This window comes from Helianthus annuus, chromosome 9 (genome assembly GCF_002127325.2).
Source record: "Helianthus annuus cultivar XRQ/B chromosome 9, HanXRQr2.0-SUNRISE, whole genome shotgun sequence".
Taxonomy (NCBI): Eukaryota; Viridiplantae; Streptophyta; class Magnoliopsida; order Asterales; family Asteraceae; genus Helianthus; species Helianthus annuus.
The window spans coordinates 83,369,043-83,441,131 of NC_035441.2; the positions used below are offsets into that span (position 1 = coordinate 83,369,043).

The following is a 72,089-nucleotide window of genomic DNA, read 5'->3' on the forward strand; positions in this document are numbered from 1 at the left end:
GCCGGTATCTATTGTATCTGATAGAGATACTAGATATACATCTCACTTTTGGAAAAGTTTCCAACAATCATTAGGCACAAGATTAAATTTCAGTACGTCTTACCATCCACAGACTGATGGACAGAGTGAGCGTACTATTCAGACTTTGGAAGACATGCTTAGAGCATGCGTGATTGATTTAGGTGGTAGTTAGGATGACCATCTACCCCTAATTGAATTCTCCTACAATAATAGTTATCATACTAGCATCAAGGCCGCTCCGTTTGAAGCCTTGTATGGGAGAAAGTGTAGAACGCTCATTTGCTGGGCTGAAGTTGGGGAAGCCCAACTATTAGGATCTGAGATAGTCCTTGAAACCACGGAAAAGATTGTGCAAATCCGTAACAGGCTCAAAGCTTCCCATTATAGGCAGAAGAGCTATGCAAATAAGAGGCATAAACCTCTAAAGTTCCAAATAGGGGACAAGGTTCTATTAAAAGTATCACCCTGGAAAGGGGTGATGAGATTAGGAAAGAAGGGCAAGTTGAGCCCGAGATATATTGGACTATTCGAGATAATCGAATGTGTGGATTCCGTGTCTTATAAGCTTAAGCTACCTGAGGAGCTCAGTAGAATTCACGATGTGTTCCATATTTGTAATTTAAAGAAATGTCTAGCCAATGAGTCGCTAGCAATGTCGCACCAAGATGTGCAAATTGATGAAAACCTGAGGCTCGTTGAGAAACCAATTTCGCTCGAGGATCGACAGGTTAAAAAGCTCCGAAGGAAAATGATTCCTATTGTGAAAGTTAAATGGGATGCCCGTCGTGGCCCCGAGTATACATGGGAGGTTGAGCCCAATATGCAACAAAAGTACCCCTATCTTTTTGAATAAAATCTCGAGGTCGAGATTTCTTTTAAGGGGCCGAGGATGTAACACCTCGGAAATTAGTGTCGAATTATATAATGCCACATGTCCGATAAACTCTCATTTTATGAAACTTTGTTTGGCGAGAGGGACCAAATATGTAAATTATGGAAGAATATTTGTGGAGGGACCAATTATATCAACATGCCAATTTATTGGCATGTGAGTGACGCTTACGGACCGTAAGCCATTAGTGCTTATGGACCGTAAGGCATGAATTATATTGCATCTGGCAAGCGGTTACGGACCGCATGACATTAGTTCTTACGGTCTGTAAGGAGTACAAAACCAGGGGCGCTAAAGGGGCTTATGGACCGTAAGCCTAAGGACCTTACGGTATGCAAGACAGGCACCTGGCAATTTTTTTTGGAGGCCTAGGCAGCCTGCATGCCATGCCATGTTGCTCGCGAATCTGACACTCTTGCTCAGTTTGTGTGACAACTCGGACTTTAGACTTGCTTTGATGTAACGTTACGTGCTTGTGAGAACTGAATTATATGAATTAATGAATGTTTTGTTTATGTGTATTATGTGTGCATGTATGTATTGAACCGCACGGCACTTGGAAACCCGAATCGCACAACACCCTTGGACCGCACAAGCCTATTGGGCCTTACACTTGCTTGCGGACCATTAGAAGTAGCCGAGTGGGCTCGGCCCACTCCCCTTATGCGCAAACAAACAAAATACTCCTTGGGGACTTGTTTTCTCATTAGTTGCAAAACACACACACAAGTCACAAAACCCTAGAAGCTCTTGTCCTCTCTCTCGTTTCTCTAGAACCCGACGGCACAAGGCAACCGGAGATCACCCTCCTGTCGGATCACTTCCTTCTAGTTGGATTCTAATCGGTTAGTGTTTCATATTGATGTTATATGTGCCTACGATTGGTTGATTTTGTATGTGTTGAATCGGATAGTATGAAAATAATCATATGCCTATTAGATGTAATCGGCCACCATGTTCTATATTGAGATTGTTTTTGATTTGATGTTAACCGGCTATAGATTTTCATGAAACGGATGATAAAGTAGATATAAAAACCGATTAGATGTTAACCCGGATATTATATCCTGTGATTGAATCATTGTTTGATAATTGAACCTTAGATTATAATGATCAAATAATTCGGGTTATTGTTCATGTCTTGTTAGGGTTCATATGGATTTAGGAATGATTGCCTTGTTTGATCGAGATTTAGCATGTGTGTAACTGATTTGGTTGTTGAGTTGATAATCATATGGAAACTGTTAATTGTTTGTAACTGATAGCATGAATCACGGAATTTGTTTACTGATCACACAAGCAGCACACACGGGACCGAGGTTGCGAGTCCGGATTGCGACTCGAGACCATAGCAGCACAAATCGAAACCGAGGTTGCGAGTCCCGTTGCGACTCGTAACCGGACCATGACAAGCCGAGATCACCATTGCGACTCGTAATCTCTAATTGCGACTCGAGATCGCTGGTTGCGACTCGAGTCCCGTTAGTTCGTACACTGTTGGACCCTGCACTGTCACGGGCCCAATTGATTGGGCCAAATAATTGGACTTATGCAATTGACTGTTTAATGTATTGGACCATAAGTATATTCGGTTGGACTGCTATATCGTTGGGCCGAGTACTATTGGGCTTGTTAGAATCGTACAAGTAAATGTGTTGTGATTGTTTCATGTATTGCTTAACTGTCAAACGTTGCCATGATTTACATGTGATAGTAACGTGTTAACTTATGAGAATGCATACGTGTATTACCTAAGTCAAATCCTGACTTGAATAATAATAATGATAGGACGTGGTTGACCATTTACTTGCTACCTGTACTCTTTGTGTATCTGCCGAGCAAACCAAGGTGAGTTCACACAGCCAAGGCATGGGATTCCCGGGTTGGGAATTGGGTTGGAAATGTTGATATGGAAATGATTACTCGTACTTACGCATTCACTAGACTATAGACCATCGTCCTCAGGATAGTCAGGACACGTTACGTAAAGCCTACGTAACCCAGTAATTGCCATTTGTCTCCCGGGTCGGGAGGACACGTTACGTAAAGCCTAAGTAACCCAATACCATCTACTGTCTTCCGGGTCGGAAGGACACGCTGCGTAAAGCCTACGTAGCCCCCACGCGTACCACTGTCCTCGGGGAAGGGCACGTCACGTAAAGCCTACGTGACCCAGTACGTATTCCTGTTCTCGGTTTAAGAAGAACACATGGTTGCACTAGTCTAGTAAGTACCATAATGGGAAGCCCCCATTATAAAGGATAAACATGAGAATCCCTCACCTGTAGTATATACTTGTATGGGAAACCCCCATAAGATGAACATATGCATTATTATACGAACTTACTTTCTGTGAACTCGCTCAACTAGTTTGTTGATTATTTGCTGCATGCCTTGCAGGACCTTAGGTACTTTATGGAGCTTGCACAAGGAGGAGCGGGTCGTTGTGGACAAGGATTCTTGAATGCTTACTAAACACTTATGATATTTCATACGTTAACACTTATGATTGGGTTTTACTTAAATGTTTCCGCTACATATACAATGTTTGGTTTTGAACATCAATTATGTCTATGGTTATTATTAAATACTATGTTTGATATAATTGGTGGCTTGATCCTGGTCAGTCACGCTCTCAAGCGGTGATACTCCGCGTGTGGATTTTGGGGGTGTGACAGATTGGTATCAGAGCCATTGGTTATAGAGAACTTGGTTTTAATATGGGAAAACATTTTTATTAAAACCAGACTATAACCAGAACAGTGCTCTCAACGATCCACAACGACGCTTCGCTCCACGTGCAAGACTCGACATCCTAGGTAATAAGGTTTATGTTTATTGCCTGTTTGCTAGAACTGCTTAGAACTTTGCTCGCATTACGTTTAGATACACATGATACTATAGCATGAGAATCCCTACGTGCTTACACTTTTCTGTCATCGCCCTACTCGCGAACCATTCTCACCTACGCTACTTTTATTATGAAGATCATGTCTGGACGAATTAACATGACACAAGCCCAGCTAGAGGCTCTCGTTCAAGCTCAAGTTGCTGCGGCAGTTGCAGCAGCTCAAGCAGGTAGTATATCCTGCAGTATAGGCACACACTAGGATCTTTAGATCCTACATTAACTCTCGTATTTAACTTCGTCCTATTCGTACACAATAGGTCAACACGCGCAGCAGCCTGTCTGCACATTCAAGAACTTCATGGACTGTCGTCCAAATTCCTTCAGTGGCACCGAGGGGGCAGTGGGACTCCTCCACTGGTTCGAAAAGCTAGAGTCAGTATTCGAGATGTGCGAGTGCCCTGAGGCTCGCAAGGTCAAGTATGCAACTGGCACCTTGGAAGGAATCGCGCTAACCTGGTGGAACGCGCAGGTGCAAATTCTGGGGTTGGCAGCTGCTAACGCCACACCCTGGAACGATTTTAAGGAACTTATCAAGAGGGAGTATTGTACACGTGAAGATATTCACAAGTTGGAAGACGAGCTGTATAATTTGAAAATGGTTGGGTCAGAGATTGAAGCGTATACTAAACGGTCGAATGAACTGGCTGTGCTGTGTCCAACTATGGTGGACCCTCCATACAAGCGCATTGAGATGTATCTCAAGGGATTGGCGCCAGAAATCCAGAGCCATGTCACATCGGCTAATCTCGACAACATCCAGGATATTCAGCGTCTCGCTCATCGCATCACCGACCAGGCAGTGGATCAGAATAAACTGCCTAAGCGTGTCAACGCTACTGCTACAGTCACTCCTTCAGCTACTCCTGCTACTACTAGCGACAGCAAAAGAAAATGGGATGGAGATTCCAGTAAAGGTTCAGCAACTGTTTAGTCTCAAGCTCAGCAACAGAAGACTGATCACTACCAGAGTCCTGGTCAGCAATCCTCTGGTAGTCATAGACGGGGAAGATATCAGGGTTTTCACCCCAAGTGTCACAACTGCAACAGGCATCACAGCGGCCAGTGCAACAAGGGTCGTTGTCAAAGGTGCCTCAAGATGGGTCACGAGGCCAAAGACTGTAGGAGCCCACGGCCTGCAAACCAGAACCAGCAACCGCAACAACCAGCTCCACAGAACCCACAGCAGCAACAGCAGCCATAGCGTGGAAACCGGGGATGTTTCCAGTGTGGGGCTGAAGGTCATTTCAAATGCGACTGCCCTCAGTTGAACCAGAATCGCAACAACAATAACCAGGGCAACGGGAACAACAACGGTGGGAACAACAACAATAATGGCAACGAGGCTAGGGGACGCGCTTTTGTGCTAGGTCGAGGTGACGCAGTGAACGATCCCAATGTGGTTATGGGTAAGTTTCTCCTCAATAATATTTACGTTACTGTTTTGTTTGATTCGGGTGCGGATACAAGCTATATGTCTGTGAAAATGTGTCAACTGCTAAAACGTGCACCAACACTTTTACCCACCAAACATGTAGTAGAGTTAGCTAACGGTAAAAGTCTAGAAGCCACGCACGTAGTTCAGGGTTGTAATCTTATCCTAGCTGGTCAAGCTTTCTCTATCGATCTCATTCCCATAGTATTGGGTAGCTTCGACGTCGTGATTGGGATGGATTGGCTATCCCAACACCAGGCAGAAATCTTATGCAGTGAGAAGATAATTCGCATTCCACGCTCTGGTCAAGAACCTCTCGAAGTGCAAGGCGACAAGAGTGGTGCAGTGGTTGGCATCATCTCTTTCTTAAAGGCGCAGAAATGTTTACGAAAGGGGCACACTGCCATTCTGGCACTCGTTACAGACGCATCAGCAAAGGAAAAGAAATTGGAAGATATTCCAATTGTACGTGACTACCCTCAGGTGTTTCCTGAAGACTTACCTGGCTTACCGCCTCATCGTCAGGTCGAATTTCAAATCGAGCTCGCTCCAGGAGCAGCACCCATAGCTCGCGCACCATACCGTCTAGCTCCATCAGAATTGGAAGAATTGTCAAAACAGCTGCAAGAGCTCTTGGAAAAGGGCTTCATTCGTCCAAGCTCTTCGCCATGGGGAGCTCCAGTGCTTTTCGTGAGAAAGAAAGACGGTACGTTCAGGATGTGCATCGACTACCGTGAACTCAACAAGGTGACGGTGAAGAACCGTTATCCTCTACCGCGCATCGACGACTTATTCGACCAGTTGCAAGGGTCGTGCTACTATTCCAAGATAGACTTGAGGTCTGGTTATCATCAGCTGAGAGTCCGGGAGGAGGACGTCTCCAAAACCGCATTCAGAACTCGTTACGGTCACTACGAGTTTCTCGTCATGCCATTCGGGTTAACGAACGCGCCTGCCGTATTTATGGACCTTATGAACAGGGTGTGCAAACCCTATCTTGACAAGTTCGTCATTGTTTTCATCGACGACATTCTGATTTACTCCAAGAGTCAGGAGGAACACGAGCAGCATCTTCGCCTTATTTTGGAACTCCTTCGGAAGGAGCAGCTATACGCTAAGTTTTCGAAATGCGACTTCTGGCTTCGTGAAGTCCATTTCTTAGGCCACGTAGTAAACAAGGATGGGATCCATGTCGATCCATCCAAGGTAGATTCGATCAGGAACTGGCCTGCACCACGAACGCCAACGGAAATACGCCAATTCTTGGGTTTGGCAGGTTACTACAGACGGTTTATCAAGGATTTCTCGAAGATTGCGCAGCCGCTTACGTTACTGACACAGAAGGGTGTTACCTATCGCTGGGGAGAGCCCCAGGAGACTGCCTTTCAGCACTTAAAGGATAGACTTTGCAGCGCACCTATCCTCTCTTTGCCAGAGGGCACAGATGACTTCGTGGTTTATTGTGATGCATCCATTCGGGGACTTGGATGTGTGTTAATGCAGCGCGACAAGGTTATTGCTTACGCTTCTCGTCAACTCAAGGTTCATGAACGGAACTACACGACGCACGACTTAGAGCTGGGAGCTGTTGTTTTCGCGCTTAAGATATGGCGACACTACCTGTACGGTACCAGGTGCACGATTTACACCGATCACAGGAGTCTCGAACATATCCTTAAGCAGAAGGATTTGAACATGCGTCAACGGCGATGGGTCGAGTTACTGAACGATTACGAATGCGCTATCAAGTACCATCCAGGCAAAGCCAACGTTGTGGCTGACGCCCTCAGTCGGAAAGACACTTTACCACGGCGTGTGCGAGCGCTACAGCTTACAATTCAGTCTAGCCTTCCTGCACAGATACGAGATGCTCAGGTAGAAGCATTGAAGCCCGAAAATGTCAAGGCTGAAGCCTTACGCGGCTCACGACAGCAAATGGAACAGAAGGCAGACGGCGCCTACTATGTAACGGGGCGTATTTGGGTCCCACTTTATGGCGGTCTACGCGAACTTGTGATGGACGAAGCACACAAGTCTCGCTACTCGGTACATCCAGGGTCGGACAAAATGTACCACGACATCAGAACTACTTATTGGTGGCCTAGTATGAAGGCCCATATCGCGACCTACGTCGGCAAGTGTTTGACCTGTGCGAGAGTCAAGGTTGATACCAGAAACCAGCGGGTCTACTTCAACAGCCTAAGATACCTCAATGGAAATGGGAAGAAATTTCCATGGATTTTGTCACGGGCTTACCCAGATCCCAGCGTGGGAATGATACCATATGGGTGATCGTGGATCGACTCACCAAGTCTGCACACTTCCTACCTATAAAGGAAACGGATAAGTTCTCCACTCTCGCAGACGTCTATCTTAAGGAAGTTGTTTCGAGGCACGGAGTGCCCACATCCATCATTTCAGATCGTGATGCACGATTCACGTCAGAGCTATGGCAAGCGATGCATAAATCTTTTGGCTCACGATTAGACATGAGCACAGCATATCACCCTCAGACGGATGGGCAGTCTGAGCGAACGATTCAAACACTTGAAGACATGCTTCGGGCATGCGTCATCGACTTCGGCAACGGCTGGGAAAAGCATCTCCCTTTGGTGGAGTTCTCGTATAATAATAGTTATCACACCAGCATTCAAGCCGCTCCATTCGAGGCATTGTACGGGCGTAAATGCCGGTCACCTCTCTGTTGGGCAGAGGTGGGGGATAGTCAGATTACGGGTCCAGAAATTGTAGTGGACGCCACGGAAAAGATCGCACAGATACAACAACGCATGGCGGCAGCATGCGACCGTCAGAAAGCCTACGCCGACAAGCGTAGAAAGCCTTTGGAATTTCAGGTCGGGGACCGGGTTTTATTAAAAGTTTCACCCTGGAAGGGTGTAGTACGTTTTGGCAAACGGGGCAAACTAAATCCGCGATACGTCGGACCATTCGAAATCATAGAAAAGATTGGCAAAGTAGCATACAAGCTAAACCTACCAGCTGAACTCGGGGCAGTTCACAATGTCTTTCATGTATCGAACCTAAAGAAGTGCCTATCAGATGAAACCCTCATCATTCCTTTTAAGGAACTCACTATCGACGAGCGGTTGCAGTTCGTCGAGGAGCCTGTAGAAATCACGGACCGGGATGTGAAGGTCCTCAAACACAAGAGAATCCCTCTTGTTCGAGTTCGTTGGAACTCCCGACGTGGCCCAGAGTACACCTGGGAACGCGAAGACAGAATGACAGAAAAGTACCCTCAATTATTCGGAACCAATGCAACCACTACTGAGGCTGAAGCTACTACTTCGGAATTTCGGGACGAAATTCCAGATCAACGGGGGGAGGATGTGACACCCCAGGAAAACCAGTGAACGATTGAACTTACCTAGCTTCCTCAGTGAGTGCATACCAAATTTCGGGACGAAATTTCCAATTAGTTGGGGATAATGTGACAACTCGGACTTTAGACTTGCTTTGATGTAACGTTACGTGCTTGTGAGAACTGAATTATATGAATTAATGAATGTTTTGTTTATGTGTATTATGTGTGCATGTATGTATTGAACCGCACAGCACTTGGAAACCCGAATCGCACAACACCCTTGGACCGCACAAGCCTATTGGGCCTTACACTTGCTTGCGGACCATTAGAAGTAGCCGAGTGGGCTCGGCCCACTCCCCTTATGCGCAAACAAACAAAACACTCCTTGGGGACTTGTTTTCTCATTAGTTGCAAAACACACACACAAGTCACAAAACCCTAGAAGCTCTTGTCCTCTCTCTCGTTTCTCTAGAACCCGACTGCACAAGGCAACCGGAGATCACCCTCCTGTCGGATCACTTCCTTCTAGTTGGATTCTAATCGGTTAGTGTTTCATATTGATGTTATATGTGCCTACGATTGGTTGATTTTGTATGTGTTGAATCGGATAGTATGAAAATAATCATATGCCTATTAGATGTAATCGGCCACCATGTTCTATATTGAGATTGTTTTTGATTTGATGTTAACCGGCTATAGATTTTCATGAAACGGATGATAAAGTAGATATAAAAACCGATTAGATGTTAACCCAGATATTATATCCTGTGATTGAATCATTGTTTGATAATTGAACCTTAGATTATAATGATCAAATAATTCGGGTTATTGTTCATGTCTTGTTAGGGTTCATATGGATTTAGGAATGATTGCCTTGTTTGATCGAGATTTAGCATGTGTGTAACTGATTTGGTTGTTGAGTTGATAATCATATGGAAACTGTTAATTGTTTGTAACTGATAGCATGAATCACGGAATTTGTTTACTGATCGCACAAGCAGCACACACGGGACCGAGGTTGCGAGTCCGGATTGCGACTCGAGACCACAGCAGCACAAATCGAAACCGAGGTTGCGAGTCCCGTTGCGACTCGTAACCGGACCATGACAAGCCGAGATCACCATTGCGACTCGTAATCTCCCGTTGCGACTCGTAATCTCTAATTGCGACTCGAGATCGCTGGTTGCGACTCGAGTCCCGTTAGTTCGTACACTGTTGGACCCTGCACTGTCACGGGCCCAATTGATTGGGCCAAATAATTGGACTTATGCAATTGACTGTTTAATGTATTGGACCATAAGTATATTCGGTTGGACTGCTATATCGTTGGGCCGAGTACTATTGGGCTTGTTAGAATCGTACAAGTAAATGTGTTGTGATTGTTTCATGTATTGCTTAACTGTCAAACGTTGCCATGATTTACATGTGATAGTAACGTGTTAACTTATGAGAATGCATACGTGTATTACCTAAGTCAAATCCTGACTTGAATAATAATAATGATAGGACGTGGTTGACCATTTACTTGCTACCTGTACTCTTTGTGTATCTGCCGAGCAAACCAAGGTGAGTTCACACAGCCAAGGCATGGGATTCCCGGGTTGGGAATTGGGTTGGAAATGTTGATATGGAAATGATTACTCGTACTTACGCATTCACTAGACTATAGACCATCGTCCTCAGGATAGTCAGGACACGTTACGTAAAGCCTACGTAACCCAGTAATTGCCATTTGTATCACGGGTCGGGAGGACACGTTACGTAAAGCCTACGTAACCCAATACCATCTACTGTCTTCCGGGTCGGAAGGACACGCTGCGTAAAGCCTACGTAGCCCCCACGCGTACCACTGTCCTCGGGGAAGGGCACGTCACGTAAAGCCTACGTGACCCAGTACGTATTCCTGTTCTCGGTTTAAGAAGAACACATGGTTGCACTAGTCTAGTAAGTACCATAATGGGAAGCCCCCATTATAAAGGATAAACGTGAGAATCCCTCACCTGTAGTATATACTTGTATGGGAAACCCCCATAAGATGAACATATGCATTATTATACGAACTTACTTTCTGTGAACTCGCTCAACTAGTTTGTTGATTATTTGCTGCATGCCTTGCAGGACCTTAGGTACTTTATGGAGCTTGCACAAGGAGGAGCGGGTCGTTGTGGACAAGGATTCTTGAATGCTTACTAAACACTTATGATATTTCATACGTTAACACTTATGATTGGGTTTTACTTAAATGCTTCCGCTACATATACAATGTTTGGTTTTGAACATCAATTATGTCTATGGTTATTATTAAATACTATGTTTGATATAATTGGTGGCTTGATCCTGGTCAGTCACGCTCTCAAGCGGTGATACTCCGCGTGTGGATTTTGGGGGTGTGACAGTTTGAGACACCTCAATACCACCTGCTAACATCTTAGAAACCCCCTGGACACTTGTCTTGATCTTGTGCAATCCTTTCTAGTATAAATAACAACCTTTGTTGAACTTGGATCCTTGTTCATTTCAATATTTCTCCTCTATCTGCTTTTGGAGTTGTTCCTGATCAAAAAAGGACCTCCTCTGAGTTTAATCTTTCTCTTGGATCATAAGTAAGTGCTCATTCTGTAACAACTGGCAAATAACCGTAATTCCGTACAAACTAATTACTATTTCTATTTCTTAATCTCATGCATTTAGCGTAATTTAATTACGTAACTGTGTCGTTTATTAGATCACAGTGTTAGGACAAGAAAACAATGCTAAAACATATGTTGGTTTTCGTCGTATTGCGAAACCAATCAAACAAAGTCCTAAAAGTGTTGGTAGAAAGTGTTGCGCGCACTATTCACTGTTACACTATTCAATGCAGCAAAACCGTGAAAACAGAACAAAACAGTGAAAAACGACACACGGATTACATAAATGAGTCCATTTATATAAGGAAACACTAATATGAAAACATATCTTGCAATAATACAAGACTTTCTGGTTCAGCGCACTAATCGCTAAATCGTCCGTTTCGCTAAAAATTAAACAATTTTAACTCGTCCGAACTAACAATTTAGCATTTCTGAGACTCCGGAACTATGACAAATGATAACAAACATATGAAAACAACATGAGAATATTATTGGGGTGTCCAAAAAATAAGTTTTCGGCGCTACACCGCAACCCCCATAACTTGTCCGTTATGGAACTGACAAGCTAGTTAACCATATTTTGGTCGCCAAAACAACCAAACGGACAACATGGCGAACTAGTTAAGCTTAATTTGGAACTCGAAATCACTTCATACATCATTTGGTTGCGGGATAACAACTTGCGGCAAACCTTCATCGGTACGAAATAAAAGTGCCATTAACTAGCTGACGCCTAAACGGAAAGCATTTAAGGTATCAAAATACAACTTACACTAGTCTAGCGAACTAGTTAACCATATTTTGGCATCGTAAACACCTTACATAAACGCCATAGCAACAATAGTGAATTAAAACCATAGCTCCCGGTATTATGTAGTACCTTTCGTATACCATCCGGTATCGAACCGATGAGCGAACTAGTGGTATTTTTACCATCCAAAACTAATACCAACTAGTCTAGTGAACTAGTTAATATCACTTAACATTCTAAACTATTAATTACACCCTACCTTACCTAGTAAACATAATTACAAAAAAACTATACCTTATATTATATATATATATATATATATATATATATATATATATATATATAACAATTAAAAAAAATAAATAAAATCATCACCATCCTCTAATATCTCGGTCAACATAGGGGTCCCATAAGCCCCATACCCACTTGAAATTATGGTATGCAAGCATTCTCATCAAATTCATCATCTTTAACCTTATAATTTAACTAAAAATCATCACTTTTTAAAATTTATCTCACATTTTAAAAAACCTTCTACATCCAACTCCTCATACCTATCTCTGTACTCTTTTTTTATTATTATTTCTTTTTTTTACTTACAATTTTAACTACTATCTATTTTGTCTTATTATATTTTTCTTTTAATATTGATTCTAATAACTTTGTTTATAGAAATTATACTACTAATTATTATTTTTGGGTTTTTCAGGTCGGGTTACTTTAAATACTAATTATATCATCATAAACCAATAAAAAAATTGCTTGGAAAACAATAATCACCATAAATACTAATTATTTTTGGGTTTTTCGGGTCGGTTGTCTCTTTTTCACTCCCGTTTATGATGAAATTTCCACCTTGATCAAACGGGTCAAGTGAAGAGACAAACCACTTACTGCATATTATAATATACATTCACTTGGAAAACAATAATGATCAAATCAAATATCATACCATCCATTTTCACTACCATCAGACTACAAACAACTTTTTAAGATACCGAATCATGCCAAGACCAAAAACACATAAGTATGAGGTTAGACAAAGCTACAAAATATGTGTAGTAATACTTCCTTGTAACACCAAAATATAGATGGTAATATTTCCGTGTAGCACCCAAAAAACGCGCTAGTGTTCGGTTCAAAGCTGATTATCTCAGGCATGGCCCCGCCGCCTCATTACGATTTCCCTTTGAAGTTCTTCAAAATACAGTCGTTGGATTTATGTCATACCACTCACATCCATCATCATAATCCGCTGGTCCGATTCCTTCTTTGCAAGTTCTGTTTTCTCAGCTTCAATTCTTAACTTTTCTGACAGTAACCTCAACCTTTCATCTTCCGCTTTCTTATCATACTCCATCTTCTCGGTCTTAAGGAGAAAATACTCTTTCTCTTGAGCCTGCGCCTCCTCTAAAAGTGTAAACTTCATCTTTCTGAGTTGAATAATTTCCTTAGTTTGCTTACCTTCAGCCTTACGTTTTTTTAAAGCAGCTTTCTTACCTATTGGTCGATCCAATTCGACAACTTCATCTTCAATGACATTTCGCGTGGGGACGAGGTTGTGGTTGTGGTTGCGGTCGCGGTCGGGGTCGGGGGTGGGACCATCGTCTTCCTTTGCTTTGCGGCATCCCGCAAAATCCACTTAGGTTGGTCCTTTAATAGGTTCCAACAATGCTCGAACAGAAAGTTGCACTTTTCTTCTGATTGGTACATAATTTTCGCGTTATCAAACTTGCATTTAAACAAATAAAATACATGTTAGAAGAACAAAATAAAGTATTATAAAATACTATTAAAACAAGTTGAGTGTGGATTATTTTACCTTATCCTGCTCAGTCATGCTGCTTTGATTTAATTGTTCAACTTGAGCTAGGCATGAACAAAAGCTATTAGTGCCCTTTTGAATACAAGACCATCGATTTGATAAGGACTTGATCGTTCGCTCGGTTGTGGTTTCTTTATGTTGCTAAAAGTACTCAAAGATTTTTTTCCATAACTGAGAGTATTTCTGATCTGTTCCTTGAATGGCATCAAGGCTATGATTAAGCCAGCCGGAGACAACTAGCTTGTCTTCTTCCGGGATATAATTCACACCCCTTGTTGATTTCTTAACGCTGATTGGATTAGTGGGTAAGGGTGGAGAATCGTCAAGGCTTACAATAGAGTTTCCATGAAGAAGGTTGGTGTAGTACATACCTTGGTCTTGTGAATCCATACTCAAAGCTACAATAGGATACAAATATCATTTATTTAACCGTCCTTCGCTTTTTAACGTTATTGAAAAAAAAAAGAGCACATTTACTTGCAAATCAATACCACTCACTCTGCAAATATTAAAAAAAAAACTAATGAAACTTTAATATGATAAAGACTTATTGCTGCTTGTTGATTCAGCAACAATATCATCAACTACTTCATGATGTTCAGATCGTTTTTCACTATATAACATGGACATATTTAATATTTCTAAAACTATGTCAATGACTCTTTTACCTAAGAGATCATTTCTCACAATTGGTGAGATCTGTATTTAATGTGTCGTAGATAAAGTCACATCGTATCAAATGGTAATGTGCGTTCGTCATATACCACCGTTTATTTTATTATAAGGATGTTGGGCTATAGAATCCGTATGTCAAATTTCATGTCTCTGGACGTGCTAGTCCGAAGCACCCTCGTTGGGACCGGTTATCCGAATCTAGTGGTATAGACCTTCACCATCTACGCTAAGTGATCCGGACATGGTGGTACAAAGTGGTTATAGGTGGCCCGGTATAAATGTATTTTTTTCATATAAAAGAGAAAAAAAATGATGTAAAGATCCAGATAAAACATATATACAAACACTTCGTTTCAGACCAACTGATACACTAATACACATATTCTATATAAATTTTTAAAAAATTGGTGTCCCTAGGCGCTTGTCTAACTTTGAAAGCCTATATAAGATTCCGAAAATTTTCACGCTAGATCACTTCCGTTTCAGGCCAACTAAGACATGTGTAGTCAAATTGAAGTTGAATCAAATTAAACCATTAGCGTGTGATGTTAATAACTTGATCATAAACGTGTAGCATCTTTTTAGCAAACTCAAATTAAAACATATCATCCTTTAGCCTATGTACAGAGACTAAAATATTATTAATCAAGTTCACTCATATCTCTATTTTCTAATGTTCTTTCTACTTTCTCGAAACACCGATTTGGTTCATATCACAAACCTCACGCAAACGTTCTTCCTCCTTTATGCCTACCCTGAACATAAACCTACTTTTGCCCAAAGGGAAACAAAAACAGAACCATTTAATGCATGATATATCCCCTACACCACACCATCTAACAAAAAACTCAAGATTCTAATTTCAATAACACATTAAAAGCACACAACAATCAAAATCTGCATACGAAACACAACCAAAACAGTAGCATATCAGAAGAACTAAAACAAACACAAATCCCCATTTTAGACATGAATTTTGTGAAGATAAGGCTTGTTACTGACCGGAAATCAACGATCAGTGGTTGATTACCCAAAAAAACTGTTTATTTATGCTTCGTGGAAGTAAAATTCAATCGAAGACGTGGGGTTTGCTTTCTTCAGTTCCTTGTAATTCTTCTGAACAAAAGCCCTAATGATTTTGGGGTTAGAGTTCGAATTAGGGCATGTAATCTGAGATGAAATTGTAAACCATACCTGGTGGAAAGGAAAAGAACGAGGGCAGGAGAAGATGAGATGGACGGGAGAAGAGATGATATAGGCGGGAGCAGATGAGATGGTTGAAGATGGGGGACACAGTAGCTTTCCATACATGAAAAGTTTCTGTAGACTCTTTTTAGAATTTAGGGTTAGAAAAATGAAATAGGGGATAGGATGGAGTGAATATTTAGAAGATTTTTTTAAATTTTAGAGGTAGGGGTTATGATGGTGGATTGGATGTGAATGCTCTAAGAGATTTCATAAGGACTTGTGAAGATCTTGCATAATTCTCATACATCACTACCATTCCCTATCATTCATACACTTTTCAAACACCAAACATAACCCTTTCTCCTCCTCTATATTTCAGCAGCCCCAAACCCTTTTCATATTTTCTTTTTCATCCATTAAATACCTCCATTTAACCTAGTTTAAGCCATTTCAATAAGCATCTAAGGTGTAGCAACAATGGAGGAACATTAGGAGGTGCATGGAAGCTTAAATCTCTTCTTAATATTCTTATTTGGCTTGTGCAAATTTGTAAGCTCTCAAACCATCATATTTAAGCTTCTTATTACTAGTATTTACGAGAAGTACAAGTTGATGATCTTGAAATTAAAGATATACATAACCAAAAACCCTAATCTCAAACATAATAAACACTAGAAAAAGTATATCGTACATTACGGCTTAACGTACTTCACGTACGACAACGTGCGTGATTTGTTCTATAACATGCGTGATTAATGTTTTCAATATGCGTGATTATTGTGTTTCAACATGCGTCATTTTGGAGTTTTGAGTTATAACGTGCGTGATTTTAAAATGAACATGCGTAATTACCTGTCGTACGTGATGTACGTTAAGCCGTAATGCACGTTAACCTTCCTCATAAAAACTAAATATAACTATATTATGTGTTGATTTATTAGATTTGTGATAGCTAGTTAGTATAATCTTGTTGTTTATGTTGATCATGTTAGAACAAGTTGTGTAAAAATGGGATTCTGATGATCTTGATGCTTATATACTGTAGTAATCTATAAGCATGTTATTCTTGCCATGTTAAACTTGGAAATATGATTTAAACATGATTATGTTTAAATCATGCAAGATCATCATCCCTAAAATCATGAGCTTTACATGTGTATATAACCTTTATTATGGTTCTTGAAATATCAAACATGTAATGGACATGAAACTTGACTTTTAAAAACTAATAAACTAGGTATTTATATAAAAAAAAGTGGACGTATAAAGCTTGTTATAAAAAAAGGGGTGATATATAAAAGTCTTGGTTACTAACCTGGAAAATATATATATGTTAAAAGCTCATGAAAGAATGAAAGCATGTGTGATTATTACTTAAAAAAATGGTTTTTGGTAAAGCTTAACAACTTGATGATGATTTGGAAATTGATATGTGGTTTAAATACGTTTTTATAACGTGGAAAACGCCATAATTTTAGGGGAAACTATGGTGAATTTTTCTAAAAATCTAATCGTGATTAAAAATGGGGTTAAAAGGGTGATTAACAAAGTTAAACGCGATTAGTGGTCTTAAACGTCATTATGGAAGCTTTGATGAAAATGGTTAAGTCCTAAATATTCAAGAGTTCTTATGAACTTGAATATATATATTCACAAAAATAAATGGGTGAAAATAATAACCATATCTAATAATAACTTTTGACAAAAATTATATATTTTGGAAACTTATCAAGTATATGTATTTTGTGCTATGTGTATGTACTTAGATACATTTAGGGTGATCAAAATAATACACCCATGATACCAAGAAATATTTGTAAGAAGCAAGTACAAAAAGGCACAGAAGTACATTTTTCCTACATGTTTCCCAAAGAAATGCAACGAAAACGGACATAAATAAATCCTAAACATATTGTGTCCATAAGCTAATAAACGGACGAATTAATAAAACGGACAATGGATGAGCTCACAAGAAATATATATTAAACAATCACAACGACGTGTCTAATAATATATTTTGGACAACTGGGCGAATGTACGAATATATATCACCAATAACAATTCCGAAAAGTTGAAAGAAAAATACAAAATTTCTAAGTATTCTTTAATAAAAGAATGAAAATTATAGAAATTGTAGGATCGTATGATGACCCGAACAAGTCGTTCAGAGGAGTTTTGATCTGTTTCAGATGCGGAAAATAAGAAACAGACTTCGAAACAGCTTGTAATTCACTTTAAACACGTTTCTAATTGATTTAACAACGATTAGAACCACAGGATAAACCGGCAGCACCTCGGTATCCAAATCCACAAAAGTTGCTAATGATTCCGCTCGAGTGACTATTTATAGGGACCTGATTCCGCTTGAACATGCTCAAGCTGAATCTCTAGTTCAAGCGAAATCTCCACAATAAACTCAAGCGGAATTACATATCTTTGATTTCGCTTGAAAGTGCACATGCCACTTTCAATCGAAATTACTTCAAATATACCTAAAACCTCCTATTTTCTCGAACAACGTGCCCTGATCTAATCAAACTAGTACAAGACTCGATACAAGACGAAGTCGACAGATGCATGTACTAACAGACTCCCCCTCAGATGTTGACGAGTCTTAAAGTGTCGAGTCTTCACATCTTCAGTCTTTATCAGTCTTTGGGCTTTTAGAATCTCTTCTCTTCCAGTTTCTTGACCTGGCTCTTCCCTATTCATCTCTAGTAGATTCCTCTTCTTGAATACTAATAACTTCCAGGATCAGAGTCTGGCTCTTGAGCTTTCTAATTCTCTTGATCAGATCTCTTGATTCCTTAAGTTAATCAGCATCATCAGCTTCAGAATCGTCATCTGTTTCTCACAGGTTCAAGATCGTTGCCTGGCTCATATTGTGCTTAGAATCGAAACCTGGCTCTCTCCAATCATAAGCTTCTCAGGATCGATTAACCCAACTCTTTCTAAAACCTGCACAGACTCTTCCACACAATAAATTCCACAATTTTAACACTTTTAAAAAATAAGATGTATGCACCAACACACAGAAAATATGTGACCACTTGCAGAAGACTATTCAAACATTTTTAGGTTTAACAAACTCCCCCACAAAATAGTCATCATGTTTAGCACTTGGAATTTTGAAAAACAGCTCTTCAACACCAGTTGTCGAAAATCTTTTTGAATTTTTCAAAAATTATACTAAAACACACTTAAAATCTTTTTGGATTTTTATATAACAGATAATAAAATGCAGTAAAGAAATATTTACAGACAATCTTTTTGTGAGTTTGTGTAAGAGGATCATATCAGTTTTTGAGACAAATCACCAACACCGTTAAGCTTCATTTCATTTTAAGTTCTAAACGATTCACCTAGATTGTCAGTATATTGATCCACTTAAATTTTCACACAAAGTTCAACTGTTTCGAGATACGAGATTAATGTTTTTAGCACTTAAACTTATTCGTGTGTCCCACTTCTTGAATATACTCCCGTATCCAGATCCCAATATTCAATCTTACAGGTGAGTATACCTAGATGATATCTGTAAGGTGTTAGATGCGAAACGTGAGAGCTCAGGTCAGAACTTCCGTTTAGCAGAGAGATGACGGCTCGACTTTTGGTGTGTCCCCTTTAGAGGATCTTATCTTCAACAACACATGATTAGCATTTTTCAATGTTTCATCATTTTTTATGCTGAGGGCGGCGCTATATTTCAAGCATTTGCAGAAAGTATTATATGGGGACTAGGTCAGAATTTCCATTCAGCAGAAGTCCCGGGATAATACCCCAGATATCACTGAGTATAAAGACCTAGTATCTCAGAAAGAGGGACCTTTCAAACAAGATTTAGGGGGTTACCCATATATCCAAGAAATTTTTAACCACGATATAAGCAAGTTTGAATTTAGGTTTATATCTCGTCACAATCTACTAAACGAGCAAAACCTACTGGCATATCCACAGTGAGATTGTTTATCACATTTTTAACTTTCCAATTCTTTAGCATGTTGTGACAGTCCACTGATGTACTATCATTTCCTCTTTTTCACAACAAAACTCGTTTTTTTTGTCTTTTTCAAATTTTCTAATGTTTTTGGATTTTCTGAAATTTACTCCCCCTAAAATGCAAACACATTTAAAGAAATTTGAAAACAAACTATACAGAAAGTTTGACAACTGATATCAAATCGCCTCAAATGGCCATTCACTTGGCATAAACAATCAGAACTCCCCCTTTCAACAAACTATTTTCTCATTAAGATTTCAAAACACTTAAGTTTGTTTTAATCAAAATGATTTTTCCGGAAAATAAGTTTAGTTGATTTTACCACTTGTAGGGTCGGGTTCATCATCTTGTTCATATATATAGGTGTGGTGTAACATGGATTCATAAAATAGGATGAAACATTTCATCTAAAGAGAAGAACATACAAATTCCATCATGGGCAAAATTTGCAGCCTAGGCAATAACGCCAAATGCAAACTAGAATTATGTAAAACCGATAAACATTTGAGGGTCAGATTGTTCACCACTTCAAGTGTGTGATAGATGCAGAATAAACTAGTTATTTAGTCTTTGCGAGTGCTGGAGTCAAGGAACTTGGCATAACGTTCTGATTTTGCTCCGCTTTTGTGATCATAGTACTCGACCACTGCAGCTCCAGCTAATGCAGCTAGAGTCAGAGCCTGTGCATGCAACCTAGCGTGAATGATCCGGACACTGGTTTTTCATACCGGGCTGAGACCAATTGTAAGCGATTGATCCAGCAATTCCACTCAACCACAAGCATCCGACGGAACGAAGCTTATGCCCGACAATCCACTCTCTGGCGGCGTTTCAGCCATGTGAAGTACGGTCGGTGTGTGTGGAATTAGACCGAGAGGAGAGAGATTGGCGTGGCTAGTGTTTGTAGAGGAGATGAAAGTGGAGGATAGAGAGGGCCGGTGAAGAAGTCCGGTGAGTTTCGCCGGAGGAGTTGGTTGCTGTTTGTTTCTTCTGGTTTTTCTTTCAACCGCTTGAACACTGCCTTTGTTGTACATCTTCACATCTTGTTGACCACTTGGATTATTCATCCTTGCAATCTTCTGTTGTTCAAGATCTTGACCCTCAATCTTCTCGATGAACTGAGAAATCGTCAACCCGTCATATTCTCCGGTGTTTTTCAAAATCATCAAATATGTACCCCATTCTTTCTGAGGTAAAGCGTCAGCTAACTTGTCAACCCATTCCTCTCGATCTTTGGTTATGCTCAACATAGACATAGATCGCACTAAGTGGCAATATTGTTCGATCAATTTCTTTGTATCTTCTCCTGGAAAACTTGTAAAAAGATCAAATTCTTTCTTGAGCAATGCCTTTTTACTCTTGATCATCTTTTCACTACCTTCAAACTTGATTCTAAGAGCATCCCAGATTGATTTTGAAGTTTTGTCGTGTTGAAGCAACACTAAGATGTCTTCTTTAATGGCTTGCTGAAGTAGACTAATCATCATTTTTTCAGCTTTGTACATGTCTCGTTCTTGATCACTAAATTCTGAAATCGTTTTTTCAACTTGCAGATCAGTACGTGGTAGAACATACCTTTTCAGAATACATTCCCATGATCTCAGATGGTTAGCTTGAACCCAGTTTTCAAATCTATCTTTCCAACTGTAATACTCCTCAATGCTCATTAGCTTCGGGGGTTTTTTTGTAATGTTCCAGTTTCGTTTTCCAAATTCATGTTCTAAGCAATTGAAGTTGAAGTAGTCAGGGATGTGGCGAACACGTTGTAAAATTCTTCACTCATGATTCTGAAACACGTTTTTCAAAAACAGCACCTTTTTCAAGCGAAATAATCAACTCAAGCGGAATACCAACTGTTCAGTTTCAAGCGAAATAACCAGCAACCAATTTCAAGCGAAATACCCAACTAACAGTTTCAAGCGGAATATCCAACTTGGAGCGGAATCACAGATTTGAAGCGGAATCTCTAGTTTTGCTTGAACTTTCAAGCGAAATATCAACTTTCGAGCGGAATCACACAATGTTGAAGCGAAATCACAGGTTTCGCTTGACAATCTCAAGCGGAATAAGCAATCTCGAGCGGAACCACAGATGTACGTTCAAGCGGAATAAGAACTAAGGTCCATTTTAGTCATTTTTAAGTTGAATTTTATGCTGAAATTTTCAAGGGTTTGTTAAAATGCAGTTTTACACAATATGTGAGAAAATTAGCCGATTTTAACCGTGAAAAGTTGTTAATTTTGAAAAGAAGGGGTAGAAAAACTGAAATTATGAGCTGAATCGGTAAGAACTCCTCCTCCGGTGCTGTGATACCAGATGTAGGATCGTATGATGACCCGAACGAGTCGTTCAGAGGAGTTTTGATCTATTTCAGATGCGGAAAATAAGAAACAGACTTCGAAACAGCTTGTAATTCACTTTAAACACGTTTCTAATTGATTTAACAACGATTACAACCACAGGATAAACCGGGAGCACCTCGGTATCCAAATCCACAAAAGTTGCTAATGATTCCGCTCGAGTGACTATTTATAGGGACCTGATTCCGCTTGAACATGCTCAAGCTGAATCTCTAGTTCAAGCGAAATCTCCGCAATAAACTCAAGCAGAATTACATATCTTTGATTTCGCTTGAAAGTGCACATGCCACTTTCAAGCGGAATTACTTCAAATATACCTGAAACCTCCTATTTTCTCGAACAACGTGCCCTGATCTAATCAAACTAGTACAAGACTCGATACAAGACGAAGTCGACAGATGCATGTACTAATAGAAATTACATATTTAGTAATTTTTTTACAAAATGCAAGATTGTTAAATATATGGACTCCTAAAAATCAAGTTGGGCTAGGCCCAAATTACTAAAATACATGGGCTAGGGCCCAATGATAAAATATTTGGGATAGGCCCAAATTACTAAAATACATGGGCTAGGGCCTAATGATAAAATATTTGGGCTAGGCCCAAATTGCTAAGATACATGGGCTGGAGCCCAATGATAAAATATTTTGGCTAGGCCCAAATTGCTAAGATACATGGGTTGGGGCCCAATTAGAGGTATACAAATTGGTTTTTTTCAAAAACCGGTTTCGGTTATTAACAGAACCAGTTTTTTTCATCCAAAATGAAAACCGGTTTTGTTAATAACCGGTTTCGGTTACTAACCGGTTTTTCAAGTAAAAAAAAAATAACCGGTGTAACCGGTTGGGATCGGTTTTTAACCGGTTTTTGCCAAAAATAACTGGTTTTTAGCCGGTTTTTTTTAAAACCGGTTTCGGTTATTAGCCGGTTTTTCATACCAAGAATCCTAACCAGTCTATAACCGGCGGTTCGGTTATAAAACCGGTTAAAAAAAACCGGTTTCGGTTCTAAAACCGGTTTTTTTGTACACCTCTAGGCCGAATGATAAAATATTTGGGCTAGGCCCAAATTACTAAGATGCATGGACTGGGGCCCAATGATAAAATATTTGGGCTAGGCCCAAATTGCTAAGATGCATGGGCTGGGGCCCAATGATAAAATACATGGGCTAGTACCCAAATTACTATAGAAACGTTGGTTAAAGCCCAATGACATAGAAACGTGGGATAAACCCAAAGACAGGGTTTAGTCCTAATGACATAGGTTCAACCCAATGACACGCGTGCGAAGCACGATGACATGTGCAGGGCGAAGCCGTTCACATATAATTCAATACATATAAAATATATGCATGCACCTATGAAATCTATATACATAACAAGTGAACGAACAAACTACCAACACTCTAAAATACAAAGTTGTTCCAAAATGACAAGTGAAAACATAATAAGAATTCAAGATGAACAACTTGTACGAGGTCCAATAAGACCTAGGGTCTAATAAAGTTAGTACACGTGTAGGTTAACCACACGTACGGACGCTTACTACGATATCACAATATACGGAACGCAAAATTGTGAGTTCATGTCCCTCCTTTCAATGATTTCAATGTTTTGTTTTTAAAACAATCGAGGGGAAATACATGTTACAACTATGGGTATGTTAGCTATGGGTTTAGATGATAACACAATCAATGTACATAAGTAGAATGATGGCATAGTAACCATTAATCACTTAGTGACCAAGGTGCAAAAGGTGTAGATCTATTGAGCTTGAAACACGCTCCACTCCTGGTTGGTATACCCTGGAGTGCTTTTATGATCCCAGAAATGTCAAAGTTGTCTCGGGTTGGTTGCATACTTATGGTACATTATGTCAAGGGGCTCGCTACCCACTGATAGATCCTTAAACTCCATAAATGCTAATAACATACCAGGATTTCATTACAAGAATACAAAGATTTCATATGATAACAATAACTGCATGAACTCTCTCAACTTTTGTTGACTTTTTAAAACTACATGTATTTCAGGAAACAAGTCTTGAGCCGGTGATACACTACGGGAAACGGGAAAGTCTATGACAACGATAGCCGCTTTTGGAGGGTTTGTATTTTATATCTCAACTTTGTATGGGTATATAGGGGACAAACCATCACTATGTTTATGTTAAAAACAAACTTTCGTGTTGTGTAACATAACTTAAACTATGTCATGTTTAACGTTGTGAACGTTGGTGAACTTGAAACTATGTTGGAAACTTGTAAACTTTGTTTGAAAAACAATATATCTATGGCATCGTTGTTGTTTATTATGTTAACACATTTGGATGCAATGATTACCTTTCTTACGTCACACACAATACGCTTCCGCTAGTAGCAGGGTGTGACACATTCTCTGCTCATTTCATTTTATTGGCTGAGTATTTAGCCGAAAGTCAATTAAATTGACTTTTACTTTGACATTCAGTTAAGACCATTATGGTCCATCCATTGTTCGAATCGAAAATGGCTACGTGATCGTAATAAGGTAGGTGAAAATCCCTCAAAAGGGCACCTCCTGAAGATCACGTTAAATTGGTTAAATGACGGGTCAAAGTTATGTTTAATAAAAAGTCAAAACGTAGTTTTTCGGAATACTTATAAATGTTAAAACACATATTTTTACACCAAATCAGTTGGTAAATAATATTATAACATGTCTAAGCATGTTCAGCCCGTCATTTCTAGTTTTGAGCTTGGTTCACAACCGAAAGTCAAGCAGTTTAACTTCGGCTTCGACTTTTGATTCTGACCCGAATTAGCCAACTTAGCTACTGATTTGAAGTTGCATTATGATCATATTTATGTATTGGATAACCCTCTGAGGTTATACTACTTGATCATAATCAGTTGTCGAGTTTTTATACAAGTTTATGTAATATGCCATAATGTTGACCAAAATACCCTTTTGAGCATAGAATGGTTTTAAAATGCAATGTACATATAATTTGCTAAACCAAATGATGTGGTAACATAATTATAATGTTTTGGCATAATGAAATTATTTATGACTTATCCGATCACCCGATACCGCCTATGCGCGTATGGTTGACTTGTGTAACTTAGTTAACGTAAGTTAACCGAATTCGGTCAAAGTTCCTCAAATTTCTTTCAAATTCCAGAATGTATATTTGTTTACCCATATTATACAAGTCTTAATACTTGTGAGGGTTTAAACTACATTCTTTACGGTCACCGCTTAATCTAGCGTACCGTCCCGTTTTCTTTATATTATAAGTTAATCGGTCCAAGTCTATGACTTAAATAGGATCCGTTAACATTCTAATTGGTTATTATACCATTCATTCCAGACTAGGGCATCTAGTAGATTGCAACCTTGCTAAGTTGTTTTGTTATATAGGTTGTGCTTATATGTTTGTCTTGGATTGTAAAACTTTAAGCCAGGTAAATACTCTTAACCTATTTTTCCTATACGGGCTTAGGATACGGTAAATTATTACCGCTTGGTTGGATATCGAATCATTGACGGATTGGGTCTAAAAATTCTACATAACCCGTTTTAATTCGTTTTGCTTGATTGTCACACCCCAATTTTACCACGTGTCACCGGTGGGCCCGGTGGGGAGTACGTGACGTAGTTGATATCATCATAGTCAAACCACACAATTTAAATGCACAGCGGAAGCAAAAGATAAATATATTACAAATCCGATATGAAGTAATATCCAAGTATTACAAAAGGAAGGTAAAAGATCCACAGGCGGATCGGAAATAAAATAAAACATTGTTCAACAGACTTCAGGCATCCTAAGCTTGCGAGACTTTTATTGATGCTAAGGAGTGGCCAGCCTATTACGCGTAGTACTTGCACTTAGCCTTTTTGGAAAATACGTCAGTTTACACTGGTAAATACAATTTAACTGACTCATTTTGAAAAATGTTTTAAAATTGATTTGAATGCCCGCGGCACAAAACTTTTTATAACTTGGGATAGTTATTTGCTTAATAATCTTGTAAAAGAATTACGTGTCTGTTATGCGTTCAGTTGCCCGGGTCGTACCGGGTTAAAGATTAATAGACACACCACTTAATATAATTCCGCCGTGAGACTTCTCTCGACCGACGATTATACTTTATTGAAATGCACTACGGGTGTACGCCTACACCCGTGTGCGGAGGTCGTGGCCATTCTTTGAATGATGCCAAGGATATCCGGGACATGGTCATTAAACCCCCAAAGGCGTTAAACAAACAAAACAGCGTTTTTAAACGGGTTAATTTGACAACACTTAACCACCGACCAGTTAAGGTCAATTCCCCGACCAAGCGGTATTTTATATACCGTACCCCAAGCCCGTATAGGGAAAATAAGTTAAACGTATTTACCTGAGCAAATTTATACAATTTATCCCAGCCGTATACCACCAAGCAAGTACAGATAGCTTTTACTGGGCTCCTAAATCTGGAACGAAGGTTTTTAATAACCTATTAGAATCCTAACGGGTCTTTAATTAAGCCTATGCTTAGACCGGTTAGTTTTCAAAAGGAAGACACGGTTCAAACGCATGATAAAGCGAAGACCGGTTTAGAATGTGGTTTTGACCCGACAAGCTTGCATGCTTGTTTAATATGGGTAACTTAAACACATTATGGATTTTGAGACAAAAACGATATGGTTTGACCCGTTTCGGCTAATATATGCAAACTAGTTACATACGCCGATCCGAACGCGCAAAGTGCGTAACGAGTAACCAAATGAATCATGAACAGGTTTCCTAAGTTAGTATGCCCTAAATATGTTGTGATATCAGCAGGATACCTTCCGTTATGCCCAAAATGAATTTAAACTCAAACTATGCCCCGTAGGGGCATTTTGGTCATTTTAAAGTTTATAAAAGAGTTTATTATAAATCTGAGTTTCAGATCTGATATAATCAATAAAAATACTTACTTTAATAGTTTATATCAGTAGGGTATTGCATATACGTGAAATTTATTAATTATAACCAAACTATGCACCGAAGGGCATTTTGGTAATTTCACATAAGCATAAAAGGTCAAATTTAGAAATCTGAGTTTAAAACTTTTATCTACTGTTAAAATATGATAATTTATTTAAAACATCAGTAGGTATTAAGTCTTATATATTTAAAATGGTTTTAATACATACTATGCGTTAAAAACGCTTAAAAAGACGATTTAGAGCCATTTCCGGGTTTTCAAAGGAAAGCTGATACGTTTATTATTCAAGAAGGCTCAAAATATTGTATTTATCATATTAGATCAGTAGAAAAAGGTTTGGGGTCAAAAGGATTTGTAAAACTCATTTTGTAGCCCAAAAGGGCAAAACCGGCAATTACCGAATCAAGTCTAGAACCCTATGTTATGCTCAGCCTAAAAAAAAATAAAAATCTTTAAAAATCCCAAGATATTATTTTGTATCAGTAGGTAAAAAGTTTGGTATCAAAAATTGGGTTTAGATAGGATATACGCTAATTACGCCGTTTAATTAAAAAAGGCTTTCTAATTACGCTATTGAGCATAACTCCTAATCTAGACTTCAAACTGATGTCAAATTTTAGGGACAAGTTTATAAATCAGTAATAAAGATTATTGTCCTCTCACATTTTCAAAATTCTCGTTTTAGGGCCAAAAGGGCATAACGGTCAATATTTAGGCATTTAACGGAAACAAGCATGAACTAGGATTTCTATGGAACCAAGTTTTATAACCTTGGAGGGTTATACTAACCTCTAATATGGTCCTAATGGAATCCTAAGGCATATCTAAACTAAGCTAAATTGGGTCAGAACTGAAAGTCAAAGCAAAAGTCAACTTTTGCGACTTTCGGTTCCAAACCAAGCATATACTTAGAATTGTCGGGTTGAACATGCTTAGACATGTTCAACTAATATTTACCCAGTTATTAAAGTGAGAAAACTGATTTTATGATTTCTTATGTTAATAGTTATGAATTTATTTAAAACTAACCCATTTGACTTTCATTTGACCCGACAATTTAACTAAGTAAACGTGGTAATTAGGAGGTGCCCTTTTGAGGGTTAAACACCTACCTAATTACAACCTAACCAATTGTGCAAGTAAACAACTAAACAAACAATGAACATGCAATAAATGCGAAAGTGGAATCTCGGAAACTCGAGTTGTCACATTATCCCCAACTTGAAAAAAATTTCGTCCTGAAATTTAGCATGCGGTTACTGAGGAAGCTAGGTAAGTTGCATCGTTTACTGGTTTTCCTAGGGTGTCACATCATCCCCCCGTTGATTTGTAATTTCGTCCCGAAATTCTGCAGTAGTAGCTTCAGCCTCAGTAGTGGTTGCACGGTTTTCGAATAACTAGGGATACTTGAGTTCCATTTGATCTTCTCGTTCCCAGGTGAACTCTGGGCCACGACGGGAGTTCCAACGAACTCGTACAAGAGGTGTTCTAGTGTTCTTGAGGACCTTAACATCCCGGTCCATGATTTCAACAGGTTCCTCGACGAAGTGCAACTGTTCGTCGATAGTGAGTTCCTTCAAAGGGACTATGAGGGTCTCATCTGACAGACACTTCTTCAGATTCGACACATGGAAAACATTGTGAACTGCACCGAGTTCAGCTGGTAAATTTAGTCTGTAGGCCACTTTGCCTATTCTTTCAGTGATTTCGAACGGTCCAACATACCGCGGATTGAGTTTACCTCGTTTACCAAAACGAACCACACCCTTCCAGGGTGAGACTTTGAGTAGCACTCGATCCCCAACTTGGAACTCGAGTGGCTTCCTGCGCTTATCAGCGTAACTTTTCTGACGGTCGCGAGCTGCCGCCATGCGTTGTCGTATCTGTGCAATTCGTTCAGTAGCATCAACTACCATTTCTGGACCTATGATTTGACTATCCCCCACCTCTGCCCAACAGAGAAGTGACCGACATTTACGTCCGTACAATGCCTCGAATGGAGCGGCTTGTATGCTGGTGTGGTAACTGTTATTGTACGAGAACTCCACTAACGGGAGATGTTTTTCCCAGTTGTTGTCAAAATCGATAACACACGCCCGAAGCATGTCTTCTAGGGTTTGAATCGTGCGCTCAGACTGCCCATCCGTCTGAGGGTGATAAGCTGTGCTCATGTCTAATCGAGAACCAAAAGGTTTGTGCATCGCTTGCCATAGTTCTGAAGTGAATCGTGCATCCCGATCCGAAATAATAGAGGTTGGCACTCCGTGCCTTGAAACAACTTCCTTAAGATGTATGTCTGCGAGGGTGGAGAACTTATTCGTTTCCTTAATAGCCAAGAAATGAGCAGACTTTGTGAGTCGATCAACGATCACCCAATTAGTATCGTTTCCACGCTGGGATCCAGGCAGGCCAGTAACGAAATCCATGGAAATTTCCTCCCATTTCCACTGCGGTATCTTTGGTTGCTGAAGTAGGTCTGATGGTTTCTGATATTCAACTTTGACCCTTGCACAGGTCAAACATTTGCTGCCGTACGTTGCGATGAAGGCTTTCATGCTTGGCCACCAATACGTAGTTTTAAGATCGTGGTACATCTTATCCGAACATGGATGTACCGAGTAGCGAGACTTGTGTGCTTCATCCATCACAAATTCTCGTAAACCGCCATACAGTGGGACTCAAATACGCCCCGTTACATAGTAGGCGCCGTCCTCCTTTTGTTCTAAATGCTGCCTTGAGCCGCGTAAGGCTTCAGCCTTGACATTTTCTGGTTTCAATGCTTCTACCTGAGCATCTCGTATCTGTGCAGGGAGACTAGACTGGATAGTAAACTGCAAGGCTCGTACACGCCTAGGTGTAGTATGTTTTCAACTGAGGGCATCAGCCACAACATTGGCCTTGCCTGGATGGTACTTGATGGCGCATTCGTAATCTTTAAGCAGCTCGACCCGTCGTCGTTGCCGCATGTTCAATTCCTTCTGCTTGAAGATATGGTTGATACTCCTGTGATCGGTGTAGATAGTGCACTTGGTACCGTACAGGTAGTGTCGCCATATCTTAAGCGCGAAAACAACAGCTCCCAGTTCTAAATCGTGCGTCGTGTAATTCCGTTCGTGAACTTTGAGTTGACGTGACGCATAAGCGATAACTTTATCCCGCTGCATCAATACACAACCAAGTCCCTGTATCAATGCGTCACAATAGACCACAAAATCGTCCGTGCCCTCTGGCAATGAGAGAATAGGTGCACTGCAAAGTCTATCCTTTAAGTGCTGAAAAGCGGTTTCCTGGGGATTACCCCAATGATAGGTGACACCCTTCTGCGTCAGTAGAGTAAGCGGCTGCGCAATCTTTGAGAAGTCTTTAATGAATCGTCTGTAATAACCCGCCAAACCCAAGAATTGGCGTATTTCCATTGGTGTACGCGGTGCAGGCCAGTTCCTGATCGAATCTACCTTGGATGGATCGACGTGAATCCCATCCTTGTTTACCACATGGCCTAGGAAGTGGACTTCACGAAGCCAGAAGTTGCATTTTGTAAACTTGGCGTACAGTTGTTCCTTTCGAAGAAGTTTCCAAGATAAGACGTAAGTGCTGCTCGTGTTCCTCCTGACTCTTGGAGTAGATCTAAATGTCGTCGATGAAGACAATCACGAACTTGTCTAAATAAGGCTTGCATACCCTGTTCATAAGGTCCATAAAGACTGCAGGCACATTCGTTATCCCGAATGGCATAACTAGAAACTCGTAGTGGCCGTAGTGAGTTCTGAATGCTGTTTTGGAGACGTCCTCATCCCGGACTCTCAGCTGATGGTGACCTGACCTCAGGTCAATCTTGGTGTAGTAGCTCGACCCTTGCAACTGATCGAATAAATCGTCGATACGTGGAAGAGGGTAGCGGTTCTTCACTGTCACCTTGTTTAGTTCGCGGTAGTCTATGCACATGCGGGAGGTACCGTCCTTCTTTTTCACGATTAACACTGGAACTCCCCCAAGGCGAAGAGATAGGTCGGATAAATCCCTTATCCAAGAGTTCTTGTGGCTGCGTCGATAGTTCTTCCAATTCCGATGGAGCTAAGCGATACAGTGCGCGAACTATAGGTGCTGCCCAGAACTGTAGTAATGAGGTCGATAGAGAACGTCTGACCAGCGAGGATAAGATTACAACCCTGAACTATGTATGGCCTCTTAGAGTTTTACCGTTAGCTAACACTACGACATGTTTGGGTGTTTAAGGGAGTTGGTGTACGTTTTAACATTTGACTAACTTTCAAGGACATATAACTGGTATCCACACCCGAATCAATCAAGACAGTAACATAAAAGTCGTCGAGAAGAAACTTACCCATTAATACGTTAGGATCGTTCCTTGCGTCACCCTGACCAATCACGTACATGCGGCCCCGGCGTCATTGTTTCCATTGTTTCCCCTAATGCTATCCCCATTGTCGTCCCTGTTTCCATGGTCGTGGTTCTGAGTCTGGTCCTGGTTTATTTGCGGACAATGTCCCTTGTAGTGATCTTTAGCATCACACTGAAAACATCCTTTAAAACTCTGTTGTTGCTGCTGATTCTGTGGAGATTGAGGCGGCAGTTGCTGTTCTTGAGTTACAGGACGTGAGCTTCGACAATCCTTAGCTTCATGACCTATTTTAAGACACCTCTGACAACGACCCTTGTTGCACTGACCGCTGTGGTGCCTATTGCATCTGTTACACTTTGGATGATTTCCTCGATATCCACTCTGCTCACGACTACTAGAATAAAGTATCTAATGTCATAATGTTTAAATCAAGCATTCACGATCCTTGTCCACAACGACCGCGCCTCCCTGTGCAAGCTCCATGTATACCTAACGACCTGCAAGGCATGTAACAGAGAGTCAATAACTAGTTGAGCGAGTTCACAGAAAGTAAGTGCGTAATAGTAAGTTCGTTTGTAACGTGTGGCTCTACTGGGCCGATAGTATGTTCTATTGGTGGGGGCTTCCCATGTTGCACATACACTAGACTATTCGTAACCATAAGTGTTCTTCATAACCCGAGAACAGTAGTACGTACAAGCTTTACGTAGGTCTTACGTAAGTATCCTTCACAACCGAGGACGGGGGTACGCGGGGGTTTACGTAGGTTTTACGTAAGTGTCCTTCCTGACTCCGGAAGACAGTAGCATGTGTGAGTTTACGTAGGTTTTACGTAAGTGTCCTTCCTGACTCCGGAAGACAGTAATATGTACTGGTTTACGTAGGTTTTACGTAAGTGTCCTGCTTAACCTGAGGACCATGGTAGATAGTCTAGTAACCATGTAAGTACGAGAAATCGTTCAATTCCATCATTCAACCCATTCCCAATCCCCGGGAATCCCATGCCTTGGTAAAGAGTGTGAACTCACCTTGGTTTGCTCGGTATGCTAAACTATGTGCTCACGAATAATCAATCACGTCCTATAGTATGCATGTATATTAAATCAGTTCAAGCTCTCATGCCATTTATGTCACGAAGTGTGTTTAAACAGTTATCACATATCACGTATGCAGTTTAGTCAAAATCGCACCAATTATGCTTGACAGGATTAACAGGCAGTTAACATACTTCATAGAGTTAACGCACTTAACAGAACTCTTACACTAGCAATGTTACATGTCTAACAGAGTTATCTTGCTTAACAGGACATATTAGTTAACAGCGTTAACAAAAGTTAAATGCATATCCTTAACAGAGTTACATATTGAGAGTGTTAAATGACTTAACTAAGTAAACAACTTAACAGAGGTTTAGAGGCTTAACAGAATCAACACATTTAACTGAGTTACATATTAAACAGATTAACATGCATGACTTAACAGAGTCAACATCTATCAGAACTGATAATTAATTGTGTTTGCTGAACGAATAGGGTTAATAAGTTTTAATAGAGTTATTTGACAAACAGAATTAATCAACTCAACTTAACTGAGTTAATAACTAATAATGTCATCTACTTAACAAGGTTAACAAGGTTAATATCTTAACCAAATTCGGACCAATGATTCTTATATTAAACTCGGACCAATGCTTATGTTAAAACTCGGATCTCATACGTTAACTCATGCAAAGGTCGGACATGTATGTCCATCACAAAAGTCGGACCTAGGGTCCTTGTGTAAAAAGTCGGACTTAGCATGAACAACACCAAACTCGGACATCATGGCTTCAAAATCTTCGGACCCCTTGATACATTAACAAAGTTCGGACCCCCTTGCATTGAACAAAACTCGGACAGGGGCCCCCCTACAAACTCGGACATATTAACCCTTGACAAGAAAGTCGGACACCCTTCCCTTATACAAAAGTCGGACCAAAGGGGTTCCCTTATAAAAATTCGGACACTTTGTGTTATACATAAAAGTCGGACCTTTGTGTCCTTAATAAAATTCGGACTAATCACTCATCCTTACACAAGTCCGGATCATGTAATGGCATTAAAGGTCGGGCTATGTTTAAGCATCACAAAATTCGTACATATGCCTACCTTAATCAAAAGTTCGGACAACATAATACTTAAATAATTCGGACTATTCATCATCTTAACAAAGTTCGGACTTCATACCTCTCATGCATGTGAATATTCATATGCAGTGTAACAGTTACGTTTTCACAGACTACGATCAAAAACCCTAATCTCATGCTTTTGTATTGCAGTAATCAAATCAAAAATCAACATTCTATCATAACAGGCATCTTAACATTCAGCAAATGATTACACAACTGATCATTAACCATTTCACAACAATCAATCCTATAAACACAGAACCATCATATGAAGAACTAGGGTTTTAGCATGAATCAATCAATCGATGATTAACAACAAACAATCATTAAACAATTACCTTGAATTGCTTCTAGATGGATTGGAAGATCAAACTTGATGCAAGATAACTTGTGAAGCCAAGAATGATGAGAAGATGGTTGTAGGAGAGGAGAGGAGAATGTGAAAGTACGTATGATGATTTTTGTGAATGATTAGGGAGGAGGTTAGGGTTAAGAGTGATTGGAATTTCACTAACTACTCTACTCACCCCTAAGTATCATCTTTTACATAAGTACACCCATCTCAATATAATTTACAGTTTCATCACCAAGTTCATGTATTTGTCACATCTTTCGTAAATAACACACAACCATGCACAATCACAATATACTCTATCAAACCAAAACGTATACAATTACAACGCAACCAATTGTGCAAGTAAACAACTAAACAAACAGTGAACGTGCAATAAATGCGAAAGTGGAATCTCGGAAACTCGAGTTGTCACAATGGATATAAAACATCCATCTAATATTGCTGAAGCAGTCTCTAAGGTACCGTTGGCCAATCCTACTTTATACTTAACGCTCAGAGTTTTAACAGGCAGATTTAAAGATTACAAAATCCATTGTCTATGAAAGACTTATCTGAACCTGAATTAAATAATACTCCAGCATGAGCGTTATTGATAAAGAAAGTACCGGTTGTGACATTGTCATCCTGAATAGCCTCTTGAGCATCTATTGAGAGTCCCCAGCTTTGGTCTTCTTAGCCTCTTCAGGCTTCTTGGTTTTATTCGGGCAATTAGTCCTGATATGCCCCTTCTTGTTGTAACCATAACAGGTCGCATCTTTCAACTTCTTGCAATCCTAGGTCTTATGCTCCTTGGACTTGCAGATTCCACAGGGTAAAGGCTGGGATTTAAATCTGCATTTCCCGAGGTGGTATTTCCTACAGGTTTTGCATTTGGTCTTTTCACATGACTGCTGGCTGTCCTTCAAGTCCTTTCATTCATGGGTCTTGTGATTCATCTCTTTACAGATGACACATCACCTGGTCTGTTCATAGAAACGTTTTCTGAAGTGCTTTTTCCCGTAGGCTTTAAATTCAGGTTTTGCCTTCCTTGGCTTGGACTGGTTATAGCTTGAACCGGTCTTACCCTTTTTATAACCTTATTTGGGTATCATCGCACCTTCGCTTATGATCCTTCAACGCATGGTCCACAAGGTTGTTTACGGCTATATCTATCATAGCCTGTAACTCGGTGCTTGTTGAATTCAGTCTCGCATCATCATTCTGATCAACTGGATGATTGTGTGCTTCAGAGGAGTCAGCCATTGCGAAGTTTTGAAGGCTACTAACTAAGTAGTAATAATTTATTTAATTATATAGAGAATTGTCGAACTTGATACATGGTGCGAACAAACCATTTAGGCCAATAGATAGTATAAGTTTTATTTGATTATGTTTTGCCTAGGTTTTTAAATAACCATCTTTGGCGTTCACACAGAATCTAATCCTTCTTATTAGACAGAGGATATAAGTCACAACTGTCAATGTCGTACAGACACTTTATACAGCACAAAGGCTTGTTTCAAAGGATTCTTTAGATGGCACAAAGCCTTGTCACAAGGACAATCTAAAACATAATCAATGATTCCTTTGGATCGGAAAATTTCATAACTCATTACCTTTTGACAGGAAGTTATGAATAACTATCTTTATCATGAATACATCTTTGCTCGAAGGCATACATCTTAAAAGGATGTTTGACGTATACCTCATGTTCGACGATTATTAGCCATGATTCATTCTGATCATTTAGGCTAAATAAGGGGTTTGGAAATTCCCAATATAAGGATGACAAATGTGATTTTATCGCATCACTGTTGTCAGGAGTGTTAACATGTATATCAAGGAATTGAATCTCTTTTAAACAGGTTTTACCATCATAGCTAGGTCTTTACTGACATTCAAGCTAGGTTATACCTTTTAACATTCTTTTAAATACGTTCACTGGCAGAACAAGAATGATATTTATTTTATTCAGGATTTTCATTATAATTATCCTAAATTTATTTAAAATATAACTATGGCACAAAAGGCCTAGTCACGAAGACAAATTTAATTTATAACCAGGATTCTCACAGAATCGAGGTATTAGGGTCTGAATCCAAGTTCATTATCTTTTCTAGACAGTGAGTTGCAGACTTCTACTGTCTCTTAGTCCCAGAGGACGTTAATTATTACCCGTAGGCACTTCATCCTTAAAGGATGGCTATTTACTTATAGGCAATTTTAAATAAATCCCAATTTTCAAAGATGGCCTGTGTGATTTATACTGCATCACAATTCGCCTAGCATGTTAACATACTTTCAGATGTTAACAAAATTTGGAATCTTTTGGACAGGTTCTACCGTCTTGGCCATGTCTACAATGACAAATGGCTAGGTTTTACCCCTAAGATTCTCTTTTAATATTAAACGCAGATCAATCCTAAATTGAGATGTTAACAAGGATCTGAATCTAATTGAGGAACTACCATCTTGGCCTTGTCTTAGAACGACACCTGAGCTAGGTCTTGTCCTTTTTAGATTTTGCCATTTTACTATAATGGTAGATCTTATAATGGGAATGTTATTTTAAATCTAACTGTTCCCATAAATTTAAACAAATACATGGTTGCCCTAAACGGGATTTCTACAAAAATGACTTGCCCAACAGGGGCTAATCAGAAAATAACAAAGGAACAAATCAAGGACCAATTAAAACGAATTGGGATTAGTCCTAAGTTCTTGTCTAGACTCTAGAATGTGCAATTGTGTAACTGAGATTAAACACAAAAGGCTAGTGTTTAATTCACTCAGTGTTGGCTCTGATACCAACCTGTCACACCCCAATTTTACCACGTGTCACCGGTGGGCCCGGTGGGGAGTACGTGACGTAGTTGATATCATCATAGTCAAACCACACAATTTAAATGCACAGCGGAAGCAAAAGATAAATATATTACAAATCCGATATGAAGTAATATCCAAGTATTACAAACGGAAGGTAAAAGATCCATAGGCGGATCGGAAATAAAATAAAACATTGTTCAACAGACTTCAGGCATCCTAAGCTTGCGAGACTTTTATTGATGCTAAGGAGTGGCCAGCCTATTACGCGTAGTACCTGCACTTAGCCTTTTTGGAAAATACGTCAGTTTACACTAGTAAATACAATTTAACTGACTCATTTTGAAAAATGTTTTAAAATTGATTTGAATGCCCGCGGCACAAAACTTTTTATAACTTGGGATAATTATTTGCTTAATAATCTTGTAAAAGAATTACATGTCTGTTATGCGTTCAGTTGCCCGGGTCGTACCGGGTTAAAGATTAATAGACACACCACTTAATATAATTCCGCCGCGAGACTTCTCTCGACCGACGATTATACTTTATTGAAATGCACTACGGGTGTACGCCTACACCCGTGTGCGAAGGTCGTGGCCATTCTTTAAATGATGCCAAGGATATCCGGGACATGGTCATTAAACCCCCAAAGGCGTTAAACAAACAAAACAACATTTTTTAAACGGGTTAATTTGACAACACTTAACCACCTACCGGTTAAGGTCAATTCCCCGACCAAGCGGTATTTTATATACCGTACCCCAAGCCCGTATAGGGAAAATAAGTTAAACGTATTTACCTGAGCAAATTTATACAATTTATCCCAGCTGTATACCACCAAACAAGTACAGATAGCTTTTACTGGGCTCCTAAATCTGGAACGAAGGTTTTTAATAACCTATTAGAATCCTAACGGGTCTTTAATTAAGCCTATGCTTAGACCGGTTAGTTTTCAAAAGGAAGACACGGTTCAAACGCATGATAAAGCGAAGACCGGTTTAGAATGTGGTTTTGACCCGACAAGCTTGCATGCTTGTTTAATATGGGTAACTTAAACACATTCTGGATTTTGAGACAAAAACGATATGGTTTGACCCGTTTCGGCTAATATATGCAAACTAGTTACATACGCCGATCCGAACGCGAAAAGTGCGTAACGAGTAACCAAATGAATCATGAACAGGTTTCCTAAGTTAGTATGCCCTAAATATGTTGTGATATCAGCAGGATACCTTCCGTTATGCCCAAAATGAATTTAAACTCAAATAAAGTTTATAAAAGAGTTTATTATAAATCTGAGTTTCAGATCTGATATAATCAGTAAAAATACTTACTTTAATAGTTTATATCAGTAGGGTATTGCATATACGTGAAATTTATTAATTATAACCAAACTATGCACCGAAGGGCATTTTGGTAATTTCACATAAGCATAAAAGGTCAAATTTAGAAATCTGAGTTTAAAACTTTTATCTACTATTAAAATATGATAATTTATTTAAAACATCAGTAGGTATTAAGTCTTATATATTTAAAATGGTTTTAATACATATTATGCGTTAAAAACGCTTAAAAATACGATTTAGAGCCATTTCCGGGTTTTCAAAGGAAAGCTGATACTTTTATTATTCCAGAAGGCTCAAAATATTGTATTTATCATATTAGATTAGTATAAAAAGGTTTGGGGTCAAAAGGATTTGTAAAACTCATTTTGTAGCCTAAAAGGGCAAAACCGGCAATTACCGAATCAAGCCTAGAACCCTATGTTATGCTCAGCCGAAAAATAAATAAAAATCTTTAAAAATCCCAAAATATTATTTTGTATCAGTAGGTAAAAAGTTTGGTATAAAAAATTGGGTTTAGATAGGATATACGCTAATTACGCCGTTTAATTAAAAAAGGCTTTCTAATTACGCTATTGAGCATAACTCCTAATCTAGACTTCAAACTGATATCAAATTTTAGGGACAAGTTTATAAATCAGTAATAAAGATTATTGTCCTCTCATATTTTCAAAATTCTCGTTTATGGGCCAAAAGGGCATAACGGTCAATATTTAGGCATTTAACGGAAACAAGCATGAACTAGGATTTCTATGGAACCAAGTTGTATAACCTTGGAGGGTTATACTTGTCACACCCTGAAATTATCAGAGCAATGGCGTGACTGGACTGGTATCTTCATTGCACAGCGGAAGCAAATAATCTAAGTCTTTTAGAAGATGAACGCCACTAAGTACTCGACTCTTCATGATCATCCTATTCCAACCGCGCCTTGTCTTAGAATGCAACCTGAGAAAGAACATGCGAAAAAGTCAACATAAAGTTGAGCGAGTCCATAGTTTGTTTGTAAAAGATTTGAAATAAATCTTTTGAGTTGTGAAAGATTTGAAATAACCCTTTTGAGTTGAGAAAGATTTGAAATAAATCTTTGGAATAACCGGTTTTTGGAATAGTGTTGAGAAAACGAATCAAAAGTCATTTTCTTGCCAAGTTATATGGAAACGTTGTGTTTATAACACAGTATGTTCATGAAAACGATGTATTTGTAAAGTCTTGTATTTGTAATGTTCGCATAACCGTCAATACCCACCCTGACTTTGACTCCATACCCGCATAATCCTATGCTTTGAATTTTGTATAAAACATGGTATTTAATTTGTATGAACAAGTATTTTCCGTAAGTATAAAATCCCTGGTATGTAGCAATTAAGGAAATAAAGAGATCACCAATGGTTTGCAAGGCCATTGATATGTATGAAGTGCAAGTAGGAAGACTCAAACCTAGCAGATTTATGCGTCGGGCACAAAGTCACCCGAGGTCCGTTCTGTTTGGGCCTGGGGCTGGGCTCGCTACACCCAAATAGATCTACCACTCCTGTCCCTCGGTCTACCCTGAGGATTAATGGCCTCAAGTTTCCGCCTACCCACTCACATGATCTAAGTAGTAAACCCTCCTTAAGCTAACCATACCATGTATAAAAATGTCTGTAAGTGTCTGAAATCATTGTACATGTATTTTACCCCAGTCTCTAAGACTGATCCTCCCTCAGTCTCTAAGACTGATCCTTCCTCAATCTTATCACCGGATGATCCCATCCCTAGTCATGAAAATCATTCACCTTTCGATAATACGCATTTGTTTTGTAAAAACCGGTATGTTTAGTATAAACCTTTCGTAAATCATTTGAGTTCCTCGAAATCCCTTCGTAATATGATTTAGAAATACGAGTTTTGCGTTTGTTCCAAAACTTTGTATGTTTTTGCAAAACGTGCATGTCTTTCCACCCCGAAAACATTTACAAAAACGTAAATAGTAAAAAGTGGGGGTTATGAACTCACCTGAATTTCCATGTGCAAAGCTAGCTACTTACGACTCCGTGATGTCGTTTCCAAAGTGAGACTCGCTAGCGTGCATTCTACAATATTCCTAACACGGAATATCTAATAAGTTTCTAAATAAAAGCGGTAACTAGTCTACGTGTCACCGAGCTCTACCGAATCGTTAATCGAACGATTCAACAGTGTGTTGTTAACTTAATGAAAATGATTAAGTTATTCTTGTTAGTTTGTTTATTGTCGGTAATTAGTAAGTCTTGGAAAGACTTAGTTCTCGTGAGGTTTAAAATATATAATTATTTATATAAAAATACAAATACATCGATAGAATAATGTTAGTCGTCTCGAGATGTCGTACGTGTATATAAAGAATATTTATATGAAAACATCACATAACGCTCCCGTATCATGTATCGCGTCTCCCGTGAAAAGTATCAAAAGATGTGTACTTGCCGTTTAGGCGTATAAAATAAATATGAAGAGTTATATTCATTTTATAGAGGAATCGTCGAGTTGTTATGTTTGAAAATAAATATATAAACCATATTTATTTTTGTAAAAGATTTCGCGTTGTACGACATTTGGAATAAATATATAACTATATTTATTTTGAAAAGAATCCAAATTGTTCGTTGTTTGGAAATAAATATAACCGAATATATTTATTTTATAAACCATCAAGTTTTGTTATTTTGCAAAGCGGTTTGTCGAAATGTTATAAACATGCTTTGTAGGTTATGTAATGTCGTCGAAAGTAAGTATATATTTGTATTTGTTTTCATAGAAAGTTGTTTAGATTTTATAATAAAACGCCTTTTGTGTTTGCGGATTTTCTCGAAAAACGGGCAAAGTTTCCGCTGTTTTTGGACGCCCCCGACAACTAAAGTGTCGTTTTTTTTTGTCAAAATTCAACAATATATTTGTATGCAATAAAGCAAGTTATATAAATATGAATAACATACGAATCTACGAATTTTATATATACGATTCCTTAATCCATTCGGTTCGAGAGCTCGTTTTCACGTATTTACTTAATAAATATGTAAAAACAATGTAATCAACTTTATCTTGAAAACTTTACCACTCATCATGTCGAAAAGTCGAACCACTTGACTGAGTTGACCGAGTCAACCGGGTTGGCTCGCTGAGTTGACCAGGTTTGACCAAGTTGACTCGGTCCAACCGAGTCGACCAAAACTGTTGACCGCACCGAAACCTTGATCTGAACCACCATTTTGACCCGAACCTGCTGAATCCGAAACCCGAAACTGAATCAACTCGAACCGAGTTGACTGAATGTTGACCGAGTCGAACCGTGACACCCGAGCACCCGAACTAACCATCTGAGCTGAAGTTAAAACCTGAAACAAGACCCGCAACATGGCTCGAACCGACCCGTATCTGAGATAGAGTGACCTGTTGACTAGTGACTCGAACCCGTGTCTGAAACCCCGAACCAAAAACCAGCATCTCCATCATCAACATCATCAATTATAAAAAAAAGATAGTAAACAGAGGAATGGGGAATTACCGTGGAACCCGTCGGTCCTCCGACCGCCGCCACACCGCTGTCGACGGTGTTCGTCGCCGGTAACTCCGCCGGTGACATCGGTTTCCCCCTTCCGATCTCCTTTTCTTGCTGCACTCTCTCTCTTTCCGTGTTCCCTCTCATCTCTGAGCATCTTTATCTCCGGAAAAACCGTCGGATAATCAGACCGACCACCGGACACAGGAACCGACCGGATAATTGATCGGACCGCCGGATAATCGATCGGACCGCCGGTTTTTCTCTCTCTCTTTCAGTCTCTCTCTCCGTCTCTTACTGTAGCGCCGCCGCACCACCACCGGTTAGTGGTGGTGGTGGTCCGTTTCTGGATCGTAACAGGGGGGTGTTTTTGTTGGAGAACCACCGCCGGCCGCCGCTGTGGAAAACGACGCCGGTGGTCTTTGCCGGAGCTGAACCGAGGGTGGGGGGTGTGTGGTGTGTGGCTCGCCCGAGAAGCTCGTCGGAGCTCCGATCAAGAAGAGAGAGAGATGGGTACGGGTGGGTGATAGAGACGGAGGAGGAGCGGTGTGTGCGACGGCCGGCACCGGCCGGATTCCGGCTCCGGTTGCCGGTAATATGCCGAAGAGAGAGAGAGAGAACTCATGTGCGAGTTTTGTCTGTGTGTGTATTTGTTGTATAAACAGATAGAAGGAAAGGGGTATTTATGGTGGGAAGCGTGGATATTGTCTAATGTGTTTCCCTTTAGTTCTGCATATATAAATCTATAGAAAATCTTGTTGAGATTTTGAGGATTTTTTTGGAAAGATTTTATACGATTTAGCAAGATATTGTTAGGATTCTAACATATTATGTGCAGGTATAGGTCAGTGGGTTTTGGGTTTGGGCCCAGTGCCCACAAGCCCGTCTCATGTGTAAGTAGTTCGTAATTCCTACGAGACCCGTTGTCAAAATCCTGAACTCTGTTTAACGTCAACAATTAAAATACACCAAAGTGTGGTCGGTTGCCGTTGTTTGCACGCCCGTTCGTCGACTACGGTAATAATCGCGAAAAATTGTATTGTTACCGTCTTCAATCCGTTCTTCGATCCGGTTTTGACTATAGTCACTAAAATTTAATTATGAAGCTAAAATTTATCGTAAAAATTTAATATTTGTCGGCGTTGACAGTATTCTGTACGGTTTCAATCCATTACCGTTTAACGTTTCACAAGCTACTCTGTAAACCACCGTTCGCTCACTGTAAAGTCGAATAAACGTTCCTGGGCATTCCAAATGCCTAATTACATTAATTTGCTTTGTAAACACTAATTATTATTGCGTTAATCCTCTGTTAATCACGTAATTAAGATCCGTAAATTACCGGTTGTCATATTCTCCCCCTGTTACAGAAATTTCGTCCTCGAAATTTAGATTATGTTATCTCTTCAGAATTGTGTTTCAGAAGTTGATGTCAAGGGAAACAAGATGTATTGATACAGTCACTAGTGTGACTAAGTTAACAGGATCCAACAATGAACAGGAACTTCGGCCAATCGAATTCCATATGAACGTTTATAACATGTAAACGAGTTCTAGAAGCAATAACATCCACTGGATGCACTTAGAATCAACCATCTCAAATATAATAGTTTCCATGAAACGCTCGATCGTGGTCAGCACAAGCTGCAAGTTATACCGACGCCTCAAGGTGTCGTAATGAATGAAATAATTCAATAACACCGGTGATCGAACAAGTATCACCTGTGTTTTGCATAAAACGCTCAATAATAATTAGCCCAAGCTACAAGTTTGTACTGACACCACAAGGGTCGTAGTGATTTAAATAATTCAACAATAGCGGTGATCAAACAAATCCACCGTGTTTGAAGTCAAATGAAAGCGTAATAAGGTGAATCTGAAGGTTTGTTTCAAATGACATCATAGAATTTTCAATTGAAAATGGAACATCAAGGAAATAATGTTTTCGATCGGAGATGAAGAAGCAATGAATTTTTCAAAACATTCGATCGATAATGAAAGAACCGTTAATAGGTACACCGAAATATAGAAATAAGTTTGTGTACCACTGTCTTAACACACGATTGTGTTAAGACTGTTGTAATGTGATAAACCAAAGCGGATTTAAAGCAATTCAATAATTAAATCCGTGTATGAGATGTGTAAACGAGTTTAGCACAAGCTTCAAGTTAATGAATACACCACCACAAGGTGTCGAAATCAACAAATGACTTATTGGAGTCGTAGACCAAACAAGTCTACTACGACTCGGAACAAATGAAACTCTTGTTAAAAATTGATTTGAATATGATGCTCCCAATACATTATATGGTGTCTTGAATCGAATATGTGTAATGAACAAATTCAAACAATTGAACTTGGTTTTAGCGTAATCCGACAATATATGTATTGACAAGAAAACTTTAGGCATGGTTACAAGAAAAACCATGTATGTAACTTGTAAAGAAATGATCGTGATACAATGACCATTAGGAGGAGTAGAGATACGAAAATCTACTCAGTAAGTGTGAAATTCGAAATTTCAATAAAAGAAATTTTTGAGGACTTTACCCGGGGTTGCGTGTGATATCCGGTTGTTAAGTGACATTACCATGGAATGTCGAACATAGCGTACTCGTCATTAATTAGGTAGGGGGGGGGGAGAAATGCGGAGACAATCGTCTTCTCCCTGGCGTGATTCGTGTCGTTGCAGGAACGCGTGACAAGTTGTCGTTTCCTGATCGTTAGTTCTCCTGCTGGCAGGAATCTAGCGTCGTCATTAAATTTGCGTCATCGTTCCTTCTCAAAGGCCTCGCCTTGATAGTCATATGTGTCGTACTTCAACCTCCGTTGATCTATAGCTTAAGTTTCACGTATACTTGTGCACTAGCGTCGTGTGCCACGTAGAAGGTGATGTACCCCGACATCCGTTGACGTAAAAATTGAGTTCCATGTATTCTCGCGCGCTAGCGTTTTGTTATGCGTAGGCTGCCTGCTCGGGAAGTTAAAATATCATAGACAATATGGATAATAGTGTGTACCCGAGTTAATATTCGTGGTTCCTACGTGATGACCATTCACAAATAATCGATCATATAATCAAATAAGCATGTTAATCACCAATAAGCAATCAAGTAATTCCCCTAGTCCCACTAGACTCTCCTCCCAGCCTCTCAGACTGAATCTCCTAGTCCAACTAGACTATCCTCCCAGCCTCTCAGACTGAATCTCCTAGTCTCTCAGACTACCTTCCCAGCCTCTCAGACTGAATTCCCTTTTCCGAAGGTCTTAAATGCATGTTTCCTAAACTCTCAGAGTGTTGTGTACTGTATGTAATTGTTTTATGCACCGTGTATGAAATACCATAATAGCGTATGTTTGAAAACAATATTCTGACTGTTTGTTTTTCGGCAACGGTTGGAGACCATATTCGAGTACTAGGCGTTCTATATGTGTTCAACGTCTCAATGGTCTAAGTCCCCAGGGGGAAAGGTGAGGTTAGAGCCTAGGTATCACAACAGAAACCTAATTCGCTGTAACCTATGGCTCTGATACCAATCTGTCACACCCCGAAATTATCAGAGCATTGGCGTGACTGGACTGGTATCTTCATTGCACAGCGGAAGCAAATAATCTAAGTCTTTTAGAAGATGAACGCCACTAAGTACTCGACTCTTCATGATCATCCTATTCCAACCGCGCCTTGTCTTAGAATGCAACCTGAGAAAGAACATGCGAAAAAGTCAACATAAAGTTGAGCGAGTCCATAGTTTGTTTGTAAAAGATTTGAAATAAATCTTTTGAGTTGTGAAAGATTTGAAATAACCCTTTTGAGTTGAGAAAGATTTGAAATAAATCTTTGGAATAACCGGTTTTTGGAATAGTGTTGAGAAAACGAATCAAAAGTCATTTTCTTGCCAAGTTATATGGAAACGTTGTGTTTATAACACAGTATGTTCATGAAAACCATGTATTTGTAAAGTCTTGTATTTGTAATGTTCGCATAACCGTCAATACCCACCCTGACTTTGACTCCATACCCGCATAATCCTATGCTTTGAATTTTGTATAAAACATGGTATTTAATTTGTATGAACAAGTATTTTCCGTAAGTATAAAATCCCTGGTATGTAGCAATTAAGGAAATAAAGAGATCACCAATGGTTTGCAAGGCCATTGATATGTATGAAGTGCAAGTAGGAAGACTCAAACCTAGCAGATTTATGCGTCGGGCACAAAGTCACCCGAGGTCCGTTCTGTTTGGGCCTGGGGCTGGGCTCGCTACACCCAAATAGATCTACCGCTCCTGTCCCTCGGTCCTACCCTGAGGATTAATGGCCTCAAGTTTCCGCCTACCCACTCACATGATCTAAGTAGTAAACCCTCCTTAAGCTAACCATACCATGTATGAAAATGTCTGTAAGTGTCTGAAATCATTGTACATGTATTTTACCCCAGTCTCTAAGACTGATCCTCCCTCAGTCTCTAAGACTGATCCTTCCTCAATCTTATCACCGGATGATCCCATCCCTAGTCATGAAAATCATTCACCTTTCGATAATACGCATTTGTTTTGTAAAAACCGGTATGTTTAGTATAAACCGTTCGTAAATCATTTGAGTTCCTCGAAATCCCTTCGTAATATGATTTAGAAATACGAGTTTTGCGTTTGTTCCAAAACTTTGTATGTTTTTGCAAAACGTGCATGTCTTTCCACCCCGAAAACATTTACAAAAACGTAAACAGTAAAAAGTGGGGGTTATGAACTCACCTGAATTTCCATGTGCAAAGCTAGCTAATTACGACTTCGTGATGTCGTTTCCAAAGTGAGACTCGCTAGCGTGCATTCTACAATATTCCTAACACGGAATATCTAATAAGTTTCTAAATAAAAGCGGTAACTAGTCTACGTGTCACCGAGCTCTACCGAATCGTTAATCGAACGATTCAACGGTGTGTTGTTAACTTAATGAAAATGATTAAGTTATTCTTGTTAGTTCGTTTATTGTCGGTAATTAGTAAGTCTTGGAAAGACTTAGTTCTCGTGAGGTTTAAAATATATAATTATTTATATAAAAATACAAATACATCGATAGAATAATGTTAGTCGTCTCGAGATGTCGTACGTGTATATAAAGAATATTTATATGAAAACATCACATAAAGCTCCCGTATCATGTCTCGCGTCTCCCGTGAAAAGTATCAAAATATGTGTACATGCCGTTTAGGCGTATAAAATAAATATGAAGAGTTATATTCATTTTATAGAGGAATCGTCGAGTTGTTATGTTTGAAAATAAATATATAAACCATATTTATTTTTGTAAAAGATTTCGCGTTGTACGACATTTGGAATAAATATATAACTATATTTATTTTGAAAAGAATCCAAATTGTTCGTTGTTTGGAAATAAATATAACCGAATATATTTATTTTATAAACCATCAAGTTTTGTTATTTTGCAAAGCGGTTTGTCGAAATGTTATAAACATGCTTTGTAGGTTATGTAATGTCGTCGAAAGTAAGTATATATTTGTATTTGTTTTCATAGAAAGTTGTTTAGGTTTTATAATAAAACGCCTTTTGTGTTTGCGGATTTTCTCGAAAAACGGGCAGAGTTTCCGCTGTTTTTGGACGCCCCCGACAACTAAAGTGTCGTTTTTTTTTGTCAAAATTCAACAATATATTTGTATGCAATAAAGCAAGTTATATAAATATGAATAACATACGAATCTACGAATTTTATGTATACGATTCCTTAATCCATTCGGTTCGAGAGCTCGTTTTCACGTATTTACTTAATAACTATGTAAAAACAACGTAATCAACTTTATCTTGAAAACTTTACCACTCCTCATGTCGAAAAGTCGAACCACTTGACTGAGTTGACCGAGTCAACCGGGTTGGCTTGCTGAGTTGACTAGGTTTGACCAAGTTGACTCGGTCCAACCGAGTCGACCAAAACTGTTGATCGCACCGAAACCTTGATCCGAACCACCATTTTGACCCGAACCTGCTGAATCCGAAACCCGAAACTGAATCAACTCGAACCGAGTTGACTGAATGTTGACCGAGTCGAACCGTGACACCCGAGCACCCGAACTAACCATCTGAGCTGAAGTTAAAACCTGAAACAAGACCCGCAACATGGCTCGAACCGACCCGTATCTGAGATAGAGTGACCTGTTGACTGGGGACTCGAACCCGTGTCTGAAACCCCGAACTAAAAACCAGCATCTCCGTCATCAACATCATCAATTATAAAAAAAAAGATAGTAAACAGAGGAATGGGGAATTACCGTGGAACCCGTCGGTCCTCCGACCGCCGCCACACCGCCGTCGACGGTGTTCGTCACCGGTAACTCCGCCGGTGACATCGGTTTCCCCCTTCCGATCTCCTTTTCTTGCTGCACTCTCTCTCTTTCCGTGTTCCCTCTCATCTCTGAGCATCTTCATCTCCGGAAAAACCGTCGGATAATCAGACCGACCACCGGACACAGGAACCGACCAGATAATTGAACGGACCGCCGGATAATCGATCGGACCGCCGGTTTTTCTCTCTCTCTTTCAGTCTCTCTCTCCATCTCTTACTGTAGCGCCGCCGCACCACCACCGGTTAGTGGTGGTGGTGGTCCGTTTTTGGATCGTAACAGGGGGGTGTTTTTGTTAGAGAACCACCGCCGGCCGCCGGTGTGAAAAACGACGCCGTTGGTCTTTGCCGGAGCTGAACCGAGGGAGGGGGTGTGTGGTGTGTGGCTTGCCCGAGAAGCTCGTCGGAGCTCCGATCAAGAAGAGAGAGAGATGGGTACGGGTGGGTGATAGAGACGGAGGAGGAGCGGTGTGTGCGACGGCCGGCACCGGCCGGATTCCGGCTCCGGTTGCCGGTAATATGCCGAAGAGAGAGAGAGAGAACTCATGTGTGAGTTTTGTCTGTGTGTGTATTTGTTGTATAAACAGATAGAAGGAAAGGGGTATTTATGGTGGGAAGCTTGGATATTGTCTAATGTGTTTCCCTTTAGTTCTGCATATCTAAATCTATAGAAAATCTTGTTGAGATTTTGAGGATTTTTTTTGGAAAGATTTTATACGATTTAGCAAGATATTGTTAGGATTCTAACATATTATGTGCAGGTTTACGCCAGTGGGTTTTGGGTTTGGGCCCAGGGCCCACAAGCCCATCTCATGTGTAAGTAGTTCGTAATTCCTACGAGACCCGTTGTCAAAATCCTGAACTCTGTTTATCGTCAACAATTAAAATACACCAAAGTACGGTCGGTTGCCGTTGTTTGCACGCCCGTTCGTCGACTACGGTAATAATCGCGAAAAATTGTATTGTTGCCGTCTTTAATCCGTTCTTCGATCCGGTTTTGACTATAGTCACTAAAATTTAATTATGAAGCTAAAATTTTTCGTAAAAATTTAACATTTGTCGGCGTTGACAGTATTCTGTACGGTTTCAATCCGTTACCGTTTAACGTTTCACAAGCTGCTCTGTAAACCACCGTTCGCTCACTGTAAAGTCGGATAAACGTTCCTGGGCATTCCAAATGCCTAATTACATTAATTTGCTTTGTAAACACTAATTATTATTGCGTTAATCCTCTGTTAATCACGTAATTAAGATCCGTAAATTACCGGTTGTCACAATACTAACCTCTAATATGGTCCTAATGGAATCCTAAGGCATATCTAAACTAAGCTAAATCGGGTCAAAACTGAAAGTCAAAGCAAAAGTCAACTTTTGCGACTTTCGGTTCCAAACCGAGCATATACTTAGAATTGTCGGGTTGAACATGCTTAGACATGTTCAACTAATATTTACCCAATTATTAAAGTGAGAAAACTGATTTTATGATTTCTTATGTTAATAGTTATGAATTTATTTAAAACTAACCCATTTGACTTTCATTTGACCCGACAATTTAACTAAGTAAACGTGGTAATTAGGAGGTGCCCTTTTGAGGGCTAAACACCTATCTAATTACGGTCACGTAGCCATGTTCGATGCGAACAATGGCTTAATCGTTTAAAAGTCAAAGTGTTTATCGCAACCGCTTGACTTTTCGACTTAAAACGCTAAATAATTAAACTAAGCACGAAGGAACACTTACAAAGGGTCCAAAGGACAGAAGGAGGTTCTCAAGAAGTTCAAGATCCTCCAAGAATTAGAGAACAAGCAGAAATGGAATGAGGGGTGAATGAAAGCCAAGATCAAGTGGGTTTATATAGGATTTCAAGAACCGTTAGGATCGTTTCTCGTAACCCGTGCTTCAATCTTGGCCCTCCATGTGTGCCCAAGGTTTCTAAATACAATGGGTGTTGAAAACCAGCTCATGGTATTGAGAATTTTACATAAAAGCCCCTTGAAAAATGACAAAAATGTTGAAATTATGAATCTGCCCCTTGAAATGAAATTTTAAAAGTTGACGCTTTAGGCCCCTCTATTGCGCAAACTTGCGCATCTCATCATTTAATAGCATTGAAGCCTCATTTAATCCATATTAGGCATTCTTGAAAGTATTATTGAACATCACGATGCTTCGAGTTTGCTAAAAGGTCATTCAGAGGTATAATTAAACATATTGACACTTTTAGTCCCTCTAACTTGCAAAGTTGCGCGTATCTTTACTTATAGGCATAAAAACCTTAGATGGCCAATAGTTGGCATTCCCGAGAGTAGAATCAAATATCATGAAGCTCCCGGTTTGTTAAATGGTCACTCAGAGGTAAGAATTAACATGTTGACACTTTTAACCCTTTATTGCGAAAACTTCCAATTAATTACGCAAACGGCTACACTCGATTGACAAGTGGCTCATTTGTGAATATAATCATCGTGAGAGGTTATTTGGAAACTTATTTTAGGTATGCTAACACTTCCAGTCCTTTTATTATCAAAGTTTTCGATTTTTCGAAAAATTAGTCCTTTAAATTCAACATTGGACTTTATTAGGGTTTATTACACATGTCAATACATCATTGGACGTGATTTTACGAGGTGTTACATTGATAACTTAAATATTGGGGGTTAATGCGACCGTTTCCATGATATCCTCAGCTCATTTAATTGCAAATGGCCACGACGTAAGAACGAGGTGTACGCATACACCCAACAAATGCTAATGCTATCCTAAAATATTTTCTTAACCATATTGGGGATACCCTTTATGTGTTAAAGTGGCGTGTCGGTTAACCATGTTATCGGTGTTTAATACCGGGCCCCATATGTATTGACAAGCATGTAATACTGAATACAAGAGATATATTTTATACCAAGTTATGTATGAAAATGCATGTGCCTAGCGCACTTAAAATGTGTAACACCCATTTCATTTCTACTTGAATTTAATGAAAATTCATACAATTTAAACTAAAAAGCGTCTAGTTTAAAACATAAGTTCCCAAACAAGGTTCTAAAGTAACCAAACATTAGTCAACTACCGACTAATTCAAATATTCATAATTTGTTTAGCAAAACGTTTACATCCCAAAAACATTGTCTATCAAAGTTAAGATAACGCAGAAGTTCAAAAGTTCGTGTTCGGTTCTTTAACTACTTGCTTGACCGCCATCCGTAAGATTCCCATTATCACCTAAAGTCAAAACCATTCAAAATGTTAGTTTTGACCATGAATTAAATCATACAAACAAGTTCTAGCATCAAAATATGAAAAACAAAATAAAATTTCAAAAGTTACCCTGCCGCGTGTCGCGGCAGGTTCTAGTCGTTCTGTCGCGTGCCGTGGCAGCTGTCGCGTGTCGCAGGAGGAACAGGAGATCTTGTCGCGTGGCGCGGGGGGAACGGTTTTCCAACAGATGCAGGTTTTTGACCTGCATTTACTGCCAGCTCCGAAAACTCAGAGTTTCAACTTCAAAGGAGCATATCTTTTGACTCGTAAGTCTGTTTTATGTGATTCTTTTACCTAGACGTCTGTAAATTCATTACCAACGTGCCTATTACAATCATCATACCAAAAATTTTAACTTACGGGCCGAACAACTAAAAGTCACTTATGCAATTATTCGGCCCATTCTAACTTTACTCAATTAGCTACCCTTTAACTACTAAATCTATGGCACTTTATACCCAACATCCGGGGCTTATCATCACCCGCATTTCTTTACCAATCTCATGGCTTAATGCTCTTGTGATTGTTATTGCCATTGTTAATTTACTAAAACACTAATACAACAATTTACACAACTAATCGACCCATTGGCTCAGCTTGTGGAATCCTCCAATATGATGTCTACCAAACGGGTTCTTGTTAACTCTAAGCCTATTAATTCAAGTAACGATCATGGTCGCTACAATCAACACAAATTTCCATCCAACAAACGACTATACATAATTTAACAACAATTCACTTAATGTAACGGGTCAAGTTACATACCTTTAGAGCACGCCCTTCAAACGTAAATTGCCACCGGCTTGTCCACTCGACGCTCCGGTATCTTTTCCTATAGAGTTCAATCATGTCGCGGTTAGAACTCTTTTTAATCATGTATCGCATAATTCGCCCAAACACCACAATTATGCTTTTAAAACTTTAAATTTCAGTTTCAAGCCTTCTTTGAGGCGTTTCTACGAACACTAAAAGGGCAGAATTTTATATCTTTTATATTCTAATTCATGGCTTGTCACTTAGCCTCGATTAACATCAATTGAGCTATCACATATAGAATTAAACATCATATTTTCAGAAATCAGTTTCTATGAATCAATTTACACTAGAATAACATTCTAAACCCTAGTGTTCATCATTTTCTCACAAAACCCATGAATGACCTTCAATGTATTCATGAAATTTCCAGAATTTAGACATGATTTCACATGTTGTTGTCTAGGTTTTACTCCTAGACACTATATCATTCCTATTCTATCCAAATAACAATCATGCATCACCAAATTTCGAATTCCCCAAATTCATGAGAATCTCAAATAGAGAATTTTCATCAAATTTTACATACCTTATAACCCCCTTGCAGTGAGGATCACTAATCTCAGCTCGGATTTCATTTTGGATCAGATTTGAACCTTCAATTTAGGAGTTTTGTGTGAATTAGAGTTTTGAAGAGCCTGGTCGCCCCTTCCCTCTTGTCTGGTTCGATATCAACACACGCCAGTGTGTTTGAGTTTTTATTTTTTTTTTTGTTTTATTAATATTATTTTTCAATTTAAACACTTTTGGCCCCTCAACTTTCATTTGTATTCTGTTTTAACTCCTTAACTACTCATAAGTCATCACCTAACTAGGTTAGTGTCATTCCTAGTTAGTTTATTTTACTAAATTATTTGCAACCTAGTTGCAAATTTAAGAGTTTATATTTTCGGGATGTTACAAGTCCACCCCCTTAAAAGGGTTTCGTCCCCGAAACTAAAGTACGTACCGAATAATGTAGGGTAGAGACGTCGCATCTCCTCTTCGGACTCCCACATAGTGTCCGAACCTTTCCTATGCTCCCACTTGATCTTGACTTGATCGATTTGTTTGTTTCGCAAGTGCTTGACCTTTCGATCTAAAATCTCTAATGGACTTACCGCACAATTCAGGCTATCATCCACCTCGATATCGTCGTAATGGATATAAGTTGTTTCCTCTGCTAGACATTTCTGCAATTGCGACACGTGAAACTTGCCATGTATCCTACTCAACTCTTCCGGTAGCTCGAGGCGATAAGCCACCTTGCCAACCCGTTCGATGATTTTAAATGGCCCGATAAACCTCGGGCTTAGTTTCCCCTTTTTTCTGAATCTGATTACGCCCTTCCATGGGGAAACTTTTAACATAACCATGTCGCCTATCTGAAATTCAATCGGTCATCGTCTTTTATCGGCATAAGACTTTTGCCTATCTTGGGCTGCTTTCAAATGGGCTCGTACCGGGGTTATGCACTTTCAAATGGGCTCGTACCGGGGTTATGCACTTTTATCGTCTTTATGTTTCAATTCACGCGGACCCACTTCACCCCAACACACCGGGGTTATGCACTTTCTACCATATAGCATCTCGTAAGGTGCCATGCCGATACTCGAATGGTAACTATTGTTATACGAAAATTCGGCCAAGGGTAGATAAATATCCCAGCTTCCACCGAAGTTGATGATACATGCCCGCAACATATCCTCTAGAGTCTGTATTGTTCTTTCACTCTGCCCATCTGTTTGAGGATGGTAGGCGGTGCTGATGAAGAGTTTTGTTCCCATTTGTTCTTGAAAATCTCGCCAAAAATTTGAAGTAAACCGGGTATCTCTATCCGACACAATGGATACCGGTACTCCGTGACGTGCCACTATTTCGTTTGTATATACCTCGGACATCTTTTCCGAAGTATATGTTTTGCGTATAGGAATAAAATGTGCACTCTTCCTCAATCTATCCACAATTACCCATATAGCATCGAATCCTCGAATCGTTTTAGGTAGTTTGGTCAATAGGTCCATAGTGATATGTTCCCATTTCCAAACCGGGATCTCCAAAGATTGCAGTTTTCCATATGGTTTCTGGTGTTCCGCCTTGACTTGTAAGCAAGTCAGGCACTTCTCCACATAGTTTACCACATCCCTCTTCATTCCGGGCCACCAATAGTTTTGGTTATGCTCAACATAGACATAGATCGCACTAAGTGGCAATATTGTTCGATCAATTTCTTTGTATCTTCTCCTGGCAAACTTGTAAAAAGAGCAAATTCTTTCTTGAGCAATGCCTTTTTACTCTTGATCATCTTTTTACTACGTTCAAACTTGATTCTAAGAGCATCCCAGATTGATTTTGAAGTTTTGTCATGTTGAAGCAACACAAAGATGTCTTCTTTAATGGCTTGCTGAAGTAGACTAATCATCATTTTTTCAGCTTTGTACATGTCTCGTTCTTGATCACTAAATTCTGAAATCGTTTTTTCAACTTGCAGATCAGTACGTGGTAGAACATACTTTTTCAGAATACATTCCCATGATCTCAGATGGTTAGCTTGAACCCAGTTTTCAAATCTATCTTTCTAACCGTAATACTCCTTAATGCTCATTAGCTTCGGGGGTTTTTTTGTAATGTTCCAGTTTCGTTTTCCAAATTCATGTTCTAAGCAATTGAAGTTGAAGTAGTCGGGGATGTGGCGAACGCGTTGTAAAATTCTTCACTCATGATTCTGAAACACGTTTTTCAAAAACAGCACCTTTTTCAAGCGAAATAATCAACTCAAGCGGAATACCAACTATTCAGTTTCAAGCAAAATAACCAGCAACCAATTTCAAGCGAAATACCCAACTAACAGTTTCAAGCGGACTATCCAACTTGGAGGGGAATCACAGATTTGAAGCGGAATCTCTAGTTTCGCTTGAACTTTCAAGCGAAATATCAACTTTCGAGCGGAATCACACAATGTTGAAGCGAAATCACAGGTTTCGCTTGAAAATCTCAAGCGGAATAAGCAATCTCGAGCGGAACCACAGATGTACGTTCAAGCGGAATAAGAACTATGGTCCATTTTAGTCATTTTTAAGTTGAATTTTATGCTGAAATTTTCAAGGGTTTGTTAAAATGCAGTTTTACACAATATGTGTGAAAATTAGCCGATTTTAACCGTGAAAAGTTGTTAATTTTGAAAAGAAGGGGTAGAAAAACAGAAATTATGAGCTGAATCGGTAAGTATTCCTCCTCCTGTGCTCTGATACCAGATGTAGGATCGTATGATGACCCGAACGAGTCGTTCAGAGGAGTTTTGATCTGTTTCAGATGCGGAAAATAAGAAACAGACTTCGAAACAGCTTGTAATTCACTTTAAACACATTTCTAATTGATTTAACAACGATTACAACAAAAGGATAAACCGGGAGCACCTCGGTATCCAAATCCACAAAAGTTGCTAATGATTCCGCTCGAGTGACTATTTATAGGGACCTGATTCCGCTTGAACATGCTCAAGCTGAATCTCTAGTTCAAGCGAAATCTCCACAATAAACTCAAGCAGAATTACATATCTTTGATTTCGCTTGAAAGTGCACATGCCACTTTCAAGCGGAATTACGTCAAATATACCTAAAACCTCCTATTTTCTCGAACAACGTGCCCTGATCTAATCAAACTAGTACAAAGACTCGATACAAGACGAAGTCGACAGATGCATGTACTAACAGAAATTACATATTTAGTAATTTTTTTTTACAAAATGCAAGATTGTTAAATATATGGACTCCTAGAAATCAAGTTGGGCTAGGCCCAAATTACTAAAATACATGGGCTAGGGCCCAATGATAAAATATTTGGGATAGGCCCAAATTACTAAAATACATGGGCTAGGACCCAATGATAAAATATTTGGGCTAGGCCCAAATTGCTAAGATACATGGGCTGGAGCCCAATGATAAAATATTTGGGTTAGGCCCAAATTGCTAAGATACATGGGTTGGGGCCCAATTAGAGGTATAAAATTGGTTTTTTTCAAAAACCGGTTTCGGTTATTAACAGAACCAGTTTTTTTCATCCAAAATGAAAACCGGTTTTGTTAATAACCGGTTTCGGTTACTAACCGGTTTTTCAAGTAAAAAACAATAACCGGTGTAACCGGTTGGGATCGTTTTTTAACTGGTTTTTGCCAAAAATAACCGGTTTTTAGCCGGTTTAACCGGTTTTTTTTAAAAACCGGTTTCGGTTATTAACCGGTTTTTCATACCAAGAATCCTAACCGGTCTATAACCGGCGGTTCGGTTATAAAACCGGTTAAAAAAAACCGGTTTCGGTTCTAAAACCGGTTTTTTTGTACACCTCTAAGCCCAATGATAAAATATTTTGGCTAGGCCCAAATTACTAAGATGCATGGGCTGGGGCCCAATGATAAAATATTTGGGCTAGGCCCAAATTGCTAAGATGCATGGGCTGGGGCCCAATGATAAAATACATGGGCTAGTACCCAAATTACTATAGAAACGTGGCTTAAACCCCAATGACATAGAAACGTGGGATAAACCCAAAGACAGGGTTTAGTCCTAATGACATAGGTTCAGCCCAATGACACGCGTGCGAAGCACGAGGAGATGTGCAGGGAGAAGCCGTTCACATATAATTCAATACATATAAAATATATGCATGCACCTATGAAATCTATATACATAACAAGTGAACGAACAAACTACCAAGACTCTAAAATACAAAGTTGTTCCAAAATGACAAGTGAAAACATAATAAGAATTCAAGATGAACAACTTGTACGAGGTCCAATAAGACCTAGGGTCTAATAAAGTTAGTACACGTGTAGGTTAACCACACATACGGACGCTTACTACGATATCACAATATACGGAACACAAAATTGTGAGTTCATCTCCCCCCTTTCAATGATTTCAATGTTTTGTTTTTAAAACAATCGAGGGGAAATACATGTTACAACTATGGGTATGTTAGCTATGGGTTTAGATGATAACACGATCAATGTACATAAGTAGAATGATGGCATAGTAACCATTAATCACTTAGTGACCAAGGTGCAAAAGGTGTAGATCTATTGAGCTTGAAACACGCTCCACTCCTGGTTAGTATACCCTGGAGTGCTTTTATGATCCCAGAAATGTCAAAGTTGTCTCGGGTTGGTTGCATACTTATGGTACATTATGTCAAGGGGCTCGCTACCCACTGATAGATCCTTAAACTCCATAAATGCTAATAACATACCAGGATTTCATTACAAGAATACAAAGATTTCATATGATAACAATAACTGCATGAACTCTCTCAACTTTTGTTGACTTTTTAAAACTACATGTATTTCAGGAAACAAGTCTTGAGCCGGTGATACACTACGGGAAACAGGAAAGTTAATGACAACGATAGCCGCTTTTGGAGGGTTTGTATTTTATATCTCAACTTCGTATGGGTATATAGGGGACAAAACATCACTATGTTTATGTTAAAAACAAACTTTGTGTTGTGTAACATAACTTAAACTATGTCATGTTTAACGTTGTGAACGTTGGTGAACTTGAAACTATGTTGGAAACTTGTAAACTTTGTTTGAAAAACAATATATCTATGGAATCGTTGTTGTTTATTATGTTTACACATTTGGATGCAATGATTACCTTTCTTACGTCACACACAATACGCTTCCGCTAGTAGCAGGGTGTGACACATTCTCTGCTCATTTCATTTTATTGGCTGAGTATTTAGCCGCGAAAGTCAATTAAATTGACTTTTACTTTGACTTTCGGTTAAGACCATTATGGTCTATCCATTGTTCGAATCGAAAATGGCTACGTGATCATAATAAGGTAGGTGATAATCCCTCAAAAGGGCACCTCCTGAAGATCACGTTAAATTGGTTAAATGACGGGTCAAAGTTATGTTTAATAAAAAGTCAAAACGTAGTTTTTCGGAATACTTATAAATGTTAAAACACATATTTTTTACACCAAATCAGTTGGTAAATAATATTATAACATGTCTAAGCATGTTCAGCCCGTCATTTCCAGTTTTGAGCTTGGTTCACAACCGAAAGTCAAGCAGTTTAACTTCGGCTTCGACTTTCGATTCTGACCCGAATTAGCCAACTTAGCTACTGATTTGAAGTTGCATTATGATCATATCTATGTATTGGATAACCCTCTGAGGTTATACTACTTGATCATAATCAGTTGTCGAGTTTTTATACAAGTTTATGTAATATGCCATAATGTTGACCAAAATGCCCTGTTGAGCATAGAATGGTTTTAAAATGCAATGTACATATAATTTTCTAAACCAACTGATGTGGTAACATAATTATAATGTTTTGGCATAATGAACTTATTTATGACTTATCCGATCACCCGATACCGCCTATGCACGCATGGTTGACTTGTGTAACTTAGTTAACGTAAGTTAACCGAATTCGGTCAAAGTTCCTCAAATTTCTTTCAAATTCCAGAATGTATATTTGTTTACCCATATTATACAATTCTTAGTACTTGTGAGGGTTTAAACTACATTCTTTACGGTCACCGCTTAATCTAGCATACCGTACCGTTTTCTTTATATTATAAGTTAATCGGTCCAAGTCTATGACTTAAATAGGATCCGTTAACATTCTAATTGGTTATTATACCATTCATTCCAGACTAGGGCATCTAGTAGATTGCAACCTTGCTAAGTTGTTTTGTTATATCGGTTGTGCTTATATGTTTGTCTTAGATTGTAAAACTTTAAGCCAGGTAAATACTCTTAACCTATTTTTCCTATACGGGCTTAGGATACGGTAAATTATTACCGCTTGGTTGGGTATCGAATCAATGACGGATTGGGTCTAAAAATTCTACATAACCCGTTTTAATTCGTTTTGCTTGATAACTTAAATATTGGGGGTTAATGCGACCGTTTCCTTGATATCCTCGGCTCATTTAATTGCAAATGGCCACGACGTAAGAACGAGGTGTACGCATACACCCAACAAATGCTAATGCTATCCTAAAATATTTTCTTAACCATATTGGGGATACCTTTATGTGTTAAAGTGGCGTGTCGGTTAACCATGTTATCGGTGTTTAGTACCGGGCCCCATATGTATTGACAAGCATGTAATACCGAATACAAGAGATATATTTTATACCAAGTTATTTATGAAAATGCATGTGCCTAGCGCACTTAAAATGTGTAACACCCGTTTCAGTTCTACTTGAATTTAATGAAAATTCATACAATTTAAACTAAAAAGCGTCTAAATTAAAACATAAGTTCCCAAACAAGGTTCTAAAGTAACCAAACATTAGTCAACTACCGATTAATTCAAATATTCATAATTTGTTTAGCAAAACGTTTACATCCCAAAAACATTGTCTATCAAAGTTAAGATAACGCGGAAGTTCAAAAGTTCGTGTTCGGTTCTTTAACTACTTGCTTGACCGCCATCCGTAAGATTCCCATTATCACCTAAAGTCAAAACCATTCAAAATGTTAGTTTTGACCATGAATTAAATCATACAAACAAGTTCTAGCATCAAAATATGAAAAACAAAATAAAATTTCAAAAGTTACCATGCCGCGTGTCGCGGCAGGTTCTAGTCGTTCTGTCGCGTGCCGTGGCAGCTGTCGCGTGTCGCGGGAGGAACACGAGATCTTGTCGCGTGGCGCGGGGGGAACGGTTTTCCAACAGATGCAGGTTTTTGACCTGCATTTACTGCCAGCTCTGAAAACTCAGAGTTTCAACTTCAAAGGAGCATATCTTTTGACTCGTAAGTCCGTTTTAGGTGATTCTTTTACCTAGACGTCTGTAAATTCATTACCAACGTGCCTATTACAATCATCATACCGAAAATTTTAACTTACGGGCCAAACAAATAAAAGTCACTTATGCAATTATTCGGCCCATTCTAACTTCACTCAATTAGCTACCCTTTAACTACTAAACCTATGGCACTTTATACCCAACATCCAGGGCTTATCATCACCCGCATTTCTTTACCAATCTCATGGCTTAATGCTCTTGTGATTGTTATTGCCATTGTTAATTTACTAAAACACTAATACAACAATTTACACAACTAATCGACCCATTGGCTCACCTTGTGGAATCCTCCAATATGATGTCTACCAAAGGGGTTCTTATTAACTCTAAGCCTATTAATTCAAGTAACGATCATGGTCGCTACAATCAACACAAATTTCCATCCTACAAACGACTATACATAATTTAACAACAATTCACTTAATGTAATGGGTCAAGTTACATACCTTTAGAGCACGCCCTTCAAACGTAAATCGCCACCGGCTTGTCCACTCGACGCTCCGGTAGCTTTTCCTATAGAGTTCAATCATGTCGCGGTTAGAACTCTTTTCAATCATATATCGCATAATTCGCCCAAACACCACAATTATGCTTTTAAAACTTTAAATTTTAGTTTCAAGCCTTCTTTGAGGCGTTTCTACGAACACTAAAAGGGAAGAATTTTATATCTTTTATATTCTAACTCATGGCTTGTCACTTAGCCTCGATTAACATCAATTGAGCTATCACATATAGAATTAAACATCATATTTTCAGAAATCAGTTTCTATGAATCAATTTACACTAGAATAACATTCTAAACCCTAGTGTTCATCATTTTCTCACAAAACCCATGAATGACCTTCAATGTATTCATGAAATTTCCAGAATTTAGACTTGATTTCACATGTTGTTGTCTAGGTTTTACTCCTAGACACTATATCATTCCTATTTTATCCAAATAACAATCATGCATCACCAAATTTCGAATTCCCCAAATTCATGAGAATCTCAAATAGAGAATTTTCATCAAATTTTACATACCTTATAACCCCCTTGCAATGAGGACCACTAATCTCAGCTCGGATTTTGTTTTGGATCAGATTTGAACCTTCAATTTAGGAGTTTTGTGTGAATTAGGGTTTTGAAGAGCCTGGTCACCCCTTCCCTCTTGTCTGGTTCGATATCAACACACGCCAGTGTGTTTGAGTTTTTATTTTTTTGTTTTATTAATATTATTTTTCAATTTAAACACTTTTGGCCCCTCAACTTTCACTTGTATTCTGTTTTAACTCCTTAACTACTCATAAGTCATCACCTAACTAGGTTAGTGTCATTCCTAGTTAGTTTATTTTACTAAATTATTTGCAACCTAATTGCAAATTTAAGAATTTATATTTTCGGGATGTTACAAGTCCACCCCTTTAAAAGGGTTTTGTCCCCGAAACTAAAGTACGTACTGAATAATGTAGGGTAGAGACGTCGCATCTCCTCTTCGGACTCCCACGTAGTGTCCGAACCTTTCCTATGCTCCCACTTGATCTTGACTTGATCGATTTGTTTGTTTCGCAAGTGCTTGACCTTTCGATCTAAAATCTCTAATGGCCTTACCGCACAATTCAGGCTATCATCCACCTCGATATCGTCGTAATGGATATAAGTTGTTTCCTCTGCTAGACATTTCCGCAATTGCGACACGTGAAATGTGCCATGTATCCTACTCAACTCTTCAGGTAGCTCGAGGCGATAAGCCACCTTGCCAACTCGTTCGATGATTTTAAATGGCCCGATAAACCTCGGGCTTAGTTTCCCCCTTTTTCTGAATCTGATTACGCCCTTCCATGGGGAAACTTTTAACATAACCATGTTGCCTATCTGAAATTCAATTGTCATCGTCTTTTATCGGCATAAGACTTTTGCCTATCTTGGGCTGCTTTCAAATGGGCTCGTACCACTTCAATTTTCTCATTAGTGGCCTGAATTATGTCTTTATGTGCCAATTCACGCGGACCCACTTCACCCCAACACACCGGGGTTATGCACTTTCTACCATATAGCATCTCGTAAGGTGCCATGCCGATACTCGAATGGTAACTATTGTTATACGAAAATTCGGCCAAGGGTAGATAAACATCCCAGCTTCCATCGAAGATGATGATACGTGCCCATAACATATCCTCTAGCGTCTGTATTGTTCTTTCACTCTGCCCATCTGTTTGAGGATGGTAGGCGGTGCTGATGAAGAGTTTCGTTCCCATTTGTTCTTGAAAATCTCGCCAAAAATTTGAAGTAAACCGGGTATCTCTATCCGACACAATGGATACCGGTACTCCGTGACGTGCCACTATTTCGTTTGTATATACCTCGGACATCTTTTCCGAAGTATATGTTTCGCGTATAGGAATATAATGTGCACTCTTCGTCAATCTATCCACAATTACCCATATAGCATCGAATCCCCGAATCGTTTTAGGTAGTTTGGTCAATAGGTCCATAGTGATATGTTCCCATTTCCAAACCAGGATCTCCAAAGATTGCAGTTTTCCATATGGTTTCTGGTGTTCCGCCTTGACTTGTAAGCAAGTCAAGCACTTCTCCACATAGTTTACCACATCCCTCTTCATTCCGGGCCACCAATAGTTTTGTTTCAGATCATTGTACATCTTGGTCGCACTCGGATAAATAGAATATCAGGATTTATGAGCTTTATCAAGTAGAAGCATCTTCACCCCACAAGTATTTGGAACCCATATTCTCCCGGATCGAGTCTTCAACCCGTTCTTTCCATCCGACAAGTCTTTTAACTGGCCGATTGTTCGTTCTTTCTTCCAATTCTCCTCATTCACTGCTTCTACTTGCGCTTCTCGGATACGTTCAAGTATACCCGAGGTCACCACAAGCTGCATCGACCTCACTCGTATTGGGACATAGTCCGCCTTTCTGCTTAGAGCATCCGCCACCACATTGGCTTTTCCAGGATGGTAGTGTATTTCACAGTCAAAATCCTTCACTGTTTCTAACCATCTCTTCTGTCGCATATTTAACTCCTTCTGATCGAAGAAGTATTTTAAGCTCTTGTGATCGGTGAATATGGTGCATTTTACCCCATACAAATAGTGTCTCCATATTTTTAACGCAAACACCACCATAGCTAATTCGAGATCATGCGTGGGATATTTCTTTTCATGTATCTTCAATTGCCTCGAGGCATAAGCTATAACTTTGCCCCGTTGCATCAGAACACATCCTAGCCCCGATAATGAGGCATCTGAATAAACCACCAAGTCCTCGACTCCGTCCGATAATGTTAATACTAGAGCTTGAGTTAACTTCTCTTTTAGCGTCTGAAACACCCTTTCTTGTTCAACACCCCAAATGAACTTTTCTTCCTTCTGGGTTAACTTTGTTAGTGGCGACGCAATCTTGGAGAAATCTTGAATGAATCTCCTATAATACCCCGCAAGCCCTAAGAAGCTTCTAATTTCCGAAGGGTTCTTTGGGGGATTCCATTTCGACACGGCCTCGATCTTTGACGGATCTACCAATGTTCCATCGGCACTTATGATGTGGCCAAGGAATTGCACCTCTCGTAACCAAAAGGCACACTTAGAGAATTTTGCACGCAACCTTTCTCGCCTAAGTGTCTCTAACACCTCTTGTAAGTGGTGTGCATGTTCAGCTTCACTTTTCGAATACACCAAAATATCATCAATAAATACGAAGACCGATTTATCCAACATTGGCTTGCAAACCCGGTTCATTAGGTCCATGAAAGGCGCGGGTGCATTTGTCAGCCCAAATTACATCACGAGAAACTCGTAATGTCCGCATCGTGTGCGGAAAGCCGTCTTCGGCACATCTTCCTCCTTGACCTTTAGTTGGTGATACCCCGACCTAAGGTCAATTTTTGAAAACCAGTTTACACCTTGTAATTGGTCGAATAAATCATCTATCCTCGGAAGCGGGTATCGATTCTTTACCGTGAGTTTGTTTAACTCCCGGTAATCGATACACATGCGCATGCTTCCGTCTTTCTTTTTCATGAACAGTACCGGTGCGCCCCAAGGAGACACACTCGGCCTTATGAATCCTTTGTCGAGCAGGTCTTGAATCTGGGACATCAAATCTTGTAATTCCGACGGCGCGAGTCGGTACGGTGCTTTAGCTACGGGTTTTGCGCCTGGAATCAATTCGATCCCGAACTCTACTTCCTGTTCGGGCGGTATCCCCGGTAAATCTTCCGGAAACACATCTTCGTAGTCTCGTACTACCGGTACATCTCCAATCTTCAGTGATTCTTTCTCGGGCTCATTCGCATATATCATAAATGCCTTACATCCTTGCTTTATAAACTTGTGAGCTTTCAATATCGAGCATATTATGGGGTTACCTTCTTTTTTGCTACAGATAGTGACGTTTTTTCCGCTCGTAGATGTTAACTTTATCTCCTTACGAAAACACACGACCTTTGCGTGGTGCTAAGATAGCCAATCCATCCCAACTACTACTTGAAACTCCCCCATTGACATCGGGATTAGGTCTATCGAGTATTCTTCATCATCGATGCTTAACTTGCAGCCTCCACAAATATCGTAAACTATGAAACTTTTATTATCCCCTATTTCAACTTCTAAGGGCACAGATAATTTCATCAATACAAATGAAGGATGTCGAATAAATCCATGTGAAATGAAGGATTTATTCGCACCCGTATAAAACAATACACGCGCAGGAATTGAGTTTATTGTGAATGTACCTGAGACCACATCATGTTCTGTTTTCGCTTCAACCGCGGTAAGTTGGAAGGACCTAGCCTTCGCCTTTGGAGCTTCTGCTGGAGATTCTTTAACATCTCTCTTTCCAACTAAGTCTGGGCATTTGGACTTTTTGTAGCCGGGCTGATAACATTTATAACAAACGGAAACCTTTCCCAGACATAACGATGCAGTGTGTCCCGTCTTCCCACATATGGGACACGGCTTGTCTTTGAAGCGGTGTTCTCCCTTGTGCCCTTTTCCACACACTTTACAACTTGGTGACCCACCTTTAGCATCAACCTTCTTTCCCAATTCCACAGTTCGAGCTTTCTTTGTAGGGCTTGGATTCACATCCTGTGCCCTTCGCTCACCCCTTTCAACTTGTTTCTTCAACTCGATTTCCCGTTCCCGAGCAACGTTTGTGATCTCGGTAAGGGTCTCGTATTTTGAAGGAGTCATAAACTTCCTAACTCGGCGCTCAACATGTTATAGTAGTAGTATATCTTCTGTTGTTCATTCGTCACCAATCATTGCAAAACTTCATCTTATCCATAAACGTCGCCGTAATCTTGTCTATGGTCTCGCCCTTGTGCCTAAGTTGCATGAACTCTTCCTTGATTCTATTAATGACCGCCTTGGGACTATGATGTTTAAGAAACGGCGTCTTAAACTCCTCCCATGTCATGGCCCTCGCCGCTTCGGCCCCTATTTCATTCTTTTTATTGTCCCACCAATCTTTGGCTTGACCTCTCAACTGACCCGTTCTGTAAGCAACAAAGTCACTTTCGTCACAATGGGTTCTTTCAAGCACCCCTTCAACGTCACTCAACCATCTTTGGCAAATTATCGGGTCAACCTCCCCGTTGTAGATTGGCGGTTTTCACGCCATAAATTCTTTGTACGAACATCCTTTACGTTCTCCCGATTTCTCTTTCATAAGGTTGACACTATCCTCCAACCTTTTGACTCGTTCCTCAACTAGTGACAACACCGTGTTTTGAATTTTGTCAATAAAACCGGATAGACTACCTTCAATTGCCTTCCCCACTTCTTCGGCAATTATCTCTTTCATTTGTTCGGTGCTTGTCTGCACCGAATCATCATCGTTTCTTTCCGACATCTTAAAACTGAAATGTTTACATTAAACGTTAAACATTTCATTTATAACATAGCTTTATTTGCTTCGGTTTAGCCAAGTTCCCAACTTGCTTTAACCGTTCACTTTTGGTGCACTTTCCGGGTTTGAGTGAGTTAACACACTTTTCCCATGCACATCAATTCACATCTCATTTCTTACATAATATAAAATCTACTAAAACAATAAATTAATTCTTATCGGACGATCGATCAAGCTTGAACCGAACACTTCGTTGACAACCTTAAGCTCTGATTACCAACTTGTAACACCCGTTTCATTTCTACTTGAATTTAATGAAAATTCATACAATTTAAACTAAAAAGCGTCTAAATTAAAACATAAGTTCCCAAACAAGGTTCTAAAGCAACCAAACATTAGTCAACTACCGACTAATTAAAATATTCATAATTTGTTTAGCAAAATGTTTACATCCCAAAAACATTGTCTATCAAAGTTAAGATAACGTGGAAGTTCAAAAGTTCGTGTTCGGTTCTTCAACTACTTGCTTGATCGCCATCCGTAAGATTCCTATTATCACCTAAAGTCAAAACCATTCAAAATGTTAGTTTTGACCATGAATTAAATCATACAAACAAGTTCTAGCATCAAAACATGAAAAACAAAATAAAATTTCAAAAGTTACCCTGCCGCGTGTCGCGGCAGGTTCTAGTCGTTCTGTCGCGTGTCGCGGGAGGAACAGGAGATCCTGTCACGTGGCGCTGGGGGAACGGTTTTCCAGCAGATGCAGGTTTTTGACCTGCATTTACTGCCAGCTCCGAAAACTCAGATTTTCAACTTTAAAGGAACATATCTTTTGAGTCGTAAGTCCGTTTTAAGTGATTCTTTTTCCTATACGTCTGTAAATTCATTACCAACGTGCCTATTACAATCATACCGAAAATTTTAACTTACGGGCTGAACAACTGAAAGTCACTTATGCAATTATTTGGCCCATTCTAACTTCACTCAATTAGCTACCCTTTAACTAGTAAACCTATGGGATTTTATACCCAACATCCGGGGCTTATCATCACCCACATTTCTTTACCAATCGCATGGCTTAATGCTCTTGTGATTGTTATTGCTAAAACACTAATACAACAATTTACACAACTAATCGACCCATTGGCTCACCTTGTGGAATCCTCCAATATGATGACAACCAAACGAGTTCTTATTAACTCTAAGCCTATTAATTCAAGTAACGATCATGGTCGCTACAATCAACGCAAATTTCCATCCTACAAACGACTATACATAATTTAACAACAATTTACTTAATGTAACGGGTCAAGTTACATACCTTTAGAGCACGCCCTTCAAACGTAAATCGCCACCGGCTTGTCCACTCGACACTCCGGTATCTTTTCCTATAGAGTTCAATCATGTCGCGGTTAGAACTCTTTTCAATCATGTATCGCATAATTCGCCCAAACACCACAATTATGCTTTTAAAACTTTAAATTTCAGTTTCAAGCCTTCTTTGAGGCGTTTCTACGAACACTAAAAGGGCAGAATTTTATATCTTTTATATTCTAATTCATGGCTTGTCACTTAGCCTCGATTAACATCAATTGAGCTATCACATATAGAATTAAACATCATATTTTCAGAAATCAGTTTCTATGAATCAATTTACACTAGAATAGCATTCTAAACCCTAGTGTTCATCATTTTCTCACAAAACCCATTAATGACCTTCAATGTATTCATGAAATTTCCAGAATTTAGACATGATTTCACATGTTGTTGTCTATGTTTTACTCCTAGACACTATATCATTCCTATTCTATCCAAATAACAATCATGCATCACCAAATTTCGAATTCCCCAAATTCATGAGAATCTCAAATAGAGAATTTTTATCAAATTTTACATACCTTATAACCCCCTTGTAATGAGGATCACTAATCTCAGCTCGGATTTCGTTTTGGATCAGATTTGAACCTTCAATTTAGGAGTTTTGTATGAATTAGGGTTTTGAAGAGCCTGGTCGCCCCTTCCCTCTTGTCTGGTTCGATCTCAACACACACCAGTGTGTTTGAGTTTTTAATTTTTTTTGTTTTATTAATATTAATTTCAATTTAAACACTTTTAGCCCCCTAACTTTCATTTGTATTTTGTTTTAACTCCTTAACTACTCATAAGTCATCACCTAACTAGGTTAGTGTCATTCCTAGTTAGTTTATTTTACTAATTTATTTGCAACCTAATTGCAAATTTAAGAATTTATATTTTCGGGATGTTACAAAATGATTTTGAAATATTTTCAAAATGTGTAGGTTATTTGTATTTACCAGTGAAGACTGACGTATCTTCAAAAGTTCAGGCCCACCGGGAAATACAGGGTGAGACACCCGTGTCTCTTGTCTGCTTCTGTTTGTCCTTTTTTTCATGGACTCTGGAGTTGGACACGACCCCAATGCCTTGGTGGCACAACCCCGTGTTTGTCTTCTGATTTGTTGTTTTGGTCTTGGGGTGAAGTTTGGAGGGTAGGCATGGCATGTCAACTTCTCTTCTTTTGTATTTATGTTGGTTTTTGCCATTAATTTGTTCCTTTTGTAAATTTAAGCTTTTTTAATCCTAAAAAATCAAAAGTATACAAAAAACACATTTTTTTCAATATCAATATATAAAATGGTTGATTTTATATAATTTATATGTTGGATTTTACGCAAATCAAGTTACAATCAATTTTCAAAAAGAATTCTTTTTCTATATCACAAACTAAAATTTAGTATACATGACCATCGATTTGATCACATAAATATTCTTATTTTTCTTCTTCAATTGTTACATGTTTTTTAATGGAAACTGTCAACCTTTTGTTTTCATCATTCTCCTATATATTAATAGTAGAATGCTTTTAACAGTAAATTCTCCTGTATATTAATAGTAGAATTATGATTTTTTTAATAGTTTTATTATCTTCTTTACTTTTTAAGTTATATAAGCTTTTGTCAACCGGTACTGGCAGTATGGATATTGGTACATAAAATTAAAAACCGACACCAGCCTGATACAGAAAACACCAAAAGTCGGTATCGAATTGATTTTTAAAATCTTTTAGTTCGGAAAATTCAGTACTGCTACCCGGTACCATTTGCTTATCCCTGATCACAGGTGTCATATGAACAACAACGGTATCGTGCAACTTTGTTTTTATTTTCTTCAACTTTTAATGATTTCTTTTTTTTATTTTCAGGGTTAGGAATGAGTTCGGTGCCAACCAATACCGAATCGGTACTGGTACCGAAAATACCAATTACGGTACCTGTATATAAAGGTAAAAAACGGTAGCGAACCGGTACCAGGAACGCCAAAAGTCGTACCGAATTGGTACTTAAGATTTTTCGGTTCGGGAAATTCGGTACCGGTACTCAGTATCATTTGCTCATCTCTAACCACAGGTTTCATACGAACAACATTATTATCATACAACTTTTTTGATTGATTTTCTTTTGGTTATCTTTTAGTGTTTTTTCTATATTTTCTTTTTATTCTTGTTAGCGGTTTCCGTGCGCAACGCGCTCGTAGTGATTTCAAAACACATTTAACACAGATTAAACAACAAAAGACGTTCGCCGCAACGCGGCGATAGTAAAAAAAACTAGTTGTATAAATTTGTTATTTGTTAATGTACTGATAGGATATTGAATAGTAATCTTCATTTTTATTAGGGTTTAAAATGTATTTTGATTTTATAATCAGTTCTGATTTTATTTCTATTATTTAATTTAATTAGGATAATTACTAAAATCCCGATAAAACTACTAATTCAAATAAGTAATTGTAGGTGGCTTATGTGTAATCAATACCCTCCATTCAGAGCCGTCCTCGAAAACTCTTGAAAAAATTTAGGCCTTGGGCGACGAAAAAAATTGGGTCAAAATTATGGTTAATGGTAAATGAATTACAAAAATAAAAACTTAGTGATGAAGCAAAGACTCAAACTTGAGACCTTTACATTATTTTGAGATTGTTTTTGCCACTAGACCACCAATATTTTTGGGCCTCGGGCGTCGGCACGGGTTTGCCGGGCCCAGAGCCGGCCCTGCCTCCATTCATTAAAAACTTAAATGGCCCAGATTTGTTCTTATTGTTTTTACAATTAGCACCGTTTATACATAATCCTAACTCTATATAATATTTTGATATAAAAGTATTCGATCACTTTATGTAGTTTTAGTCTATAAGCTAAAGAAGCAAGATGCATAATTCTGTTAATCCAAATAAAATGATAATGCAACTTAGTGAAGGCTAACTTTAGTTCTCATGGAACATGAATACAAGTTGATGAATCATGTTGCAGCTGAATTGATGTTTGTTACTTAATTGGGTGTTTGAGAATGTGTATGAAAGAGATGGAAAAAAAATGAGGAAATGCTAGAAGATAAAAACTGATGAAGCATCAAATTTTTTTGGATTTCAAAGTGGTTTGTAAAGTGGCTAAGTATTTCTAAGTATTTTCTCAAAGCGTGTACAAAATTCTATTTCAGAAATACGCAGTAGATGTAGGAATCGTTCGCATAATTACACTTTTCCAATTTTTTAGCATTCAATGTTTCAAACACAAAATTTTGAGCATCGATATCTCATTTATTTTAGCTCCATTTTGGACGTGATTTAGTTCGTTGCCAAGCTTTTCCAACATAGAACACAAACCCACAAATAAATATATGAAATTTCCTTCGTTTCTTATATTTATTTCTAGTCCAAAATTGAGAAAAATGTTTTTCCTATATTTGTGAAAAATGCTATTTTCACCAAATTTCCAACACTAGAAACATTTAGGGTTGGTTTCATGGAATAATGTGGAATCTGGATGGAATTGTAGATTCACTTTTGTATGTTGTTCAATTCCAATTTCTTCTTTTGTTGAAACGAACAATATATGAAATGAAACATACATTCCAATTCCATTCCATTCTGTGAAACAAACGCTACCTTAGCAATTCACCCCTAGAAATCTAAAAAATTCAAAAACTTGCAGCATCATCATCTCTCATGAATTAACCTTTACCTCTTTACTGAGTGAAACTGTGTGTGACATGTTTGACACCAAATCATGAATCAGATAACTGTTTCAAGTTCTCAATCGTTTAGATTTTAAACATCAAGCATGCTCTTTATAGTCTAAGTTTGAGCAATGATGATATAAAGTTATCAGATCATTAAGATCATTACCAGAAATCCAAACAGAAGCATATAATAAAACATTGTCAACAAGCATAGAACCCCTTGCTTTTCTGAGTTTGGAATAACTAGATCACTTTACCCAAAGTGTGCTTGTTGTTGTGCATCCAGACCTTGAAAACTTTCTTGCTGATGCCCATGTCTGCGCAGAACTGTTGAACATCCGCCTCGTTCTCCTTCTTAATGTGCCACCCTAACCCCTGTGCGAAAGCCAGCATCCGATCCTTCTGATCCTGAGTGAACTTTGTTCGGAATCGCTTGCCACCGCTGGAGCTAGGGTCAGACACATTGTCTCTCCTGGCAGATGGTTGAGGACGCGGTTGGTGGAGTTGAGGCGGTGGCATGTACGGGCATCCAGTATGGCCGTGCTGACAACAGTACTCCCACTGTCTCCTCATGGGTGGCTGAAACTCAGCCAGGTTTTCCACTCGCTCTCGTCGGTGAAAGTTTCGATGGCAACTGCATGCGGCACAAATCAATGCTTCCATGGTCCCAGCGTCTCCTGAAGGCATGAACTCTTGACATCCATCAACGGCTGTTTCTTTGGCCTTGGCTGCTTGGTTCTTCATGCATTCGCAGAACCTGAATACTTCTATGCTCCTCCTTCCCATGTTCCCAACGTCCACGTGCTCTGGATTGAACTCCATGTTGCTGCTTCTTCAACTAAAATAACAAAATCCACATTACTAACAGACACAATAAATAATAAAGTGATGAAACATTCTAAGGATGAGACCCTACATACACTAAGCGTCTTAAAACTTAGTGACATTATCTCTGTGGAACTAAGTGCTAGATATCTAGCAAGACTATGTTATGTGTTGTGGTTCATGTGAAATGTGAAAAAAAAGTGTGTCACGTGGGCACTCGGGGCTTTCACATTTCTCACACACCCCTAAAAAAGTGTGTCAGTGCGTCATGTGTATTATGCTGGTAAGAAATGTGAACAAGAGACATTATTGTAAAATCTGGAAATTTAAAGATATAAAATGGACACATGGGCTTTCACTTTTCACACGCACCCCTCCTTACCACCAACTCGTGACGGTGTTAGCACCCGCCCTTCCGACGTGGCTTGTATACGCACCCCACAACATTTGGTCTAACGGTAAGAGTTTGGGATATATCTTTAATGAGCATTAAATATGAAATAACAAAGATGGGAGAAGCTGTAGAACTCATAGTTATTTAATAAGGATTATTATTATTATTATTATTCCAAATAAATATAAAGAACTAATTCAGCCCAAACATATGCCTTT

The 72,089-nt window shown here is 39.1% G+C and overlaps 1 protein-coding gene and 1 pseudogene across 1 annotated transcript; both read right to left on the reverse strand.

Moving 5' to 3' along the window:
- Nucleotides 1-20,210: 20,210 nt before the first annotated feature.
- Nucleotides 20,211-20,484, reverse strand: LOC110875853 (annotated as a pseudogene).
- A 50,143-nt stretch (nucleotides 20,485-70,627) lies between these two features.
- Nucleotides 70,628-71,481, reverse strand: LOC110874402 (zinc-finger homeodomain protein 2). Its single transcript, XM_022123089.1, has one exon. It carries the CDS (start codon nucleotides 71,472-71,474, stop codon nucleotides 70,896-70,898), a length of 579 nt encoding a protein of 192 aa, XP_021978781.1. The 5' UTR covers nucleotides 71,475-71,481; the 3' UTR covers nucleotides 70,628-70,895.
- Between the last annotated feature and the right edge of the window lie 608 nt (nucleotides 71,482-72,089).

What these genes read in the sequence shown, in the direction of transcription:
- LOC110874402 (XM_022123089.1), bottom strand. Translation starts at nt 71,474, where the DNA reads ATGGAGTTCAATCCAGAGCACGTGGACGTTGGGAACATGGGAAGGAGG.